Source organism: Acomys russatus, chromosome 11, assembly GCF_903995435.1.
Source record: "Acomys russatus chromosome 11, mAcoRus1.1, whole genome shotgun sequence".
Taxonomy (NCBI): domain Eukaryota; kingdom Metazoa; phylum Chordata; class Mammalia; order Rodentia; family Muridae; genus Acomys; species Acomys russatus.
Genome location: NC_067147.1, coordinates 57,609,224 through 57,679,135, shown reverse-complemented (window position 1 = coordinate 57,679,135; position 69,912 = coordinate 57,609,224). Strand labels below are relative to the sequence as shown.

The 69,912-nt window shown below is 49.4% G+C and overlaps 2 protein-coding genes across 3 annotated transcripts in view; both read left to right on the top strand.

The window, feature by feature from the left end:
- Tbc1d22b (TBC1 domain family member 22B) overlaps nt 1–26,344 on the top strand; it is a 56,389-nt gene extending 30,045 nt beyond the window's left edge. For both annotated transcript variants that reach the window (XM_051153400.1, XM_051153399.1), the window contains 6 exons: nt 3,832–3,946; nt 17,801–17,907; nt 18,748–18,823; nt 20,445–20,572; nt 21,199–21,294; nt 25,917–26,344. In XM_051153400.1, coding sequence (XP_051009357.1) covers nt 3,832–3,946; nt 17,801–17,907; nt 18,748–18,823; nt 20,445–20,572; nt 21,199–21,294; nt 25,917–26,045 — 651 coding nt within the window. In that variant the 3' untranslated portion in view covers nt 26,046–26,344. The remainder of the gene's footprint in view (nt 1–3,831; nt 3,947–17,800; nt 17,908–18,747; nt 18,824–20,444; nt 20,573–21,198; nt 21,295–25,916) is intronic.
- A 9,999-nt stretch (nt 26,345–36,343) lies between these two features.
- On the top strand, nt 36,344–65,946 carry Rnf8 (ring finger protein 8). The gene is made up of 8 exons (XM_051153398.1): nt 36,344–36,599; nt 42,295–42,423; nt 50,374–51,117; nt 53,101–53,163; nt 55,955–56,044; nt 58,817–58,924; nt 59,966–60,170; nt 65,684–65,946. Exons 1-8 carry the CDS (start codon nt 36,489–36,491, stop codon nt 65,698–65,700), a joined length of 1,467 nt encoding a protein of 488 aa, XP_051009355.1. The 5' UTR covers nt 36,344–36,488; the 3' UTR covers nt 65,701–65,946.
- The last annotated feature ends 3,966 nt before the right edge of the window (nt 65,947–69,912 follow it).

Sequence of the window (69,912 nt, the reverse complement as noted above, 5' to 3'; positions counted from 1 at the left end):
TTTTTGTTTTGGTTTTTCGAGACAGGGTTTTTCTATGTTATCTTAGCCATCCTGGACTCGCTTTGTAGACCAGGCTGGCCTCGAACTCACATCGATCCGCCTGCCTCTGCCTCCCGAGTGCTGGGATTAAAGGTGTGCGCCACCACGCCTGGCTGACTTTTTTTTCTAATTGTGATCAAATATATGTAGCATGAATTTGCCATATTCCGTTTTTTAACGAACAGAGTGGGTAATTAATAGTTTCTAGCTTGGGCTGGAGAGATGGCTCAGAGGTTAAGAGCACTGTCTGCTGTTCCAGAGGTCCTGAGTTCAATTCCCAGCAACCACGTGGTGGCTCACAACCATCTATAATGAGATCTGGTGCCCTCTTCTGGCATGCAGGTGTACATGCAGGCAGAATACTGTATTCATAATAAATAAATAAATAAATAAATAAATCTTTTTAAAAAACGTTTCTAGTTCAGTGGCATTACATGTGTTTGAGTGTCCTTTGAGCACCACCTTCCTCTGTCTCCAGGCATCCCCCACTTCCCACACTTAAGTTTAGTGTGCATTGAATAGCAGCCCCTTCTACCTGCCACTGTCCTTCTGCTTTTTGTCTATGGTTGGGACCACTCAAAATACCTCAGAGAAGCAGAATTATACAGTTTGTCATTTTGTGTTTGGCTTAATTCACAGTGTCAGAAAGTCCCTATATTAAAATGTTTTTATTACATTTATTTATTTATTCACTTATTTATGCTGTGGTAGGCACACAGTGGGTGTGTGCTTGTGTGTCAGAGGACCACTGATAGATTGGTTTTCTCCTTCTACTATGTGGGTCTTGATCCTTAGTTTTGTCAACAAATTCCTTTAACCAACAAGCCATCTCTCCTGTCTCCACCCCCTTTGTACAGAGACATTTTATTTATTTTTATTCTTTTATGTGCATTGGTGTTTTGCCTACATGTATGTCTGTGTGAAGATGTCAGATCTTGGAGATACAGACAGGTGAGAGTTGCTATGTGGGTGCTGGGAACTGAACCCACGTCCTCTGGAAGAGCAGTCAGTGCTCTTTAGTACTCTTAACTGTTGAGCCATCTCTCCAGCCCCCAGCTCCCTTTTTAATCTTCCATCATCATTACTAGTGTTCCACCACGTGAACGTAACACGCATATGGACACGTGGGTTGCTTATCCCTTCGGCTGTGGTGGCCAGTGCTGCAGTGAGCATGGATATGCAAATACGTTGTAGACCCTGTTTTAAGTTCTTTTGGAACTAAATCCAGAAGTGACATTGGTAGTGACATTTCAAGACCTTAAGCTAATGACGCACCCGGAAGGTTCCAGGAGTGGGAGTGCTCGCTCGTGAGGTCAGCAGCTTCCTTTGTAGTTCTGCTGTAGTCAGGACGTGGAGCATCAGCGCTGTTGATTCAGGCTTCTGGTTCTCTCGATAACAGAGAGGGACGGTGGGAAGAAAACCTTCTGAGGCTTTGGATAGTATTCACGGCCCCTTTATGTATAGCTGTCTCCTGAGATTTATCATAACTTTCAATGCCAAAGGGAAGATTGTGGGTGACGCCATTGTCTCGCCTATGAGACGCAGCACAGGAAAGCTGGAAATGCACGCCTTTCCCCCTCCCATTCTGGTCTGAAGCTCGACCCCGCTCTCTCCCCAGTCCGCCCTGTTCACGCCCTCGCCTTTCACTCCTGCATGCAGCTCTTATCTTAGGGCTGTGACCTGCAGCTTGACAGGTGTCTCCCACTAGTGGGACCGGAATACAAAGATGGAAACTCACACTTTATGTACAGCGCATTGTCTGTAGGGAGTCCGGCTTGCCCCACTCGTGGGAGAGTTAGGTGTTGGAGCCCTTCATGTCTGTCTCGTTATCCCCGTGGGGCAGCCATGGCAGACTTCTCCCTAGTGCAGAGCCCATGTTTATATGTGGCAGCCATGGCCGACTCCTCCCTCGTGCAGAGCCCGTGTTCTCCATGGTAGCCGGGCTTCTTGTCTTCATTTCACATCTGTCTGGCACCTCTCCTGCTTCCATGTAGTTGGCCACGTAAACGCCAGACACCAAGGCTGAGACTCTGGAGTAGCAGGTGCCCTTGTGAGTCCTCCCAAAAGACCAATCTGGAGACAACTGTGGGTTTTTTTGTTTTGTTTTGTTTTGTTTTTTGTGACACTGGAGATCAAATCCAGGACCGCTTACATGCCAGGCAAATGTTCTGCATGAGACAGATACAGGTAACAGAGATGCAGAGAAACAGTTGGCCTGGGAATTCTTGTGACTTTTTTTTTTCGAGAACACAGTGGGTCAGGCCTGGGATACATTTTGAGGAAGAAAGGGGTCATTTAGCCACAGAGGACAGAGTGCAAGAGGCCTCCCTATGAGAGTTTAATACAAGGATACCACACCTCCTTCAGTCACACAGGATGCGTGGGGAGCTCTGTTGAAAGCAGTGCAGCCAGCTCACCTCAGGGGTGCTTCCTAGCTCTGCCTGCCAGACTCTCCGAGGGGGGCTGGCAGCCCTCAGTGTGCCTCTAGCTTACTTATATTGTCCCTACCCTAGACGACCATCTCCAACAGCCGCCTGTCATATTCCGTCCTCTCCTCTTCAGGGCCACCTGACTCCTCAGCCCATCTGCCTGTTTTCACATCATCTCTGCTGTTCCTCCTGTGTGTGTCATAGAGACCCAGGGTAGCACAAAGCCATTCTCCAGAACTGCCAGGCCTGGGGGTCACGGCCATCAGCACAGAGCCATGAGCATGTGTTAGTTGAGAGAAGATGAAGGGAGAGCTCAGAAGGCCCAGTGACAGCAGAGGGGGCAACTGCTAAGTGGGAGGGGGCAGGACTCTGTTAAGGGATCATGGAGATCTCTTTGTCCCCAATGAGGCCTCTTATTTTAATTGATATATGTAACCCCCAAAGGCTCTCCTGTGGGGTCCCTGGCTGATGGATTTCTCTCTGAACTCCTGACTGGAGAAGGCTGTGGGACCTGTATCTTTTCACTTTTGTGTTATTGCATTTGTTTTGTGTGTGGGGGGGCGATGTGAGCATGCCACGGTATGTGTATGGAGATCCAAGAGACAGGTTGTCAGGACTTTCCTCCTGTGGGTGTTGGGGATCAAGCTCAGGTTGTCAGGCTTGGTGGTGACTGTCTTTAGCTGCTGATCCACTTCGCCAGACTTTCCTCAGCAGATATGTGGTGGCATCTTGATGCACAAAGGGGCGTCCTACAAGAGTAGATTGTCACCGGTCCTAGTCAGGCTGAACCAGAAAATCTTTAAAAAAATTTTTTTTTTTAATGTGTATGAGTGTTTGCCTGCATGCATTTATGTTCATCATGTGCCTGCAGTTCCCATGGAGGCCAGAAGAGGGCATCAGATCCCCTGGAGTTAATGATAGTTGTGGGCTACTAGGGTGCTAGGATCTTAGTACTGAGCCATCTCTCGAGTCCTGAGAACGGCATCTTGACCTCCCTCCTTCTCAGCGGGAGAGTAGTGCTTCCTCTCTGACCGCTGTGGTGACCAAGGAAGGTTTAGAAAAACACATCGAGACAGCCTGTGCGATACCTTGCTCCCAGACACGGAAGCGGCTGAGTTCACGGCCCCATCGCAGATGTGTCTATGTCATGGTCATCAGATACTGCAAGGACAGGGCGAGGAGCACAGAGCAGAGCAGCGCGTGTGTGCCAAGCTCTCCGTGCTCCTCCTCTTCTGTCCCTCGGCACTTAGATATGTCCCTAGAACTTTTCACTAATCCCAGATAAATGGTGAAGTGGGAAAGCGGAGAAAGAATTATATCCCAAGATTAACACTCACGTCCCCTTTCCTTTTCGTCTTCCTAGATCTTTGAAAGAATTCTCTTTATCTGGGCCATCCGACACCCCGCCAGTGGCTATGTCCAGGGAATTAATGACCTGGTCACTCCGTTCTTTGTCGTCTTCCTCTCGGAATATGTGGGTAAGAGGCACTGGTACCACGTCGAATGTGCTAATGTGTTGTTGCTTTCCTATCTGCCATCTGCTCTTGTGTTTTCCCAAGTGTGCACTGCTGCCAGTGTCTTGCTAGGAACGAGGCAGGTAGCCCTTTTGCTGTTCCCAGAGTGTCTGGGCAGCTGAAGCAGCCTGAAGTTTCTCTCTCTCTCCCTCTTTTTTTTTTTTTTTTCTTTTCTGGTTTTTCGAGACAGGGCTTTTCTGTGTAGCCCTGGCTGTCTTGGACTCACTTTGTAGACCAGGCTGGCCTGGCACTCACAGAGATCCACCTGCTCTGCCTCCTGAGTGCTGGGATTACAGGTGTGAACCACCATGCCTAGCTTACTGAAGTTTATCTTGTGAGATGATCATACACCTCACCTACAAAGGCCTGCTTCCTCACAGGAACGGTCACGGGGGCACACTCCTGTCTGCTGTGAGCACATAGCTTGATGGTTGGACTGGATTATTTTAGGATTCTCTAAACGTGTCTCCGATCCAGTACCCATGTGTGACGCTGGCATTTGAGGTTAAGTATGGCATCCTTGCTGGATCTCACGGTTAGGATGCTAGAAGACGGAGTGCACCCGGCCTCTTACCACTCTTCTGTCCTGACCCTGCTGGGCTCTTGTCACTAGGGAACTACTTCTGAGCGCTGGCTGAGGCTGGGCCACAGTTCAGCCTCTCCCTGCAGCCCAGCCAAGCACAATCTCAAAGGAGCCGAGGACTCTGTTTTCCCTCTTGGGTTTCCTCAGTTTCTGGGCTTAGAGGGTCACAGGAACCCTCCTGGTGGCCAGTACAGTTCCTTTGTCAAGTACACAGAAGCTTCTGTATGAATCCAGGTATGTGAAGGGGCCAGCTGCCAGGTGGCTCACACTTACCATCCCAGTGTGAGGCAGGAGGATTACAAGTTCTAGCCTGGACTGCATAATGAAACAGACAAACAACAAGCAGGAAAAACTCCTAAACCAGCAAAAAAGAACATTGGAAGGGTCCCCAGAAACCCACACACACCCCAATTCAAACCCCTTTCCATTTGCCAAGTGCTGTGACGTGCTGACCTCAGGGCCCCAGCAGCTCTGAAAGGAGGAGGTCTCAGCCCACTTTACAGGTGAAAAGTCCAAGGCTGAGTACCTTAGTGAGCTCGCTCGCCAAACTCAAAGGCAGAGCTGACCGTAGCTCTTCGTGTGACATGACCGTGGCTGAGCTGTTCTGTGGCTGCTAAGGTACTGCCTGCAGGGTCATAATGCCAGCACAGTCCTGTGGTCCTTAATTCCCTCCTTAAAATGTTGTAAAACTGACTATGTATATGCATGGGCCTACCTGTCTGTGTGTGTCCCCTATGAATACACATGCCCTCAGAGGCCAGAAGAGGGCAGCAGACCCCTTGGCACCGGAGTTAACGGTGCTCATCAGCTGCCCAGTGTGGGTGTTAACAGTCATACTATGGCCTTCTGCCAGAGCAGCCAATGCTCTTAAACACTGAGCCACCTCTCTACCCAACTGTTGTTTACCTTCTTTAAATATGTACCTCTCTTTCTAGAAAACTTTCTTTTATTACTTTATGTATATAAGGGCTGGAGAGATGGCTCAGAGGTTAAGCACACTGATTGCTCTTCCAAAGGTCCTGAGTTCAATTCCCAGCAACCACATGGTGGCTCACAACCACCTGTAGTGAGATCTGATGTCCTCTTCTGGTGTCCAGAAACACAAGCAGGCAGAACACTGTATACATAATAAAGAAATAAATTTTTAAAAAAACAACTCAGGAACTTTATGTATATAAGTCTTTGCCTTGCCTGAGTGTATATCAGTACATGTGCGGAGCCCAGAAGAGGGCGTTAGATCTCCTGGAACTGGAGTTATAGATGGTTGTGAGTCATAACGTGGGTACTCTCTCTCTCACACACACACACTTCATTTTCCTGTATGTCCAGTTAAATGGCAAATTGTCACAACAATATAAATGTAAACTGCACACCTGTTTAACTTTATCTTTCTCTACTACTTTTTTTGTTGGTTTTTTGAGAGAGGGTTTCTCTATGTGGCTGCCCTGGAACTCACTTTTTAGACCAGGCTTGCCTCAAACTCACAGAGATCTGCCTGCCTCTGCCTCCTGAGTGCTGGGATTACAGGTGTGCACCACCACTGCCTGGCTCTCTGCTGCTTTTATAAAAACACTGCACATACATGCATGTGGAGATCACAAGACACTAATGGGACTTGGTTTTCTCCTCCTGTGTGACTCAGGGCTTGAACTCAGGTTGTCAGGCAGTCACTTGGACTTACTGCGCCATCCTGCTGGCCCCCTCCAGCTTGTACATGTTAGCACCAGAACTGCTTTGTGCTCTGTCATATTCGTTGCACTAGAGTTGAAAACAGCAAACAGCGCTGGATCCATTTGGAGTTGGTAGAGAGATTGTCCACAGCCACGCCATTCTTCCATGCCAGCCACTCAGACGAGGTCTTGGCCATGTAGTTCCTGAGACCCTTTCAGTAGCATCTATCAGCAACTGTGTAAAATGCCCAGTTTCTGCAGCTTGATGGGCTAGGCTCTGTGAGTTCCACTCCTTGACTCACTCCCTCAGCTCAGCAGTTTTATTTTTTATTTATTTATTTATTTTTGTTTGTTTTTTCTAGACCAAAATTCTCTGTGTACCTTTGGCTGTCCTGGACTTGCTTTATAGACCAGGCTGGCTTTGAACTCACAGAGAGATCTGCCTGCATGTTTATTTGTGTGCAAGCATGCATGTGTGCGTTTGTTGGGGGTGTGGGGCAAAGGACAACTTTCAGGAGTCAGTTATCTCTTTGCACCATGTGGCCTCCAAGAGTCAAATTCAGATCTTCAGGCTTGGGGTGACAAGCACCCTTCCTGCTGAGCCATCTTTTGGGCTTCTAGAATGACGCTGTAAACCTGAAGCCGTATTGCACCCTGTCTCCTTACCTCTGAGTGAGTCCTTGTTGAGAATCCCTCCCGAAGCCGCCGGGCATCCCGCCCCATCATGCCCTCCTGTAGCTGAGTCACTTTCTCCAGCAACACCTCACATGCCACTAGTTACCTCTCTCCTCCCTCACCAGACTCTCAGGTATGGATGCCAGAGACTAACTGATTCTCCCCATCTCCCATTGCCTTCCTTGTGGCGTCCACACAGACAAAGAAGGATGATAGCTATAGCCCATGGTTTGGGCACAGAATCCTTGGAAGCTGGTGGAGCTGTGCCAGGTGTGGCCACTTGGGGGCAGTGCATCACATTTCTGATGCTGTGCCCAGTGTCAGGTTGACCTCTGAAGCTTAGGGACCAGGAGGGGACCTTGAACAAAGCAGCCAAAGCATTCTGCCTGCCATTCTTTTTTTTTTTTTTTTTTTTTTGAGACAGGGTTTCTCTGTGTAGCCTTGGCTGTCCTGGACTTGCTTTGTAGACCAGGCTGGCCTTGAACTCACAGTGATCCACCTGCCTCTGGGATTAAAGGCGTGCCTGCCTTCCACTCTTAGATATTTGTTCAAGTAGAATGAAAAGCTCTAACCCCAACAAGACAGAACAAGAATATTCACAGCAACTTATTCATAGACAAAAGCTGGACATAACTGCAGTAGCCACTTATAGCTGTTCATCCTGTGGGTAGGAATCAGCAGTAAAAGATACATGCTACTGATGTATGCATCCGCGTGCCAGCTATGCAGAAAAGCACGTGTTGTTTGATTATCTTCAAGCCCAAAGTGAGCAAAGCCAGTCTGCAGCACTGGAGGTCAGGACTCAGGGTGCTTTGACTAGTCCACCTGAGAGTGGGCAAGGAGGGGGCTCCCCTGTGTCATGAAGGCTATACTGTACTGCACTGCTGCAGTTTTACTGTTGCTAGCCAAGGGTATGGGGATGTGTCAGAACTGTGCGTGTCCATGCAGTTTGCTGTGTGGCCATACCTTCAGAAAAGCCCTGTCCGTGGCCTTTGCAAGCCTGGTGGGTGGGCTTGCTCGGCCACTCTCTGAAGGCCCCTCTCCTTTTGCCATGTGGCTGCTTGTGAGACCCCACAGCAAGCAGAATGTCTCCTCCTCCTCCTCTTCATCTCCTTTCTCCTGGAAGTCACTGGGATGTGCAGTGGGCCTCTCTTGTTTTTCTCTTAGATGCTAATAAAATTGTCCTAGAGTGAAAAAGCATATGTATTTATATATGTGGTTAGGAGAAACAGATGCTAAACTGAAAAAGGTCAAAAGCACTTATTAGATTTTGTGAAGTGTTGTTTTAGTCTGTTTTTCGTTGTAATGGCAAAATACCCAAGGCTGGGTACATTCAGAGGCCAGATGGCTGGGTACTTTGTAAGTAAAGTTATTTTATTTGTAATGGCTCCTGAGTCCAGACAGCATGACACCGTTGTCTCAGTGAAGGGCCCGCCTCGCCACAGCATTTTGTGGTGCTAAAGCAGAAAGGGGTGTGGTCTGCGGGGGGCAGCCAGCTAGGGTGGTCTTATTTCATAGTGGTATGCTCATTCTGTGGAGCGCATGCATTCACGCCCTTGAAAAGGCACTACCGCCAGGTGTGATAGTGCACGCCTTTAATCCCAGCAAAATCAAAAGAAAAAAAAAAAGGCACTGCCACCGCTGCCACTTCTGAATGGTGCTTCATGAATGGTGTCACCCTGGGCTCCAGCCTCCAGCCCAGGAGCTTTGCCTTCCAAAGCACAGCAAGTGCTGAGCTGACAATAAATCAGAAAGAGGCTGCCGAGGCCTGGGCTGTGCTGGCCATGGTGGAAACAAGAGGCAGGGTGTTCTGTTTTCTTTTCTTTTGTTTTTTCTCGAGACAGGGTTTCTCTGTGTAGTCTTGGCTATCCTGGACTCAATTTATAGACCAGGCTGGCCTTGAACTCACAGTGATACACCTGCCTCTGCTCCCGAGTGCTGGGATTAAAGGCGTGCGCCATTACGCCCAGCTACGGTGTTCTGTTTTTAACTGAGTTTTAAAGGAAACCAAAACTTCCACTGCAGTTGGTTGTCTCCTTCCGTATTCCAGGGATTGACCTCAGGTCATCGGGCTTGGCGTCAAGCACCTTTACCTGCGGAGCTATCTCATTGGCACAGAAGCCGGCTTTGTTGTTGTTGTTTGTTTTAAATCTGATTTGAAACAGGGTTGCACCACGTATCTTTGACTGTCCTGGAACTCACTCTGTAGACAAGGCTGGCCCAGAACTCAAAGGTCCACTTGCTTCTGCCTGCCAAATGCTTGGACTAAAGGTGCGCACCGCCAAGCCTGGTGAGAAGCAGGTTTTAAACAGAGCAGTGGGCAGGCAGTGGTGGCACACGCCTTTAATACCAGCACTCGGGAGGCAGAGGCAAAGGCAGGTGGATCACCGTGAGTTCGAGGCCAGCCTGGTCTACAAAGTTAGTCCAGGATAGCCAAGTCTACACAGAGAAACCCTGTCTTGAAGAAAAAAAAAAGAGCAGTGAGGAGATGCTGAGCAAAGTCCTGAAGAGGACTGCTATGCTGTCTCCACACCCTCAGGTGCCATGGGTGCTGCTCGCACCACCACCCCTCCCACCCTACCAGCGTGAGTGATACTGCCTCTCACGTGGTCAGTTCTGAGAGACCCTCACCTCCGTTTCCTCTCTAACTCTGCCTATGCTGTGAGACCACAGATGAAACTAGAGGAACAGCCACAGCAAAGATAGGCTTGTTCATTATGGCCTCAGAGGCCATCCCTTGGCTGTATCTTTTGTTTTGTTTCTCTGTGTAGCCTTAACTGTCCTGGACTCGCTTTGTAGACCAGCGAGCGACTGCCTCTGCCTCCCGAGTGCTGGGATTAAAGGCGTGCACCGCCACCACTACCCGGCCCTTGGATTTATCTTTTAAAGTCTTCTTTCATTTTATTTATTATAGTGTGCGTGTGTGTGTGTGTGTGTGTGTGTGTGTGTGTGAGAGAGAGAGAGAGAGAGAGAGAGAGAGAGAGAGAGAGAGAGAGAGAGAGATACATACATACATACATACGTATGTACACACCCAGGTCAAATAAAGTGGTTCTTTCCAACCCTTGACAAGGGTTCTGGGGAGCAAGCCTAGCTCCAGGCCTACACACACAGCAGATGCCTTTACAGCCGAGCCATCTCGCTGGCCCTTTGGTTTGCTTCCTGAAATGTGAACTTTGTGCTGAGCTCTCTTACAATGTGGACACATCCACCTGTCTCACATAAACCACAGCAGCACAGCAAGACTCAGAGCCTCTGCAACCCCCAGAACACTCCCTTCAAGTCCCCACTCCAACCCCTCTCCCTGCTCCACAGGGCGCTGGTGCTCACTGACTTCCTTTTGTTTGGTTGGTTTTTGCTGTTTTAAAAAGCTTTATTTTTACTTGGTCCAAGAGTTGGGAGCCTGGTGGCTTGCTAAGTTCAGGTGAAGGTCCAGATGCTGGCTGGTGCAGAGCAGAGGAGGGGGCTCCTCAGAAGGCTAGGAGACCTGCTAGCCGAGCTTGAGAGTCAGTAGCCAGAGGGGAACTCCCCCGGAGGTGCCTGGGGTACGCCAGTCTACATTTGCTGGCCGTGGCCTGGGCAGCCTGTGGAGGTTGGTCGTGTGGTCGCTCATCTTGATGAGCTTCCCCTCCTCATCCAGGAAGTGGTTTCCTAAGAAGAGATGAGGCTTTGTTTGGGCAGAACACCGTGAAGGAGGATCTGAGGGGGCCTGGCTCAGATCTTCACCAGTGTCAAGGCAGCGCCTGGGTTTTGCCGCACTCCTCTTGAGATGGCTTCTGCGCATCCTGGAAGAGCGCTGGGAGAAATGCTCAGCCCCCATGATGGCAGCGTGAGGTGCTTGGCCCCTCAGGCTTCTCCTCAGCCAGTATTTGAAAGAAATGTGGCCCACACCGTCCTGAGCCATATTGTCTTGGTAAACTAGCCCAGAGAGGTGTGCAGGAGAGCCGCAGTTGCAAAGCTGTTCACCGCAGCTTTGGCAGCTTCTACCTCAATAGAATAATTCTATCAAATCTGGGAAGCCATGGCTGACTGGCAAAGATACCAAAGAGACAGCGCTGGCTGGTTCTAGGAGCAGGTGGTCCTGGAGGCTGTGCCTGGAGGGACTGTAAGGAAGCTGAGAAAGGAGTCCCCAGGTCTGTTCCCTCCAAACACTGGAAGCAAGGCAGAGCTCCCAGAGCCTCAAGGTGCTGTTCCTCACTGCCTTCTAACACCCAGATCCATCTGCCCACTGCAAACTTTATCTCAGTTGAGTCACACAGTCTCAACTGTGTCAGTCTCTCTGTAGTCAGTGAAGGGAATATAGAGTGGGGCTGACAACGAGTCTTCTGAGAAGTGTCCCTCTTGGGGCCCCCAGAAGCAGTCTCAGGTGTGACAGTCAGAGTGTGAGGTTGTCCCATTGCCTGCTGTGTGGTAAGAAGGCTAAAGTGCTGAGCTGCAAGCTATTGTGTAGTGAGTGCTCCCTGGAGAGTCCTCTGCTGCGTTTCCTGTCACTAGGGCATGGGTGCTCCACTGGCAGCTGTGGCCTTCTCTCTAAGCAGTGATCGCCACCATCTCTGTGGTGAGTGACCTTTGGAAGGCCAGATAGTGATGGCGCATGCCTTTCACTGGAGAGGCAGAGGCAGCTGGAGCTTCAAGGCCAGCCTGGTCTACACAGCAAGTTCCAGGATAGCTAGGGCTACACAGAGAAACCTTGAAAACCCAAGCCAAGAAAGAAAGAAAGCCTTAGAAGATCGTGTTTGTGCTGGCTCTTTCTCTGCCCACTTACCTTGAATCCTGTGTTGTTTGGGTTCACATGACCAAGGGTCCTCCGTCCAGTGCCCAAGGCTGATCTAGTAGACCAAGGCTGGTCTTCGCCAAATAGTGGCAATAGAACCTCAGAATAGTAGAGAAACCTGGAGGGGTGTTGGCAATTTTGTTTAGGTTTACTACTACTACTACTAGTATTATTATTTGTGTGTGTGTGTGTGTGTGTGTGTGTGTGTGTGTGTGTGTGTGTGTGTGCGCGCGTGCGCACGCGCATGAATGCAGGTGCTTGTAGGTCCTAGAGGGCTCCATCCCCGACAGCTGGAGTTACAGGCAGTTGTGAGCTGGCAACCAAACTCATGTCCTCTGCAAGAACAGCATGCTTTGAGTCATCTGTCTAGTACACCAATATTGGTGTGTGCGCGTGTAGGTGCCCGCGCAGGCCAGAAAGTAGCATTTGATCTCATACAGCTGGAGCTGCAGGCAGTTGTAAGCCATCCCATGTGGGTGCTGGGAACCCAGCTCAGATTCTCAGCAAGAGCATTAAGTGCTCTCAACTGCTGAGCCATCTTTCTAACCCAAGCATTGTTTTGTTTTGCTTTGCTTTGTTTTAGGTTTTTCGAGACAGAGTTTCTCTGTGTAACGGTCCTTGGCTGTCCTGGACTCACTTTTGTAGACCAGGCTGGCCTCGAACTCACAGCAATCCGCGTCCCTCTGCCTCCCAAGTGCTGGGATTAAAGGAGTGCACCACCACACCTGGCACCAAGCATTGGTTTTTAAATTAATTGTAACCAAGATATTGTTATACCCGTCTGCCTAAGCTATCCCATACTGTGTAGCCAGACCTTATGTGTCATTCTGAGCCAAGAGTTAGCACCCCAGTTGACAGGCCCAGTGTGATGTGGCCTCTGTGGCCAGCAGCTTCTCTGCACATCCAAAATGACATTTTCTGTGACAAGCAGAACCGTGGGCCTTGTGAAACAGAGTCCTTCCCTGCGGGTCTCTTCTCCAGGATAGCCTGAGACTGGCTTTCCTCTCCTGCCTTTCACAGAGCCTGTCTCCCTGTTGGGCTCTGGCTTCCTGGCTTTAGCCATATGGTCCCTGCACCTTTTCTGTATATACTGAAGGTTTGCGTTCTCACGGTCCGGCCTGGCCACTGTTGAGGGGCTGCCTTTTATACGGCCGCTGGAGTCAAGCTCAGGCTCTCACACTTGCAGGCAGCTGCTTTCCCCTCTGCACGTGCCCGCGGCCCCAGTGTGCTTCTGTGATCAGAAAACGTATGCGAGGGATTCTCCTCCTCCTCCTCTTCTTTTGTTTAAGATAGCGTGTCACTATATAGCCCTGGCTGTTCTAGAACTTGAAGTGTGGACCAAGCTGGCCTTGAGCTCACAGAGATCCACCTTCCTTTGCCTCCTAAGTGCTGGGATTAAAGGCGTGCACCACCATGCTCAGTTTGTACAAGAGATTTTTAAAAAGATTTATTTGTTTATTATGTATACAGTGTTCTGCTTTGATGTACACCTGCTGCCAGAGAGGGCATTAGATTCCAGTACAGCTGGCTGTGAGCCACCATGTGGTTGCTGGGAATTGAACTCAGGACCTCTGGAAGAGCAGTCAGTGAGTACTCCTAACCGCTGAGCCATCTCTCCAGCCCCCTGCAGTTGATTCTTATGAGTCTAGTTTGAGGTTTGAGGGGTAGAAAATGACCAGGAGAGGCTCTGGGAATTATGTCTGACTAAATCATAGAAGCTGGGACCCTGGGACCCCACAGGGCTCCTGGGAAGTGCCTGGGGTAGTGAACAAAGCCAGCTCTGGTCTCCTCAGAGCTGCCACTGATTGCTCTGGGGCCTAGGACTCTTGAGTAAAACCAGCTGTTGACTGAGCCACTGCTCCAGAGCATTTTATCAGCTAATCAATGGCTGTGTTCTCGCCAAGCCCAGAGTGGGCAATTTTGTTTTCATAAAGAGCTTTTTGGTCTCTCCCTTTTGGATGCATTGCCTCTTAAAGTAGCCATAAACTCCTTAAACTCGCTCCCTGTGGTCAGTCCCAGCTGCCACACACTCGTCATGACAACCAAAGGCGAGGCCCTCACCTGGGACTGAGAGGCTGGCACTCTTTCATGTTGAGCTTCAATTACGTGTGGAGTTTCCTCAAGTGGACGGTTAATGATCCTTCTGAACAGATTGTTTATGCTGAATGCAGCCCTCCAGAGCTCTGTCCTCCCTCTCCCCTGCTTTTCTGCTTTTAGCTCAGTGGTTGAGTGTGTGGACTCTGTTTTCCCAGCAGGTAGAGAAGGAGCTATGCACCCTCCACCCCCAGGAAGCGCAGTTTGCTGTCCACCCTCAGTGACTGTCAAGGGAACATGGCTGACCACAGCCCCCTCAGTAGCGTTCACTTTATCTGTAGTCCCTTCGCTGCTTGTACAACTGAAGGTTTGGAGATGGTACAGTTACCCAGTGTAGCACATTGGCAACTCGAGACTCCTCATAGTTAAATGTGATTTTTCCGACTTTTTATAACCAAAAGATGGGGCCAGAAACCTGGAAATTAGGGCTGGTGACCTGGCTCCTTAGGTGAAGGAACTTGCCACCAAGCCTTACGACCTGAGTTCAATCCCCAGGATCCACATGGTAGAAGGAGTGAACCAGCTCTCACAAGTTGTCCTCTGACCTCCACATGAGCGCTCTCTCTCTCTCTCTCTCTCTCTCTCTCTCTCTCACACACACACACACACACACACACACAAACACACGCACACACTGTGGCACTGTAGGTTTACCCCCCAGATTCAAGGTGGCTTCAAATAGTAGAGAGCAAATGTCCTTGGCTTAAACTAGATAGGGGTGTATTTGCTCCTTACATAATGATGGTAATAAGAGTCCCAGCCCACGGTACATGGTGCGTGTTCTGCACCAGCACTGGTGCTAGCACTTGTCATATTTAGTCACCCGTCCAGTGTCCCTGACACTGTCCTGGTGGTTGTGCTTGTTGACAGATGAACTGAGGGGCAGAGGTGGTGGTGATGATTGAGAGACACAGCCAATGAGAGGTACAGCCAGGACTCGCGGCCTGGGGACAGCCAGTGGGCCCTTCACCAGTGTTGCTCTGTCCAGCCTTAAAAGCCTGAGCGCTGATGCCCAGAACCCACATGAAAGGCTGAGTGCTGCCCTGTGCACCTGTGGTCCCAGCAGGCCTTTGTGGGAGGGGAAGGCAGGAAGGAGAGAGCCCGCCTCAGCAGGGTGGAGGGGGAAACCGACTTCTGAAGGAAGTTCTCTGCCTGCCACATCCCCTAACATGCGCTCACCCAGATGAAGATAGAAGTGGCTCAGAGAAGCCGGGCGTGGTGGCACACACCTTTAATCCCAGCACTCAGTGAGGCAGAGGCAGGGGCATCACTGTGAGTTCGAGGCCAGCCATGTCTACAGAGCGAGTCCAGGACAGCCAAGAGTACACAGAGAAACCCTGTCTTAAAAAGAGGTGGGGAGGAGGGGTGGGCTCAGAGAAATAGCATGGCAGTTGCACACACTGGCTGCTTCACTCTGGGTCAATTCTCAGCCCCACATGGTGACTCACAACTGTGTATAGCCACAGTCCCAGGGAAGCTATGTGATGCACAGATACACATGAAGGCAAAATGCCCATAAAATAAAGGTAAATTAAGGCTAGAGAATGGCTCAGCCCTTTGGAGCAATTTTGCTTTGCATCGTTGGTCTTGCAGAGGACCCAGGTTTAATTCCCAACACCCACACGATGACTCACAGTCTTCCATAACTCCAGTTCTAAACGTTTCTGGACCCTGTTTTGGCCATGGTGGGCACCAGGCACGCACACGATGCACATATATGCATGTAGGCAAAACACTCACACATATAAAATAAGAAATTCTAAATAAAAATTTAAATAAGTAAAAGTTAACAAATCAAAAATAAATCTTGGAGCCTTGCGTTTTCCTTTGGGAACTGCATGCTGAGTCGGAGCTGTCTTGTCTGAGCCCGCTGTCTCACACGGGGCGGGGCAGGTTACCAGAGCCATGTGCCTACTGGTGAGGAAGGAGTCCTGCCACAGGCCCGGGCCCTGGTGCGACAGGACAATGTGAGCTTTGGAGGCAAGCTGGGTACACGCCCCAGGGGAGTCGAGAGTGGTGGAGGCTCCTGTGCAGAAACAAGCAGGAGGTCTGCAGAACGCCTGGGAAGAGCCAGGAAGTGTAACACAAAAAGAGAGCTCCGAGTGGAGTCTGAGGGCCCAACTTAGTCTAAATGACACACACGGCCACCCCAAAACCACCCCATAGGAATTCTTATGTTAGAGAAATGATAGTTCTTGGAAGGCTTTTTTTGTTGTTGTTGTTGTTGTTGTTATGTGATCTCCCGATTGGATTTTGTTGTTGTTGTTTGCTTTTCAAGACAGGGTTTCTCTGTGTAGCCTTGGCTGTCCTGGACTCACTCTGTAGACCAGGCTGGCCTCGAACTCACAGCAATCCACCTGCCTCTGCCTCCCAAGTGCTGGGATTAAAGGCATGCGCCACCACCGCTCGGCTCCCAATTGAATATTTATGTGTTATCTGAATTCTTTGTTTTTGCAAGGTTAGCATTGTTTTTACAAATTCTTTATTTATTTTTGGTGATAAAAGGCAACTGTAGTCAGTGTGGCTCTCCCTCAGAAACAATCCCGGCCTGCTATAAAAATCATGCTTATTGTGGCAGTCTTTAGAAATCCAGAAAAACTTAAAGGAAATCAGATCCTCTCTTCTCTATTAAAGGCACAGGAAGCCGTGGAGGTGCTTGTGTCAGCACACCCGAACACGGTGTGCGCAGCAGTTGAGAATCTGCTGTGAGCAGCGTCGCTTCCCATCCCTTGTTCGCTTCCCTTAAAGCTTTGTCATGCCTTCTGCATCACTATAACGTAGCTCACTACCCTGACAAGCGTCATCTGAAGTACTATGCGTGCCTCCTGTGTGCGAGGCATGACTTTATCACTTTACATGTTATTTACATGTTAGCTCTGACTGTCTATCCTAGCTTTCCTGACAAAATACCCCATTGTCTCCAACAGCTCCCCGACTCCACCCCTGTCTCCCTGACTCTGTCCATCTCTAAATAGCCCCTGATCTTCATAAAAGCTACAACAAAAGTGGTTGTTGGCCAGGTGAAATGGCTCAGTGGCTAAAGGTGCCTGATGCCAAGTCTGAGGGTCTGAGTTCAATCCCCTGGAGCTACATGTTAGGAGAGACCTGGCTTCTACAAGTTGTCCTCTGACCTCCACACACATGCTATGGCATTGTGCGCACGCGCACACACACACACACACACACACACACACACACGCACACACACACTAAAATATAACTTAAAAAATACCATTCTTTGAGCTGGAGAAATGGCTCAAAGGTTAAGAGCACTGTCTGCTCTTCCAAAGATCCTGAGTTCAATTCCCAGCAACCACATGGGGGCTCACAATCATATCTATTAATGTGATATGATGTCTTCTTCTGGCCTGAAGGTGTACATGTAAGCAGAGCACTGTATACATAATAAATAAATAAATAAATCTTTTTTAAAAATTAAAAAAAAAACAAAAACCGTTCTTCAAGAATGGGAATCCAGGAATCGTGCTGTGACGCCTGTGGGTAAAGGGTTCTGTAGTCATGCCCTTGAGTGCAAGGATAGGACTCTGAATGGGTTTTGTCAGCTGACTGTGTCCCCGGCACAAGGGGCTGCATGCACTGAACACATTTTGTTTTTTTTGTTTTTGTTTTTGTTTTGGGTTTTTGAGGCAGGATTTCTCTGTGTAGCACTGGCTGTCCTGGACTCACTTTGTAGTCCAGGCTGGCCTCAAACTCACAGCGATCCATCCGCCTGCCTCTGCCTCCCGAGTGCTGGGATTAAAGGCCTGGTTGAGCAGTCTTTTTTTTTCTTTTTTTTTTTTTAAGTCTAAATGATAAATGCCAAGGGAGAGCAAGGCTGGCACAGTGAGTGTGAGAAGCGGCACACTCAGTGTGAGAAGCGGCACACTCAGTGTGAGATACAGCGACATCCCTCCACGTCAAGTGGCCCGCTTCTCTCTGGCTCTCTCCATGGGGACTGTAGACTCTGTCTTTCTCCATTTTTAAACAAGGCCTCTGGACTTCCTTCACCCTTTGTTTTACAGAAGAGGACGTGGAGAACTTCGACGTGACCAACCTGTCTCAGGACATGCTGCGAAGCATCGAGGCCGACAGCTTCTGGTGCATGAGCAAGCTGCTGGATGGGATCCAGGTGAGCCGGGCGGGGCTCCCTCAGGCCTGCTCCTTCCCTATGCCCTTCTACGGCAGGCGGCACCCCACCCCTGTCTCAGCAACGCACACACGCACCCACCCCCATCCCGCCAGTGTTCCCTGCCTCTTTGTGAGTGTCACTAGTCACTGGTCTAGTGTCCCTCTGGGTCTGAGGCCACATGCAGCACTAGCTGCCATCAGAGCAGCCGCTCTCCACTGTGTGCCAGAGCAGAGCCTGTGGGCCAACCGCAGTGCAGGGCTCCCCCAGCCCGTCACCTCATGCTGCAGTTTAATGAATCCTTTTGTTTCCAGACGCTGTCACCAGCTGTTGGCATTGGTGAACTTTTAGAATATAAGTTTGTTTTACTTTTAATCCCTTGTGTGTGGGCGTGTGCACGTCAGGGCAGGTGTTTGTGGTAGGGTTAGATCCCTGTGATGTGGAGTCTCAGGTGGTTGTGAGCCACTGGATGTGGGTGCTGGGAACCGTGGTGGGTCCTCTGGAAGACAGATGCACTGTGGACTGCTGAGCCCTCTCTCCAGCCTCTGGTGTCCTTGAAAATGTGCTTCAGGGACTGGGAGATGGCTCAGTTAATGAAGCAAAACTGAATCTGATCCCTGGCACGGGGGAGGCCTCTAGCCTAATCTGTGCACTCCAGCCTCAGTGAGACCCTCTCTCAAAAACCAAGATGGCCCGTTTATGAGGAAGGATATCTGAGGTCTTCCTGACTGATGCAACACGCACACACACACACACACAATCAGCAATGACTCTCCATGAGTCCCAGGTGTGGCAGGCAGCTGGTTGGACGCTGCTCACCCCCAGGCTCTGTGTCCTTTGCAGGATAATTACACCTTTGCACAACCAGGGATCCAGAAGAAGGTCAAGGCCCTGGAAGAGCTTGTCAGCCGGATCGATGGTAGGTTGAGAGGACTAGCGGTAGCCCAGTGTGTCCCCATGACCCTGTGACCCTGTGACCCTTGGCCTCCCTGGCTGCCTTTCTAACCTGTCCTTACAGGGATCACTACCTTGGCAGCACTGTCTTCACTGCTCAGCAGGCAGGCTGTGAGCTCAAGGCCTTTCCACCTCATTCTGTCACTGAGTTCTTAGTTCCCGCACAGTGCTCCCTAGCCACTCCCGTCCCCTCCTGGGTCCACAGCCCTGGTCCAGCCATTTCCTTTCTCCACCCTCCTCCTAGAAGGACTTACATTCTCTCACTTGTTCCTCTTTCAAACTGTGGTCATGTGATGGATTCTCTAAGCTGTGCTGTGGCCATGCCCTCCTTCCAGAACCACCACTGGTTTCCCATTGCCTTTGGCATCCAGGTTGTGGGCCAACATAACAGGCGACCCAAGTCTGGCTGACACCCCAGTGGGACCTCCCACACCCTGCTGGGACTGGAACGCGCTGGAGAACCTCAGCACAACTCCCTGTGAGGCAGATAGCTGTGGGGCTTGCTGGCTCTGGCCAGGCAGGCACTGTAGGAAGCCCTGTGGCCAGAGACACCCACAGTGGGTGGGAGGTTGACCTTCGCTGCAGCATGGACCTACCTAGTGGGGTGCCCTATAACCTGAGGTCCTGTAGGCCTGTGAGCCTGCAGTGGCTTCTTAAAGACTGCCAGTGGCTGTACAAATGTCACTGCCACCTCTCTGCTGCCACACTTCCTGCTCCATCTCTCCTGTCACTGCACAGAGTGTCTTTCTCACTCATTTCCCGGGTTCTCTTGGCCATGGAAACATCCTAGGTTTGTCTTCTCCCTCCGCCTTCTCAGGACCTGGCATCTCAGGCTCACCTTTGTGTGCCACTCACAGTAGCATTCTGTGAGTGTTAATTGGAGTGCACAGTGGGTTTTTTAAAAAATGTGTACACTGGGCCAGGGACCTGGTTCACTGACAACTGGATCCTCATGGTAGAAAGAGAGAACAGACTACTGCAAGTTGTCCTCTGACCTCCATAAGATGGAGCGTGCAAACACACACACACACACACACACACACACACACACACACACACACACACACACACACACTATACACTGCATTCTTGTTTTTTACATATTTTCTCATTACAAAAACCTTAAACTGCAACAACAACCACCTCATGATCTGTTCACAAGTCCCCTCTGCCTTAAATTCTGTCCCCTGAATGACCGTTGTCATTAGTGTCTCTGAAGGTAAGTACTTAACCACCCGTCAGGCAGGCACTGTTTTACAGACTCTGCTCAGGCCTTCTCGTTCTTTCCTCCCCAAAGCCCTGAAATGTAAGCAGTTATCCTCACTAAAACTGGAGAAAAGCAAACGGACATGTCTTTGGGGAGGGGTTCACACACCACCACATGGAAGGGGGAGACAGAGGACAAGTGCCAGGAGCCTGTTACCTGTTTCCATCATGTGGCCTCCAGGGAGCAGGCCCTGCCCTGCGTAACAAGTGGCACTGAGATGGGTTGAAGGTCAGCCCACAGCGGGAGGGGCTGGTAAGAAACAGAGCCTGCTCCTGGCCCCGCAGCCTGCTGGTGTCTCCTGAACTTGTGTCCCTTTCAGAGCAGGTCCACAGTCACTTCAGGAGGTACGAGGTGGAGTACCTGCAGTTTGCCTTCCGGTGGATGAACAACCTGCTGATGCGGGAGCTCCCTCTACGCTGCACCATCCGCCTGTGGGACACCTACCAGGTGTGGAGGGGACCCTGTCCCTGGTGGGCCCAACTCCCTGCCACCTGTGGGACACCTGCCAGGTGTGGAGGGGACCCTGCTGCTCCCGCTGTCCCTAGTGGGCTCAACTCCCTGCCACCTGTGGGACACCTACCAGGTGTGGAGGGGACCCTGTTCCTGGTGGGCCCAACTCCCTGCCACCTGTGGGACACCTGCCAGGTGTGGAGGGGACCCTGCTGCTCCCGCTGTCCCTAGTGGGCTCAACTCCCTGCCACCTGTGGGACACCTACCAGGTGTGGAGGGGACCCTGTTCCTGGTGGGCCCAACTCCCTGCCACCTGTGGGACACCTGCTAGGTGTGGAGGGGACCCTGCTGCTCCTGCTGTCCCTAGTGGGCTCAACTCCCTGCCACCTGTGGGACACCTACCAGGTGTGGAGGGGACCCTGTTGCTCCCCCTGTCCCTGGTGGGCCCTACTCCTTGCCAAGTGTCACTGTGTCTGCTGTGGCCTTCAGCAATCTTTATAGCCTATTTGCTGCCGTGTCACATAACAGGTGCTGGCCTGGGTTTTCCACCTTGCAGGGGGCTTGGAAGTAAGAGGCCCGCAGCTAGGGCTCAGAGGCCTGCCTGACTCTTGTTTCCTCCTCAGTCTGAGCCTGAAGGGTTCTCGCACTTCCATCTCTATGTATGCGCAGCCTTCTTGATCAAGTGGAGGAAGGAGATTTTGGATGAGGAAGACTTTCAGGTGAGTGGCTAGAGGGAGCGAGCCCTTGGCCTGCTGAGTGGACAGAGGGTGCTGCCATGGAGGCTTGGCTGGGAGTGGAAGGGAGAAGGTTCTCAGGAGAGAATGCAAGATGTCACTGGGGCCCCATGGTCTTCCCAATGATCTCTGTGCCAAAAGGGCTGCAGTGTGGCTGCGCAGCTCCGAGAGATCCTCACTCATTCATTGACAGGTGTTGATTACAGGCATGCCCTGTGGGTCACCATGGAGGCACAGCAGCACATCTCAGGAAGTGGACCAGACAGGGCTGTTCTGGCAGCACACGTGCTGAGGGAAGGCAAACAGTAGACAAACGCGCAGGGAGCTTACAGTGCTGCTGGGGCATAAGTGCACATCACTGCAAGGCCCAGCAAGGTATGGCCCTCAGCAGGAAGGAGGCGAGCTGCAGTTCAGAGCAAGCAGTCAGGGTCAGCTCACCAAGAAGGCAGCATTTAAGCAAAGGCCAAAGGAGGGTAAGGGAGTGCATCATGTTGCCACTAGGGCTAGGAGGGGGCCGCCAGCGTAGAGGCTTTGAATCAGCCCCGTGCCTGGCTGTTTATGAGACATGAGGCCTCAAGCAAGATGGCCAATGGAAGAGCAGGACAAGTGAAGCAGGGATGTCAGGAAAGACTTGGCGTTGCTGTGAGCGCCTTGGCTGTCTTGGATTTGGGGGCATGGAGTGGGTATGGTCTTAACGGCTATGCTGGCTTCTGTGTAGCTTCTGCATATGGGGAGTGTGAACACAACAGCCACCCAGGACACTGCCGCAATTCTCCAAGGGACACATGGTCCTGGGTGACGATAGTGGAGGTGTGAGTCGCCGTGTTTGGGGTCTTTTGTAAGTAGCGCCTGGGGTTCTTTGATGGGCCGGGTGTAGACTGTGACAGAGAGGCTGTCTAGGATCACTCCTGCATGGAGGCTGCAGGGGCCATGTGCCTATGGCAATCAGTGCTTTGGTGTGGAGAATGTTGAATTTGAAATGTCAGGCCAGGTGTGATGGTTCACCCGGTAATCCCAGCACTCGGGGAGGCAGAGGCAGGTGGATCTCTTCAAGGCCAGCCTGTTCTACAAAGTCCAGATAGCCAAGGCCACACAGAGAAACCCTGTCTCGAGAAGCAAACAAAACAAAAAACAAACGAACAAACAACAAAAAACCAAATGGACATGACTAGGCAAATAAATGTACATTTGTTAGGGGCCTAGTTTCTAGCAGACAGCACGGACTAGACATCTGAATTTAGAAGCTGTTGGCTTGGGCTGGGCGGGGGAGGGGGTAGAGAGAGAGCTTAGTTAAGATGTCATAATTGGCACCTGCACTAGCAGGTGGGGCCTGGCTTACCAGGCCTGAGCCCTAGGAGTACACGTGTCTGGGTTGGCAGTCAGAGGCCCGGAAAGGCACCTGTGCCAGTGCAGGTTCTAGAAGAAACGTATAAGCAAAGGGAACTCTTAGAGGAGGGATTACTCTTGAGTCCCCAAGGGCTGAAACGTCCACTTCCCTATTGACACTAGGTCTCCTGACAGCGAGTCCTGCCCTGAACTCACCCCCACACTAAACCTGCCACATAGAGGAGCAGTCAGCACAGCCCCAGCCAGCCATGCAGACATCAGCAGGACACAGTGAGAGGCAAGGCACTGTGCTTACCTGATTAGGAGGGCGTGTGGCACAGCTGAGGCCACCTGACACCCACAGAGACCATGGGGAGATGGCAGTGAGTCAACACGCAATGTCTTATTGATTCAAATACAGTTTTGCCACCTTTTAAGTCCATTTGCCATTAATTCCTTTTTAAAAAGATGGTGATGATGATGATTTTTGGTTTTTCGAGACAGGGTTTCTCTGTGTAGCCCTGGCTGTCCTGGAATTCTCTTTGTAGACCAGGTTGGCCTCAAATTCAGAGATCCACCTGCCTCTGCTTCCGGAGTGCTGGAATTAGAGGTGTGCACCACCACGCCTGGCAACATGTATTATTTTTAAATTTTTTGTTTGGTTTCTTTATTTTATGTGTGTGTGTTGCTGGCACGTGTATATGTACATCATGTGTGTGCCTGGTGACTGTCATGTCCAGAAGGAGGGGATCAGGGCTCATGGGGATGGAATTGCAGATGGTGAGCCACCATGTGGGTTCTTGGAAACCAGACTAGGGTCCTCTTTTCTTTTTTTTTTTTTTTTTTTAGATTTTATTTATTATTATGTATACAGTGCTCTATCTGCATGAACATCTGCTGCCAGAAGAGGGCATCAGATCACATTACAAATGATTGTGAGCCACCATGTGGTTGCTAGGAATTGAACTCAAGACCTCTGGAAGAGCAGGTGGCACTCTTATCCACTGAGCCATCTCTCCAGCCCCTTTAAAAAAATTTTTTGAGACAGGGTTTCTCTGTGCAGCCTGTCCTGAAACTCACTCTGTAGACCAGGCTGGCCTGGAACTCACAGAGATCCGCCTGCATGCGCCACCAGGCCGGCCCTTAGTGCTCCCTTCCTTGGCCTTCTGTGTAGTTGTTTTCTTCCAGTGCTCATTTATGCTGACAGCTCCTTTTCTGGCCTGTTCTCTTTCCTTGAAGATGCTTGAGTGCCAGCAGGTGCCTGAGCCAGGCCCTGCTCTGCAGCCTTGGCCCTCTAGTTCTCTGAAAGGCAGCTGCCGGCTTCCTCTAGTGCTCGCCCACAGACCCGCTCACTCCTGTGCAATTTCACTTGACTAGCACCCTGCTTACTCCTGAGGAACTGTTTGGTAGAAATCTTCAGTCCCGCTCTGGCAGTGTCTCCTCTGTCACCCTGCTAAGCACACCTGACTTGTGACCAGCACCTCTGCCCCTTGGCTGTGGTTATTTGGTTTCTCCATCTTTATCTGAAGACTGGTCTATACTTTTTGCAGTGCTGTGCTAAGTGAGCTGAGGTGGGATGGGGAGCAGGGACGGGGAAGTTGCAGTTCCAGTCTCTGCCACCAGGTGGCGGAGCAGCTCCTTCCAGCTAATCCTCTTTCTGTGTGACAGGCAGTGGATGGGGGGCAGCCCTTGACCAGGGATAGAATTACTCAGAAAGCGTCTACTAAAGCTAGGGTTAGAAGTTAGAAGTGGCTCCTATCCCAGAAATGGTGCTGGGCCACTCGTTGTTGTTGTTGGTGGTGGTGGTTGTTGTTGGAGACAGGGTTTCTCTGTGTAGCCTTGGCTGTCCTGGACTCGCTTTGTAGACCAGGCTGGCCTTGAACTCACAAAGATCCTCCTGTCTCTGCCTCTCAAGTGCTAAGATTAAAGGCGTGCGCCACCACGCCCGGCTATAAAAAGAGAAAGTTTTTGAGACAGGATCTCTTTATGTAGCCTTACCTATTCTAAAACTCACTGTGGACCTCGCTGTGTAGACCAGGCTGGCCCGGAACTCACAGAGATCTGCAATGGGGTGGGGGCAAATTAAAGGCATATGCTACCGCGTTTGGCTTAACTTCTGATTTTTACATTTTATTATTTTATGTATATGAGTGTTTTTGCCTTCATGTTTGTTTGTGCACAATGTGTGTGCCTGACCCTGACCCTGACCCTGCCCCTACAGGTACCAGCTGGCTCTGCCCTGGGACCAGCTGGCCTAGACCTAGTAGAGGCCAGAAGAGGGCATTGGGTCCCCTGGACCTGGAGTTATATGGTTTTAACCCCCCAGGTGGGTCCTGGGAAACTAACCCAGAATAGCAAGCACCTCTAAGCGTCTCTCCAGCTCACCTTGTTTCTCGAGGCAGGCTCTTTCCCCTGAGAACCGGGGCTCATCACCTGGGCTAGGTAGGTTGACCTGCAAGCCCTAGGGGGTCATCCTGTGGCTTCCTCCTCAGTGCTGAGAGCAGAAGCACTGGCCACCAGGAGCAGCTTCCCCAGTGCTGGGACCGAACCCGGGGCTCCTGCTTCTGAGGGGAGCACCTCACCGGCTGACCTCTCCCCAGCCCAGGACTGTTCTTTCTATAATTAGAAAATTAAGAATGACTGTCCCAGTTCTGAACAAGATACATAGATAGATGATAGGGAGATAGGTAGATAGATAGATGATAGATAAATGATAGATAGATAGATAGATAGATAGATAGATAGATAGATAGAATCTGAAAAGACCAAACCAAAACAACAGAGTGCCCCTGAGAAACAGATACAGGGAAAAGGCTAAAAGAACACCGCAGGAGCAGTCCTGTGCACTTGGGAGCCAGTGACCATTTGCTCTCCGACTGGCTTTATTTTATTTTATTTTATTTTATTTTTTGGTTTTTCGAGACAGGGTTTCTCTGTGTAGCCTTGGCTATCCTGGACTCGCTTTGTAGACCAGGCTGGCCTCGAAGTCACAGTGATCCACCTGCCTCTGCCTCCCGAGTGCTGGGATTAAAGGCGTGCGCCACCACGCCCGGCTCCCGACTGGCTTTATTGTGGTCATTCTCCGCTCACAGGATTTTGAAACAGCAGGTGTTAATGTGTCAGAGAATCTGTGGAGTTTTCAGACTTCCTGGACTAAACAAGGGGCCAGGGACTGCATGGTGTTGAGGAGGCAGCCGCCTGGACCTGAGGGCTCCTGTGATGCAGGGGGAGGGAGTCCTCCTGCCACAGGTGCAGACGGGAAAGCCTTCCTTGCCTTGCAGGGCCTCCTCATGCTGCTGCAGAACCTGCCGACGATCCACTGGGGCAATGAGGAGATCGGGCTGCTGCTGGCCGAGGCCTACAGACTCAAGTACATGTTCGCAGATGCCCCCAACCACTACCGACGATAGGTGCTGTCTCCCTGGGGACCCAGACCCCCCCATCTCTGATGGCGATTTCATCACTGTGGCCACTGTGCAAGCCATGGGCCCCAGCCAGGAACCACTCCTGCTGTACAAAGCTCGCCTTCCACCACCGCTGCCACCACCGCCACCCAGGTCTTAACTTCACAGCATCCGCCACTTTGTGTCTCTGGATGTGTGTCTGGGACCACTGTCAGTATTCTGTGCCGTGTGTATGGACCGGGCTCTGGGAGGGGGCAGAGGAGGCAACCGTTGTTTTTCTCTCCGGAAGACACTGGACAAAAGAAGAACGGGGGCAGCCCCACATTGTCCCTACAGGTACCGGCTGCCTCTGCCCTGGGACCAGCTGGTATTGTTTTTCTTTTACTTTCCTTTTTTTAAACACAAAACCCACAAATATTCTAATATGCCCAAGGCATGGGGTATTAGGCTCTGATGCTGTTGGTTTTTGTCTCTCAGTTTGATCTAGTCACAGGCCAGAGATACTTTGTGTCCAGCAGACTCCTGCTCCGCCTTTCTTCCCCTCATTGTGGGTCCTCCTCCTGCCCCAGCTGAGCCAGTGACACAGTGAGTGAGGGAGCCCTTCCATCTCAGGTGGAGGAGACACTGCGTTCATAACCCTGAGGAGAGGCGTACACTCAAGGGCTAGGAAGTGCACTTTCCCTTTCCTTATCTACTATCTGTCCTCCTCTGGTGTGCGTGTGCGTGTGCGTGTATGTGTTCCACTGTGTGAGTGTGAGGGTGCATGCTCCACTGTGTGAGTGTGAGTGTGAGTGTGCGTGTGTGTGTGCCTGTGCGTGTGTGTGTGTGTGTGTGTGTGTGTGTGTAAGTCCAACAGCATTGTCAGATGTCTGAATTTGTGTCCAGACTAACCCATCAGAACCAGCTGGGAAGGACCCCAGGGACCAAGCATCAGATGGCCCCTTGAAAGGGACCAGGGCAAGGGAGAGAGAAAGAAGGTTTTGTTTTGTTTTGTTTTGTTTTGTTTTTTTAAAACCACCTCCTCGAACCCTTTCTCCAGGGTGAAGCACTCCAAGATATTATTATGTATAAACTGTGTTATTATGTATATGGGTAAAGGTGTACAAGTCGACGTCCTCTTTGTAGCAGATATGACTTTATATTTATAGTGTGCATTGACATGTGAAAGTAATCTAGGTCATTAGCACAAGGTGAAGTTGCTGGGTGGGGGGCTTAAGGGAAGGGGCTGGGAGTCATCTGGAGGGCGTGGCCAGCAGCCAGCTGTCTGTCAAGAGTAGCTCAGCCTTTCTTCCCACCCTCCCCGGGCCTCTGTGGAAAACCTGCCCTGTCCTTCCCTTTTCCCCTCTCCTCACCCCCAGCTGCTCCCCGGGAAGGACGGCAGGGGCAGAGGCCTCCCTCAGGGTTTGTGGCCCCAGCTTTTGTCTTCACTGGTTAAGTCAGCACTGTGGTCAGGACAGAGCTGGCTAACATGTCAGTGCCAAGAGAAGGGATCCATGGGTGTCCCCACGATTGGGGGCTCCTCCCAGAAAGCGGCACTAGAGGTCCCCCCTACTATCACCATCACACTCCCCACAGCTCACGGGGGCTTGGTAGTGGAGGAAGGGCGGGTGGAGGTGCAGCCACTGTCCTTCCTAAGCCAGACAGGGCTCACGTGCCTGTGTCGGCCCACCACAGGCCACACCCCTGTGAGTCAGGTCCCTCAGCCAAGCTGTTTCTCAGGCGTTCCCCATCCACCCCTCAGTGTGCCTCAGCAGTCTCCTTCACAGAGGACAGGACTCGTGACCCTCCCTCAGACAGATTGACTAAAGAGAGACACTGTGCTCCCAAGTGGTGGTTTTATTTTTTTAGTTTTATGTTTGTATGGGAAATTGTGGCTGAAGTGAATGGACTGTAAATAAACGGTGTCTCCTCCTCCATCCTGAGCTTTTGTCTCATGAGCTCACGTAACCGGAATGGTGTGTCTTTCTTTCCTGGGTGTTCCCTGCTGGTGCTTATCAGTATGGAGGGGGTCAGGAGCCAGACAAATGGCTCAATGGCTAAGAGTGCCTGCTGTAATCCCAGCCCTCGGGAGGCAGAGGCAGGCGGATCTCTGTGAGTTCGAGGCCAGCTTGGTCTACGAAGTGAGTCCAGGACAGCCAGGGCTACACAGAGAGACCCTGCCTCAGGAAAAAACAACAACGACAAAGAGTGCCCACTGTACTTCCCAGCACCCACTTCAGGTGATTCACAACTGTCTGCAGCTCCAGCACCAAGAAATCTGTCGCCCTCATCTGTCCTCTGCAAGCACTGTACTCTTGTGGCCTATAGTCATACAGATACACGACAGATAGACACACAGACACACACACACACACACACACACACATACACACACAGAAATCTTCAGAAAGAAATGGGGTCAAGCCTTGTATAGGACAAATAGCATTCCCAGATGACATCAGCATCTGGGCAAGAGACTGCAAAGTGAGTAACTAACCAGTTTCCTCAGCTGCTGTCTAGCAGAGCTCCTGATCTCACAGGTCCTGTGCCAGCACCGAGACAAAGCCTTTATGTGGATTATTTACCGTGTTCAAAGAAGGTAAGGATGACCCTGGACTTCCTGCTGAAGGAAAGGCCCAGGAGACCCGGGTGAGCCCATGGCCCTACCACCTGAACTCCCATGCCCTAATTGGTCTGACCAGGTTAGTACTTAAAGAGCTGGCTTAATAACTTCCTCCCACACCGGGCACTCGGAAGGCAGAGGCAGGTGGATCTCTCTGAGTTCAAGGCCAACCTGGTCTACAAAGCAAGTATAGGACAGCCAAGGCTAACACAGAGAGACCCTGTCTTGAAAAACCAAAAAAAAATTAAAAAAATAAAAAATAAAAACAACCAAAAAAACAAAAACAGAAAACTTCTTCCCTTGGTTTAGAGTGCCACAGGGTCTTTTGTAGCTCAGCCAGGCCTCATGCCCAGTAAGTAGCTGAGGGTGGCCTAGAACTTCTGACCCTGCTCTCTCAAGCCTCCCAAAGGCTGAGGCATGTGTCCATGCCCAGCTTCCACCATCCCGTGCATAGAGCAAACTCTAGCCCAGAGCCAAGGTCAGCAGCAGCAGGGGCGGGAAGCATACCTGCTCCCTCTGGTTCATGTCTCCACACCAAAGAGAGAAGGTATGTGTGGGACTGACACTGTCCCTCCTTGACTGCTAACAACCTGCCTTCATTAGGACTTTTTGGTAATTGGCCATTGCTTCACTCTTTACATTTTATTCATTTTTGTGTGTTCCCGTGTGTCTGCCACATGTGTAAGTGCTGGCTGAGGCCAAAAGAGGACATCAGATCCTGAAGCTGAGGTTACAGGCACTTGGGAGCTGTCCAGTGTGGCCCCGGGAGCAGTAAGCACTCTTACCCCCTGCCCCCACCCCCTCCACCCCCAAGACAAGGTTTCTCTGTGTAACAGAGCCCTGGCTGTCCTGGACTCTCTTTGTAGACCAGGATGGCCTCGAACTCACAGAGATCCGCCTGCCTCTGCCTCTGCCAACCGAGTGCTGGGATTAAAGGCGTGCACCACCACTGCCCGGCTGCAGTAAGCACTCTTGACCCAGGGCTGCATCACCTCTCAAGCTCTGTGCTGCTTTGTTCTTAAGAACTTTGCCGTGAACTATCTCAGGAGAGTTTATTGGCCTGTGTTTTCCTCTAAAAAGGATGGACTAGAATTATGTCTCTATTGCACAATTACTGCCTAGACTCCACTTAAGAGAGTTTCTTGAGGTGCTGGAGAGATGGCTCAGAGGTTAAGAGCGCTGGCTGTTCTTCCAAAGGTCCTGAGTTCAATTCCCAGCAACCACACGGTGGCTCACAACCATCTATAATGAGATCTGGTGCCCTCTTCTGGATATGCAGGCAGAATACTATATAAATAATAACATCTAAAGAAAAAAAAAAAAAGGAAGGGGGAAGGAAAGAAATCAAGAAAGAAAGAGGACTGCAGAGGTGGCTCAGAGATTAAGAGCACTGACTACTTTCGAGAGGTCCTGAGTTCAATTCCCAGCAGCCACCTGGTGGTTCACAACCATCTATAATGAGATCTGATATCTTCTGGCCTACAGGTGTACATGCAGGCACAACATAATAAATAAATCTTTTTTTTAAAAAGAAAGAAAAGGAAGAGCTGGGTGTGGTGGTGCACGCCTTTAATACTAGCACTCGGGAGGCAGAGGCAGGTGGATCGCTGTGAGTTGGGAGGCCAGCCTGGCCTACAAAGTGAGTCCAGAACAGCCAAGGCTACACAGAGAAACCTTGTCTTGAAAAACAAAAAGAAAAAGGACAGGATGGAGAAAAAAAAGAAAGAAAGAAAAGACAGGAGGCTGGAAAGTGGCCTGGCGACTTCTGCCCGAGGAGAGTGGAAGAAAGGGAAGAGGAGGAAAGGCAGAGGTCAGATACAAGTCTCAGAGCAGAGAACCTGCAGGCCTTGGCTACCAGAGAGCTCCAGAGCCTTCAAGGCCAAGGTCCCAGAGTCCAGGGCAAGAGTGTGACCCTAGCTGCTGCTACTCGAATAACTAGGCCTACAAGGGTGCTCACAGAGACCAAAGAAGGATGCCAAATCTCTGGAGCTACAATTGCAAGCAGTTGTGAGCCACCTGTGGGTGCTGGGAACTGAACCCAGGTCCTCTGCAAGAACAGTAAGTGCTCTTAACCACTGAGCCATCTCCCCAGGCCCTGCTTTCAACAATTTTCTAGTCAGAGTCCAAGATAGTCCAGAAAACATTCAATTCTCTCCATAAATGAAAACTAGAGGTTTTGGGTTTTTTTTTTTTTTTTATGTTTTTAATTTTGGTTTTTTGAGACAGGGGTTCTCTGTGTAGTCCTGGCTGTCCTGGACTTGCTTTGTAGACCAGGCTGGCCTTGAACTCACATAGATCTGCCTGCCTCTGCCTCCTGAGTGCTGGGATCATAGGTGTGTGCCACCATGTCCAGCTCAAGAAACACCTTTTAAAAAAAGATTTATTTGTCTATTATTATGTATACATTGCTCTGTCTGCATGTACACCTGTACACCAGAAGACCATACTATGGAGAGCCCCTCCTTCTCTTTCCTCTTAGCTGAGGAACCGGGAGAGTCAATCTCGTGTCACCTAGGTCACTCACATTTGTAATTGCAAGTGGCCTCACCTCCCCATTTCACCTGTTCATTTCCAAGCTTGTCGGGAACTTGACCTCATAGGTGAGCTTGGCTGTTAGTAATTTTGCATCTCACACTTCCAGTTTGGGTGGTATGGTGGGGTCTAGCTTAGCAGAGTTTGGGGAGAGGATCAGGTAGACTAGCAGGCATTAGCAGAGCTCTAGAGTTTTCTATTCAAGTGTAGCTGGCCCTAGGCTAGTGGGGGCACCTTTGAAAGCAACCATCAGATTGTATTTCTCACATTTCAGCTTGAATCTTCCCTACATTTGGGGGTGGGGTGCAGAGGAGTTAGATAAAAGTTAGGACCAACTAGCATGTAAGGCCTCAGGCCCGGCTCCCTGCTGCCACCAGACACATGGAGGGTGACCCATCGTGGGGGCAGGAGGAGGATGTCGCCCTGAAGTCACCCTCCAGTATTCACAAAGCTCAGGTGTCCAGCTGTGTCCTCCCTCACTCCAGCTATGGAACAGGTAAATGTGGGCTTACCTTGCAAAGCTGCCTTGTGAGTGCCGATGGGAGGAGGACAGGCAGAGCAAAGCTGCCTTGTGAGTGCAGATGGGAGGAGGACAGGCAGAGCAAAGCTGCCTTGTGAGTGCAGATGGGAGGACAGGCAGAGCAAAGCTGCTTTGTGAGTGCAGATGGGAGGACAGGCAGACGGCAGGACTTGGCTTGACATGCTACATCAAGACTCCTTTTTGCCCAGCTCAGTCGTTCAAGATGTAATGAAAGAGCTTCAGCGTCACCTCCCTGGCCCCATGCAGGGAGACCGCAGTCCACATCATTAGCCGAACTGCAGCCCAACATGGAGCCGCCCCTGCACACAAAGGGAACTGTTTGCTTTGGGTTTTTCAAAGACGCGTCTTGCTTGGATGTGGCTTATAGATAAAAAATCTAAAGCTGGCAGAATCTCTTTATAACTTTACCAACTTAAAGAGGGAAAACATCTTATTTTTATGTCTCTTGGATAACGGAGGGTAGAAATATTATAGGTGAGGGTTTGGCTAACCCTTGTCTAGAGTGCACAAAGACTCAGGGTTCGTCTTCAGCAGCACCACCAACAACAATATAGAATAAATAAAATAGAGGTGGATATGCAGCATAGGGGATCAGCGGTGGCTCCCACAGAAGCTGAGTCTCCAGTCTCCTGCACTGGTAGTCAGCCACGGTCGGGGGCATCTGACAAGAGTTTATCTTCCAAGCAGTTCCATAACTGTGTGCTGTCAATAGCACTGGTCTCATCTTCCAAGTGGGGAGGCTAAAGCTTATAGCGGCCAAACAGCATCCTCAGCTCCAATAGCAAATAGTAGGGTTAGGATTTGAACTCAGGCAGCCTGGTTCTGCAGCCCATGTACCTCACTATGCTGCAGTAGCCTCCAGTTTACTCTCGAGTCCAGAGAGTCAAGAGAGTCGGTCACACATCCACAGAGACTGAAAAGAAGAATAAACAAAACCCAGCCTCAGCAGGCTGGGGAAGTGGCACATGGATTAAGATGAGCTGTTCCTCCAGGGGACATGAGTTTGGTTCCTAGCACTCGCATGGTGGCTCGCAACCCTGGAACTCTAGTTCGAGGGGATCCAGTGACATCTTCTGGCTTCTGCAGGCATCAGTTGTACACTTGGAGCACAGACATCCATGCAGGCAAGACACCCATGCACATAAACAACCAACCAAACAACCTCAGGCAAGCCCAACCTGATCCCTAGAATCTACATGGTGGAAGGAGAGAACCTACTCCTTTGACTTCCGCATGCACCCTGCAGCACACACACAAGAAATAAGCATGAAAAACTTATTTTCACAAAACGTTGTCAAAATCGGCCTCAGTTCATTGACTTAGGTTCTGGAGTCTGGCCATGTGGGCGTGGCCATTAGCCAGCAATAGCAATTCTCAACCTCCCTAGATAGGGGTCATGGCCAGTTCTTCTCAATAACATATCATTAGCAGGGGCTGGAGAGACAGCTTGATGGTTAAGGGCACACACTGCTCTGGAAGAGGACCCAACTTCCTTTCTTAGCATCCATGTTGGTGTGACTCACAACCAATTACAACTCCAGCGCCAGGGGATCTGGCACCTCCTCATAGCCTCGGTAGGTACCTACACACACATGCACACACGTAATTAAAATATAAAATAAATCTTTTTTTTTTTAAAGCTGGGTGTGATCGTGTACACCTTTAATCCCAGCACTCCGGAGGCAGAGGCAGACAGATTGCTGTGAGTTCGAGGCCAGCCTGGTCTACAAAGAGAGTTCCAGGACAGCCAAGGCTACACAGAAGAGACCCTGTCTCCATCTCCAAAAAACAAAAACAAAATATTCTGAGCAGCAGGAATGTATGTCACTTGGGGGGAGGGGCCCACAGTCAAGCAGGTGTGTCTTCTTCCACCTCTCTTCCAGGGTTACATTCTGCATGCAGAGGATTGACTCCGCCAAGCTCTGAGGAGCACAAGCAGGAAGCTGTTGGGGTTCAGGGGGCAGCCTAACAGAAGGTTGTCCACCTACCAGGAATCCTGCCACAACCAAATGTAGTCCTCCTTCCCAGGGGTGTGCTCTGTACCAGTGGGTCTAGGCAACTACTGACTGGAAATCTGTGCTTATTTTGAACGTGTCAGACATTTTCCCCTAGTCATTCTCTCACCTATGTAGCTGAAACAACTACTTACACAGCATATATGTCATATTAGCTATAGTAATAGATGGTTTAGAGCAGGGGTTCTCAACCCTTTCCACAGAGGTTGCCCAAAACCATTAGCAAATGTAGATATTTATATTATGGTTCATAATAGTAGCGAAATGGCAACTAAAATAATTTTATGTTGTGTCTTGGGGGGCGGGGGTGATCACCACAACATGAGGAACTGTATTTAAGGGTCACAAGCTTTAGGAAGGTTCCGAACCACTGGTTTAGAGTATATGAGAGGGTGGACAGGGTGGCTCGGCGGGTAAAGGTGCTTCCTGCCAAAGTTGGCAGCTTGAGTTCAGTCCCAGGAATACACATGCCGAACAGAGGGAGCCGCCTCCCGCAAGTTGTCCTCCACATCATTTGTGTATCCTACACACAGATAGTAAGTACACGGAATTAGAGTGTAGGAGCACGTGTACATGGGGAGCATATGTGTGACAGGCAGAAGACCATTTGCAGGAGTTCTTGATTATGTTGGTCCTGGGGATCTAACCCAGGTCATCAGTCCGGGGGCAAACACCTTCACCTGCAGAGCCACCTGGCAGGCCCTATCTTATTGTTTTGTTGTGGTTGGTGTTTTGTCTTGGTGTTTTTGTTTTGTTTTGGTTTGGTTTGGTTTTTCGAGACAAGGTTTCTCTGTGTAGTCTTGGCTGTCCTGGACTCAAACTCACAGTAGATCCGCCTGCCTCTGCCTCCCAAGTGCTGGGATTAAAGGCGTGCGCCGCCACGCCCAGCCCATCTTGTTTCTTTATGCGGGGATTATAGCCACCACTCCTGGATCTGCTGCTAAATTAATGTGTGTGGTGTGTGTACATGTGCCACTGTGTGTGGAGATCAGAGGACAACCTCAGGTTTCACTCCCTACCTTTCCACCTTGAAACCTTTTGTTGTTGTCGTCCTTTTCAAGCTTCCAGGGGTACTCCTGTCTCCACCATAGGAACGTAACTAAAGCTATAGACGCGCGCTCCATAGGAACGTAGCTGAAGCTATCGATGCGCGCTCCATAGGAACGTAGCTGAAGCTATCGATGCGCGCTCCATAGGAACGTAGCTGAAGCTATCGATGCGCGCTCCATAGGAACGTAGCTGAAGCTATAGATGCGCGCTCCATAGGAACGTAGCTGAAGCTATAGATGCGCGCTCCATAGGAACGTAGCTGAAGCTATCGATGCGCGCTCCATAGGAACGTAGCTGAAGCTATCGATGCGCGCTCCATAGGAACGTAGCTGAAGCTATAGATGCGCGCTCCATAGGAACGTAGCTGAAGCTATAGATGCGCGCTCCATAGGAACGTAACTAAAGCTATAGATGCGCGCTCCATAGGAACGTAGCTGAAGCTATAGATGCGCGCTCCATAGGAACGTAACTAAAACCAAAAATGCACACTCCATAGGAACATAACTAAAGCTATAGATGCACACTCCCACTGCTGGCTTTTATGTGGGCTCGAAAGATTTAACTTAGGTCCTCATGCCTTTGTGGCACACAGTTTACCCACTGAGCTGTTTCTGAAGCACCAGTTCTGCCCTTTTAAATAAGAACCTTTGGGGCTGGAGAGATGGCTCAATGGTTAAGAGCACTGGCTGCTGTACCAGCTGAGCTGGGTTCAATTCCAAGCACCTATATGGCGCCTGACACTAACTGTCTGTAACTCCAGTTCCAGAGGATCTGAGATATATGCAGGCAAAACACCAATGCACATTTTTAAAAATAATTTTAAGTCTTGAGCATGTGTGGAGCTTTGTACCTATCTGAGGGGTGTCCTGAACAAGCTTTCACAGACACCAAGATCACAAATGGCTGTGATCCACAGTCCCTGCTCCCCATGACCACATGTCCCTGAAGTTATTGTCATTAATAGCTTCAATTTAGTATTCCAGCATCCCAGCAAGGGACCAGGGAATGTAGTTGGAAAAAGTCAGAAGAACGAATGAGATTTTAAAGGTTTTTTTTTTTTTTTTTTTTTTTTTTTTTGAGACAGGGTTTCTCTGTGTAGCTTTGGCTGTCCTGGACTCACTTTGTAGATCAAGCTGGCCTCCCCACCTACCTCTGCCTCCCTGAGTGCTGGGATTAAAGGCGTGCACCATCACTCCTGGCCATTGTAATTTTTAATTTAAGTATTCGTGTGTACACACAAACCCGCCATGGGGGCGCATGTGCAGGTCGGAGGCCAATTCGAGAGGGTCCGTTTTCTCCAGCTACCATGTAGGTAAAGGCTGAGGATCAAACTCCTGTCGCCAGACTTGGCAGCAGGCGACTGTACTCGCTGAGCCATCCTCCAAGCCGTATAGTTTATTTTTAAAGATTTTGGATTTGGGAGACAAAACCTCGCTCGGTGATCCATCCAGTCCGCAGCAAGCGTTAGGCTCATCCTTCTGGGCTACACCTGCCCCCTTCCGGCCTGCGGGCGCGGCCTTCCCGTTGCGCACGCGCACCGCCGTCCCTCCCGGCTCAGGGGCGGGCCGGCGTTCGCTGCGTCGGCGATCCCCGGGCGATTGCTTCTGTCTGTTGTGTAGTTATGGTGCGGGAGAGGCGCCCGGCAGACGGCTGGAACCCAGGCTGGAGTTTCGGTGGTTGCTGAGCGCTGCCCCGGTGCCGAGCGGGCTATGGGCGAGCCCGACCCTTTGGTCTCGGGGCAGCTCGCGGCCGGCCGGACCTGGTGCTTGCGGCGGCTGGGGATGGACGGCGAGTGGCTGCGGCTGGAGGCTGGGAGTGAGGTGAGGGCGAGCGGCTTGGCGGGCTGCGGGAGCCGGGAGGCTGAGGAGCGGCGCCATGCCGGCCCGGCCTGCCTGCGCGGAGGCGCCGGGGCGGCCCCGGGGCCTGGCCGTCTCAGCGCCTGGCGGGACCAGGCCGCGAGGCCGCGGCTTGAGGCCCGGGCTGGAGGGCGGCTGCGCGGGAGCGAGGCCCGAGCCAAGCCGCCGTAACGGACACCGGTCTCCAGGCGAGGAGAACGATGGCGCGGTCCCCGTTGGGTCTCCCAGAGCCTTACGGTGACCCGGCTCAGTAGGGAAACTGAGGCAGAGGCGTTTCTTACTGCCCCCCCCCCCCAAGAATGACAAACCCGTCCAGGGAGTCTGAAGCTGGACGCCCGGATGGCTGCGGAGGGCTTGGACTCTCTGGAGTAGATTTCGAGTGTGATTGCGAGTTTCAGGGTAGTTTGTCTGAAATCCTTCAACTTGAGTGTAAACAATAAAGTCTTTCATCCCCGAGGAGAATTGGCGCGTTGGGGTGGGCCATGGTTGTTGCACCCCAGAAGTGGGTCAGAGACACAGCATTCTCTCCAGAAACTGCTCAGTGTTTGCTAAGTGCAGGCTTAACGGGCTGGTGCTGGGGATCGAACCCAGGGCCTTGGATTTGGAAGGCAAGCACTCTGCTGAATGAGCAAAGTAAGAGGAAACGGGAGGCCCAGTTATAAGTCGGAGGGCGGTGCAGGGATAGGCTGCATCCTTGGAGTCTGCTCTGGAAAGAGAACTGGGTTGGGCATGAGCTTGCATTGCAGAGCCCTGAATGTTGGCATGTGTCGTGTGTGGTGGTCTTAGGTCAGTTTGGCACGCAAACTGGAGTTAGCTGAAAGGTGGGAATCTAAATTGAGAACACGCCTCTATAAGATCCGCCTGTAAGGCATTTTCTTAATTAGTGATTGATGGGGGAGGGTCTGGACCATTGTGGGTGGTGCCATCCCTGGGCTGAGCAAGCCCCCCCCCCCCCCCCCCCCCCCGTGAGTAGCCTGCTTCCAGGTTCCTGTCTGTCTGAGTTCCTGTCCTGACTTCTTTGATGATGCACTGAGATATGGAAGTGTAAGTTGGATAAACCCTTTCTTCCCCAACTTGCTTTTTAGTCATGGTGTTTCATTGCAACAATCGTAATCCTAGCAAAGACATCATGTAAGTTAAATTAATTGAATTGGTAAGGTTCAGGGAGGGAGCCCGAGAACATCGTGAGTGTGCCAAGGTGTGGCTTATTTAGCAGTATTCTGGAGCAGGTCTGGCTTTAAATTGGCAGGCTAAGAGGGCTGCTTATTTTTACATACAAGGGCATGCCCCCCCTCCCCCATTCACTAGTCTCTCACAGCCCTTTAAGGGAACCTAATCAAGTGTTGCCTTATTCAGTTCTGTGACTTCTGACTATCTTGGCAGTGCCCGAGTAGCAGGGGCAGGAGGACTGAAGAGATCTCCTCCTGTTCCACCGTGATTTGTGTGGAATCACACCTATGTGGGGAGAGACCCATAGAAGCCAAGAGAATGTTGAAGACAGCGTGAGGATTGACCTGCCTTGGGGCAGCCTATGTGTGAGAGAAGTGGGCCTGGTGATGCGCAAAGTCAGCTTGTTGGCAGTGTTTGGAGCATGGCCTCAGGGTTTGGGGGCTCTGCTGGTGTCCTCTAATAACAGCTCAGGCAGGCCAGTTCCCCTCAAAGCTCCAGCTTTGCTTGCTTGTTTTCTTGTTTTTGGTTTTCGTGAGTCTGCCCTAAGTGGGCTAGACAGGGGAAGGAATGGCTCTAGCGTATTTATTTACTGGTTATTCAGAAACGGAGCGGGGGTGGGGTGGGGGGGGGGGTGGGAGGAAGGCAGAGCTGGTGAAGATGGGCTAGAACAAGCGGGTCTTCTGGATGGATGTCAGCGCGCTTGCTGAGGGGCTGTAAGTGGAGCAGCTCCCATGGGCGGTCTCTGGGTGGCACTGAAATAGAACCAGCGTCAATTCTAGGACTGGCCAGTGAGGGGAGGATGACAAAGGATGCTTTCTTTCTCTGGATTCTAAGTTAGGGACAGTTTTGTTTTGTGACTTATTTTTATTTCATGTGCATTGGTGTTTTGTCGGCATGTTTTTCTGAGAGAGGGTCTTGGCTCCCTTTGAACTTGATTTATGGTTGTGAGCGGCCATGTGGGTGCTGGGAATTGAACCCCGGTCCACTGGAAGAACAGCCAGTGTTCATAACTGCTGAGCCATCTCCCTAGCCCAACAGGGACATCACATAGAATATGGAGTACTTCTGTAAAACATCGACTGAAGATGGAAATTGTTAGTGATTATGGACAGTAGATGATTCCTAAATACCCCAGCGCCACGCTAGTTCTCACACATGGCCAGTCTCCATTGAAAAAGTCGTGTATGTATGTGTGAGTGTGGCTGTCTGTCTGCATGCTGTGGTATATCCGCAGAGGTAAGGGACAACTTCAGGGAGTCTGTGCTCTCTATGAAAGCCAAGACGTGGAGCTCAGGCTGTCAGGCTTGGTAGCAAGAGACTTTCCCCACTGAGATATCTCGGTGGCTGGCCCCCAGTTTCCAACTTCTGATATAAAGCAGGACTCAAAATAGCACCATTCTAGAACCTGGGCCTATCCTCTAGGCAGGCAGGCTTTCCTCTCCCCTGTCTACACCTCCCAAATGCTAGGGTCATAGCTGTCGCTCTACCACATGTGGTTTGGGTAAGACCACAGTGTTCCCAAGTATCTGCTGTTTCAGAAGTGCTGTGGGGCTGGGCTCAGTGGCACACTGAGCCTGTAATCCTAGCACTCAGAGAGGCAGAGGCAGGCGGATCCATGTGAGTTTGAGGTCAGCTTGTTCTACAAAGTGAGCCCAGGACAGCCAAGGCTACACAGAGAAACCCTGTCTTGAAAAACAAAGTAAAAGAAAAGAAAGAAAGATGCAGTGGCAAATGAAACTCATGCTGTGGTGCTATGGCTGTGGTAAGTGTATGCTAAAAACATGAAGAATGCAGTTACCACTTCAGCAAGTTTAATTAGTGTAGGCACCTGAGGTGGTGAGACTAGAAAGCTCGGTTTACCACACAGAAGTCTGAAGAAAGAATGTTTTAAAGCAGAGTGTACATAGGAGAAGGCCCTCGGGTAGGCTAGAGCGTGGATAGTTTTAGGTTATGATGAATCTTCAAGAGAGATGATCTGATTTAACGTTTTTTGTACTATCCCTTCAGCTGCTATAGGAGGAGTGAGACTGAGAGAGCTGAAAGCACGGGGCTAGGAAGTTTGGCCTGTGAGATGAGAGTGAAGAGACCTAGGGCAGGACTAGGAATACTGCAGCTAATAGAGTTATTTACAGTGTCAGTGTGAGAGTGAAAGGCACACACGTGTTCTAGGCTGAGTGGGCATCTAAAGCCGTGCCCACTACTATGAGCCTAGAACAACACGGTATTCTTGAATGATCTTGAAGATGTGGTTCTGAAGGGTTCTCAAAAGGAGGAAAGAAAGAAGGCAGGTTTTAGAAAACCACAGACCTCACGCCTTTAAATCCTAGCACTTGGGAAGCAGAGGCAGGAGAATCTCTGAGTTCCAGGCTAACTTGATCTACATAATGAGCTCAGGCCAGCAAAGGCCTCTTAGTGAGACCCTGCCTCCAACAAACGGAAAAAAGAAAACCGTATAGATCAGTTAGGCGATCACTTATGCACGGAAAGTAATAAAGACACTAAGACCTGGGTTTCAGAAGAACTGCGTGTCAACACACACACACACACACACACACACACACACACACACACCCGTGGCTATGCTTAGATGGGTCTACCAGGAAGTGATAGGTGGGAATCTGGGCTTCCTTTCTATCTTCTAAAGAAATTCGGGCTTTTCTTGTGGGTAAGCGAGGACCTAGGATGTAGGGAATTTAGTTGGTGGTTAGTTAGTCTACTTACTAGACTTTCTGGAGTATGTCTCCCACGTGTGCCCGCAGGGGCCGGGTGAATCTGGACTTGGAGTTATGAGCTCTTAACCATTGAACATCTTTCCAGCCCCCGTTTTATTTTATTTTTTTACATGTCTTGACTGAAGGTACATCATCAGCTGCCATGTCAGTTTTTTTTTTTTTTTTTTTTTTTGGTTTTTTGAGACAGGGTTTCTCTGTGTAGTCTTGGCTGTCCTGGACTCGCTTTGTAGACCAGGCTGGCCTCGAACTCACAGCGATCCGCCTGCCTCTGCCTCCCGAGTGCTGGGATTAAAGGCGTGCGCCACCACGCCCGGCTCGCCATGTCAGTTTTATGGGAGACTAAAGCTAGAAGGAGCATTATGTAATAGTCTCTCTGATGGCAGATGAAAAAGTTTTTTTGTTTTTTTTGTTTTTTTTTTTTAATCTTAAGGTAGAGTGATAGGCTGAACTGACAAGATGGGACTCAACAGAAATCAGTGTCAGCTCCTGCATTTGAAGCAACATTTTGCCGACTAGTCAACTGTAGAAAAAGACACAGTATGGTCATCTTGGGGGACGGGAGGGTCAGGAATGTGGTTATCTCCCAGCCCGAGGATGCCTTGCAGTACTCTGTGTCAGCTGGTGCTGCACATATCCCAGTAGCCATGCCCAGGATGGGGAAGGTAACGTATGACTTGACTTTGTAGAATAATTTAAATTTGTTTTTCTTATTATGACAACTATAACAATAAACCAGGAGTCTACTCAGACTTGCTGAGATGGCAAACTTAACCCTAGGGTTAAGTAAAGTGCCTGGGATCCAGGGCAGGAATGGTGGTGACTCGAGAGATACTTCACAACTGTGTGTAGAGGTTGATTGGAGGTTTCCTGACGTGCCTAGAACATAACCAGGGCCAACTGGAGGGAGTCACAGAGAGAGAGAGATGCTGAGTTTTGAAACTCCAAGGCCTAGCCGGGCATGGTGGCACACACCTTTAATCTCAGCGCTCGGGAGGCAGAGGCAGAGATGATAATATACCAGAAGAGGGCGTCAGGGCCCCTGCAACTGGAATTATGGATGGTTATGAGCCGCCATGTAGGGGTTGGGAAAACAAATCTGGTCTTCTGGAAGAACAGTCAGTGCTTTTAACTCTGAGCTGTCTCTCTAGCCTTCCTTGGTTAACTCTTTTGTTGTTGTTTTGTTTTGTTTCTGAGACAGGATTTCTCTGTGTAACCTTGGGTGTCTTGGAACTTGCTGGTCTTGAACTCACAGAGGTCTGCTGCCTCTGCCTCCCCAGTATTGGGACTAAAGGTGTACAGTACCACTGCCTGGCTTTTCTCCCTCACCCCACCCCGCACTTTGATTATAGGTAGTTTTGTTTGTTTGTTTGTTTTTGTTTGTAATGTGGGAGTACTCTGTCTGTATGTACATTTGCAGGCCAGAAGAGGGAGGGCATCAGATCCCTTTACAGATGGTTGTGAGTCACCACATCGTTGCTGGGAATTGAACTCAGGACCTCTGGAAGAGCAGCCAGTGTTCTTAACCTCTAAGCCATCTTGACAGCCCCTATAGTTAACTCTTAAGTGTTCTCTTGTTGCCTTTTTCTTGTGCTTTTTCCATGTGTCCACTGAGGAGCAGAAAGACAGCTGATGAACAGTTTAGGTTCCACAGCTGTCTGGTTTCTTAAGTCAGGACCTGTGTATGCTGCTGGTTGGCACGAATCTCCCTTTTTAGCATAGTGACTGACTGTGTCTATTCCATGGCCTCTGTCTTTCAGGTGACTATAGGGCGAGGATTTGGTGTCACGTACCAACTGATATCAAAGGTATGCCCTCTGATGATTTCACGAAACCACTGTGTTTTGAAGCAGAATCCTGAGGGACAGTGGACAATTATGGACAACAAGGTACAAGAGCTCAAATAAGCTTAATGACTCCTTTGGGTTTTATGTATTTTTAAAAATTGTATTATTATTTTAATTTATGTGTGCTTTGGGAGGGGGTTATGATAATGTGAGTGAAGGTGCCAGCAGAGGCTAGTGTTGCCAGATTAGGCATAATGTTATTGTGTAATTCAAATGTTGATTTCTGTACACACACACACACACACACACACACACTATGTGGTTGCACTCCTTGTTCTGAGAATCTCTTGTCTCAATGTTGTGTAAACACTCATCCCCAATTGTGCCCTGATATGCCAATAAAGCAGTTTGTGGCCAGTTGCTGAGCAGGGGAGAGAATAGGGCTGGGCGCCCTTCCAGCCAGAGGAGGAGTTTACAGGAAGAAGTAGGGGGTTTCAGCCAGAGGAGAGACCAGGAGTGAGAACGAAGTAAGAAAGCTACAAAGTGTAAGTATCTCTGCAGTGCTCGCTGGAAGGGAGCCAAAATAGCTTAGAAGGAAAAGGATAGAGTCACAACTGCTCAGTTCTTGTGCTGTGGAGCTTGTTAAAGTAATATAATAGAGTCTCAATTATCTGTGAATGGCTGGGTTAAGAGAAAAACTGAAAAGCAAACTGTTTTGTAAAAGCAGCATTAACATTTTGGCGAACCAAGTTGGGGTAGAAGTTGCACAAATCTGGCCAGAACTTAAGTAGAATCTAAACTTAAACAGGAAGCCGTTTCTTAGTTCTGTTTCTTAAGAGAGCCATTCCAGTCTCTAAGGCAGGAGTTCACAGCCTCCTGATTAGACCTTTGAAGAGGCTGGCTGCAGAATGCTACAAACCCCAGAGAGGCAGTTCTTTTAGGAAGCCCTTGCGGAGGGGGGCGGGGGCTCTTTTATTTACATGAGCTTCTCAAGTCAGACCTGCCAGCCAAGGAAGGGAGCTAAAGCCCTTTGAGAAGGCCCTGTTGCCAGGTGGAACATGCTTCAGGGCAGAGGCAGAGGCAGGAACTCTGTGAATTCGAAAGTCCTGGACAGCCAGGGCTCTATGTAACAAAGAAACCCCATTTGGGGGTGGGGGAGAGAGAGAGAGAGAGAAGGGGCTCTTGCTGGCCTGACTTGTAAAGCAAGGAGCAAGCACCTGTGGACCAGGTAATCTTCCCCCAGCTTCTCTTCTAGACCAGTTCCGATGCTTGAGCTTCTCAGGCGTCTTTGGCTCCTGCTTCCAGGGAGAGAGGCTTTTTGCCTCCCTCACTGGGTACTGACCCCTCTCCCTCTCTGGGAAGTTACTTGGTTCACAAATGTTTGCTCCTCTGAAAGTAAAGTCGGGCTGGAGAGATGGCTGAGAGGTTAAAAGCATTGGCTGCTCTTCCAAAGGTCCTGAGTTCAATTCCCAGCAACCACATGGTGGCTCACAACCATCTACAATGAGATTTGATACTCTCTTCTGGTGTACATGCAGGCAAAACACTGTGTATATATGATAAATAAACAAATCTTTTTAAAAAAAATGACACCAAGCCTTTACACACCACCCCGTCCCCAAGACAGGGTTTCTCTGTCTTATCTTGGCTGTCCTGGGATTCAAGTGATCCACCTGCCTCTGCCTCCCGAGTGTTGGGATTACAGGTCTGCACCACCACACCTGACATGCCTTTGGACTTTTATAATGCCGTTTTAAATGGCTTAAGGAAAAAGATTACAAATACTGCCATGTTGATAACCATTATATTGGTATTAATGATGACTTTTTGTTTCTTTTTAAAACAGGGCCTTAAAAGATTTAGGAAATTTAGAAAATTTCTTGTTCGCAGAATTTTAGGGAATAATTTGATTTTTCACAGCCACAGCAAGGGTCTTTTGTGTTTTGATGTCTCCTGTAGCTGTTTGTCCAACTGTAACTGAATCATGAGCATTTGTTTCTATGTCTGCAGTAGTTTTGGTACATTCATGAGGTGCAGATCTTGCCCTCAGGGGTCTAACAGCCCTTTCAAATTCAACATTAGCATTCTGAAAATTAGAGACCGAAATAGATTTTCTCTACCATTTGGATCTGATACTGTTCTACTCAGAGGTCTAGTTAATAATCTGTAAAAAGTCAGTGAAAGATTCATTTCAACCTTGGGTTGTCTTCATAAATGATTTAGTTTGTCCCTGTTATTCAACCCTGTCCCAAGCACTTAAGGCTACTGTATAGCATTGTTGTAGGACAGTATCAAAGGGTAATCTGTATTCTTAATTCAGAATACGGACCTTCACCTAGTAACTGATCTTTAACAATATCAGTGCCTGGGGGGCTGGGGAGGTGGCTCAGAGGTTAAGAACAATGGCTGCTCTTCCAGAGGTCCTGAGTTCAATTCCCAGCAAAGATGGTGGCTCACAGCCATCTATAAGTGATCTGATGCCCTCTTCGGGCATACAGGTGTACATGCAGGCAGAACACTGTATACATAATAAATAAAAATCTCAAAAAAGATTCTTTAAAAAAAAAATTTTTTTAAATGATCCCAGCACTCAGGAGGCAAAGGTAGGTGGATCTCTTTGAGTTCAAGGCCAGCCTGGTCTACAAAGAGAGTTCAGAACAACCAAGGCTCTGAGAAGTACCTGAACTCAACTGGTACCCTGTCTCGAGCCTCCACCCCCAAAATGATAAAAGGCCAAACTTAAAATTACAGTTAGATGGTGTTGAGATTGAGGGGTCATTAGATACTGAGACAGATGTCCCAAAATTCCTGACATCCAGCCTGGCCACTTCAAAAGGTATCTACACAGCTCCTAGGGATTGAGTCATTGCTGCAAGTAAAACAAAATCTAAAATGGCTTAAATGTGTAAGACCGGAAGGACAAATATGATAATTAAGGCCATCCGTGGCTAATGTGGCTGTGACTTTATGGTGGAGAGATCTGTTGTTTCAGTGGGAGGCACAGATCACCATTCCTCCAATTTCAGGGACAAGCCATAAAGCCGGGGACATTCCTGACTTTATGGTCAAACGACTGTCCAAGTTGTTCATAAAGAGCACAAGAAAAGCTGGTCCTCCAATTCTCTATGGGGAGGACACTGCTGACAATACCAATGGCCTTTCCACCAAGGTGGTTGACTGACCAACCTATTTGCATAGAACAATGGCCCATAACAAAAGAAAAATTACAAGCACTAGGACAGCTGATCCAAGAGCAGTTGGAGGCTCTACATTTAGAAATGTCCACCAGTCCTTGGAATTCTCCTGTATTTGTCAACTAAAAAGAAAGCTGGCAAATAGAGGCTGTTGACAGATCTCAGTGATCAACACAGCCATTTAGCCTGTGGCCTCTTCACAGCCTGGAACCCTTGCCTTGCTCTACCTAAGGAATCGTCTACTATAGTAACTGATTTGAAAGATTGCTTCTTCCCCATTCCTTTATGAGACAAGATAGAAAAAGATTTGCTTCCACAGTGCTCACATTTTATCTTTCTGTGTCAACCAAAAAGGACCAGTGGAGGGTCTTGCCACAAGGAGTGTTAAGCAGTTCTACTTTTTATGCCAAAGTTTTGTGCAATAGCCATTAGGAGTAATTTGTACTTAATTTCCTCAATCCATAATTTACCGTTACATGGGTCATATCTTACTGCCTGATTCAGACACAAGTGCCTTAGAAAAATGTTTGATTAAGTACAGAGAAGTTTACCTTGCTGGGGCTCCCTCTGCGAGTGGAGTTCAGGTACTTGTGAGGCGCTCTGTGTGTGCTGGAAACTGAGCAGTGTGCGTGTGGTGCTTTAACTCATGAGCCATCTCTCCAGCCCTATTTTCCTTCCATTTTTCATTTATTTATTTACTTATTTAATTTTTTGAGACACGGTTCCTTTGTGTAGCCTTACCTGTCCTAGAATTAGCTCTGTAGATCAAGCTGGCCTTGATCTGCCTGCCTCTGCCTCCTGAGTGCACCATCACTACCCAGCTAAAATTTCCTTTCCTCCACCCCCCCCCCCGACATGGTATAAGATTTATTGTAGAAGCAGGGGAGAGAAGGAAAGTGGGGGGCCCAGGGGGGCAGAGAGCAGAGAGACAGAAAGAGCACGCTTCCTTTTCTTAACACCTAATGGTTGTTCAGGTGTAATATGCAGAAGTACAGCCACAGCCACCTGTTCTCTTTCCAGAGTGTAGCAGTTCTGTGTGCTGCAGGCAGTTAGGTTGTTAACAGCCTCGAGTGACTGGTACCACAAAGGGAATGTCTGAAATAGAGCTTTGGCTCCTTTTCCAGGAACTAGACCACATTTGTGGGGAAGCTGGCCCCTTTGAAAGGTGGCTGTGTGAGATCCTGGGACTCCACTGTAGCTTCTGGAGGACAGCTGTGACTGGGGGTGGAGGGGGGTGTTCAGAGAGAGAGCTTCCTGCACTGAACTGCTTCCCTTCCCTCACCTTCCTTTCAGAACACCCCCTACACACATGTGCACCCCCACTTTTAAAATCAACCTGTTTAACCGTTGTGTTCTCAAAAACATTTTACTTTGAATAAAGGGTTTTCTGCTTTAATTTTTCTTTTTTTAGATTTCTTTATTACTGTATTATTTACATGTGTGTGTTGTATGCACATTTGTGTGCAGGTGCTTGAGGCTAGAAGAGAGATTTGGATTCTTCAGAGCTGGAGTTACAGGCAGCTGTGAGATGCCCCATGTGGCTGTTGGGAGTTGGGCTAGGGTTCTCTGGAAAAGGAGCAAGCCCTTTGAATTGCTGAGCCATCTCTTCAGTCTCCTTTAAGTAAAATGTAAAGTCATTGGTCTAGTGGGAAATTTACAAAGCCCAGGAACTAGGGAGCACCTAGAGTGCAAATATACAAGCACCCGGCGTATAATGGAAGCTGTCTATGGAAAAGGGGACTTTTTGTCTTGTTTTCGAGACATGGCTGGCCTCAAACTCACGGAGATCCACCTGCCTCTGCCTCCCTAGTGTTGGGATTAAAGGTGTGCTGAAGACTTAAAAAAAAAAAAACAAAACAAAAAACCCGGAGTCTTGTTGTGTAGACCAGGCTAGCCTTAAATTCATCTGCTGCTTGGTGACTTCTGCCTTTGCTATAGCACCTGCCACCCCAAATCTGTGAGTGCATTTTGTGTGGCTGAGTCTCGCTGCCTGGGTGATCCGTCTTCAGGTGTGCAACAACCAGTGACACTGACTTCTGTTCCCTAGTTCAGCTTTTATGTGGCATACTTTATTTTTTGTCTTGTTTTATGTGTATGCGTGCTCTGTCTGCATGTATGTCTGTACACTACATGCATGCAGTGCCTGTGGAAGCCAGAAGAGGGAAACAAATTCCCTGAAACTGCAATTACAGATGGTTGTAAGCCACCGTGTGTGTGTGTGTGTGTGTGTGTGTGTGTGTGTGTGTGTGTGTGTTCGTGCCTACACACATATATGTATTTACATATGTGTGTATATATGTGTAACGCATGTGGTCTTAGTCTCCCTGATCCGTGAGTTCACACTCAGCCTGTCCTCAAAGTCAAGCTAAAAGCCCTGCCAGTATCTTGATAGCTAGCTCTAAAGCCTATTGTAGGGCTTGTCATCTCCATTTAGCTAACCCACATCCACATGGTTCTCTTTACTATGCCGTAGGATTCTAAACTTGTGTCCTTATGTTGTTTTTTTCTCCTGCAGATAGTTGCTACAAGCTATTCTCATAAAAATCTTGGGTGTCTTTACCTGGTATGTCAGCTATGGTTTTATTGCTGTGGAGAGACACCATGACAATGGCAACTCTTTTTTTTTTTTTTTTTTCAAATTTAATTAATTTACTCAGATTACATCTCAGTTGTTGTCCCATCCCTTGTATCCACCCATTCCTCCCTCCCTCCCGCTTTCACCCTATTTCCCCCCCCCATGTCTGTGACCAAGTGGGACCTCCTCCCCCACTATATGGTCATAGGCTATCAAATCTCTGAGTGCCACCACGGGGAAGTGTTCAAATATGGGGCACCAGAGTTTACGTCCAAGTCAGTCCCCCCTCTCCACTCAACTATGGAGAATGTCTTGTCCGTTGACTAGATCTGAGAAGGGGTTCGATGTTCACTGCAAGTATTGTCCTAGCTTGGTGCAGTCGTTTGAGCAGAGCCCCTGGGCCCAGATCCGCCTGTCATGATGTTCTTCTTGTAGGTTTCTAGGACCCTCTGGATCCTTTTATTTCCCCATTCTCCCGTACTTCTCTCACATAGAGCCCCAATAGGATGTCTATACAACTATCCCAATGTCCTGGTAAGTGAAGAGTTTCATGTGATGTGCCCCTTGGGCTAGTGTCCAATTATAGATGAGTATATACCATGTAAGTCTTTCTGCTTCTGGGTTAACTCACTCAGTATGATCACTTCTAGTTCCATCCATTTGTCCACAAATTTCAGGATTTCCTTGTTTTTTATACCTGAGTAGTATTCCATAGTGTAAATGTACCACAGTTTCTTTATCTATTCTTCGACTGAGGGACATTTAGGTTGTTTCCAGGTTCTGGCTATTATGAATAAGGCTGCTATGAACATGGTTGGGCATATGTCCTTGTTGTGTGGTGGAGCATCTTCTGGGTATATTCCAAGGAGCGGAATAGGACTGTGGCAACTCTTATAAAGGAAAACATTTAACTGAGGCTGGCTCACAGTTTCCAAGGTTTAGTCCATTATCATCACGGCAGGAAGCATGGCAGCGTGCAGGCAGACATGGTGCCGGAGGAGCCAAGAGTTCCACATCTTGATCTGCAGACAGCAGAAGGAGACTGTGTCACACTGGGTGTGCCTTGAGCATAGGAGACTTCAAAGTCCACCCCCACAGTGACACACTTCCTCCAACGAGGCCACACCTAATAGTGCTGCTCCCTATGGGCCAAGCATTGGAACATGTGAGTCTGGGGGCATTCCTACTCAGCCCACCACACCTGATAAGATGTTAGACACAGAAAGGAAGTGGCCTGTCAGTTGTGCTATGGTCTAAGTACCTCACACATGTTGCATTCTCACAGGGATCACCAGAAAGATTATCATCTATATAGACGCAGGACCCAACCCAAAAAGCAAACAGGAAGCCAGCCCAGTGCCACTGAACTGCTGGATGGTAGACACATTGCAGACCTGGCAGTCTGATCCAAGACTTGTGTTCTTTTTCATCTCCGGTGTTGAGGATTGAACCAGCTCTTCGTGTGCTTTTTCTTCAGAGCTCAGCCCTCTCCCACCTATGCTCTTAACAATGTAATTTCATTAAAGCAAGACGAGAGCAAAGATTCGTGACACTTGAGTGCTGTGTAATGCATTTTACAGTGTGAGATAGATACCAGACTTCATCATCGTATAGACAAAGCTGGGACACAGCGAAGCAAAGCTGCTAAAGCCTTGCAATTAATATGCCCAAGGTGTTGAATTTGCTCTGTGAGCTCAAGACCAGAGCTCAACTCTATTCGCTGCACTCTGATAGTGTACATGGCTGGCTGCTGGTGTCACTTGGGTAAGGTTCCACCTGCACTTTGATTCCCCCAGTACAAAATATTGGTGTTGTACTTTAGTTTTTGTACGCTGGAGGGGGCTTTGTTTGTTCAGTGTTGAGGGCCCACGTGCAGAGCATGGGTGACTCCTGGCTGGCCTACCTTGTGGTTCACTGTAAGGTAACGCTTCCTTCCCTAGGAGCTTTGTCTCCGCTCTTGAACCATTGCCTGGCGTGTAGGTCAATAGGAGTGATTGAGTTTCGGTGCTGTTTAGTGCGTTCCCTGTGTTTTGAGCAAGGTGATTCTTGCCTGTTACGTAGACGGTTCTCTGTGGAGGTATGAATGTGAAATATAGGTAGGAAGCCAAAGCGCTGTGTGCACAGTGCGCTTTCTAGAGATGGTGGTTTATGAACCTTTCACTTCTGTTTGGTCTCAAGGGTTTTCCTTTTGAAAAAGCAGAAGGTTTTGCAGCAGCAAGAGAGAAATTCCATTAAGAGGAGGAAAATCATGAGCTTATTTTGTTTTTCTTTCTTTTTCCCCAGAGTCTGAATGGTGTTTGGCTGAACAGAGAGCGCCTGGCACCATTACAGGCTTACTGCCTCCGTAAGGGAGACCATGTCCAGCTTGGAGTGCCGCTGGGCGGCCGGGAGAACGCGGAGTACCAGTACGAAGCTGTTGAGGAGGACTGCGGGGGTGGGGCTCCCTGCCTTGCCCCCGAGAATGACCAGACAGGGGAAAAGAGCAAAGGGTTGAGAACGAAAAGGAAATTGAGTTTGGACGGACTGGAGAGTCGTACAGCCGAAGGCCCCTCAGACCTCAGATGCAAAGTAGTGACTGAAGGCTCCTGTAAACCCAGTGAGCCAGCCACGTCACACGAGAAAGGTGAAGCAGCGAGTCAGCCCTTGGGATATCTGTGTCCTAAGGTGACTTCTCTTGAGGCAAGTGAGAAGACCACCGGGACTCACACTTCCTCTGCTCCTCCGAAGGTCATTGAGGTCTATCCTAAGAGGCAGAAGGCCTCCCGCCCGTCAGCATCCCAGAGCAGCTTGGAGTTGTTTAAGGTGACTATGTCCAGGATTCTGAAGCTGAAAACGCAGATGCACGAAAAGCAGGTAGCCGTTCTGAATGTGAAGAGGCAGACCCGGAAGGGGCGCTCCAAGAGAGTCGCGAGGATGGAGAAGGAGCTGCAAGACTTACAGTCTCAGCTGTATGCCGAGCAGGCTCAGCAGCAAGCAAGAGTGGAGCAGCTGGAGAAGACTTTCCAGGAAGAGGAACATCACCTCCAGGTAGCACAGGGGTTGTAAGCAAGGGTGCCCGCAGGTGGGCAGGCGCCTGTGAGCTTCTGGCTAGAGTCGTCTCTGAAGCAGGCACTGAGTGCTAAGCGTGGGAGACACAGCGGGGGCAGAAAGTCTGGTGGAGTTTGGGAAGGATTACGATCAGGAGCCAGGAAGGATGCCAGGAAACCATAGTGTCCTCAGGACTTCTGTGCTCTTTGTAGTCAAAACCAGGTCACGGCCCAGAGCAGGTGCAGCAGCTAGTTGCTCTGTCCTTGTACACGACAGCTGCTTGATTAACTCTAGCTGACTTGCAGTGGGCATGGGTGGTGCAGACAGTGGTTTTGTTCCTGTCTTAGTCAGCCAGAATGCCATGGGGAGGCACACAATGGGCTGAATGATAAGGCACCATCATTTTCCTAGAAGCTAAAAGAAACATCTGGGGCCTGGAGAGATGGCTCAGTGGTTAAGGGCACTGACGGCTCTTCCAGAGGTCCTGAGTTCAGTTCCCAGCAATCACATGGTGGCTCACAACCATCTATTCTGGGATCTGATGCCCTCTTCTGGCCTGCAGGTGTACTTGTAGACAGAGCACTCATACATAAAATAAGTCCTTAAAAAGAAAGGAAGGAGGGAAGATCTAAGAGGTATGGAGTTTAGACCAAATGTGTTCTCATCTTCAAATCATTTGCTTAGATGACAAGCTCTTACGTTAAGTGCCAGACTGGAGCTGATCATGGGCCTGCTTAAATGTCAGTTCCCACGTGGTAGGAACCACACAGTTCCCGCACCAGGTGTTCAGATAATGGCGAATGTCAGCAATTCCCTTTTGTTGACTTAAAACCAAAAAGGACCAGTCACAGCTAAAGTGCAAAGGTGGTTTTATCTTCCTTGGATCCCTCTGGGCAAGGCACAGCCTGTAGTGGCATTGGCTTATTTCTGAAGAGTTTTTACTTTTCATTCTTGTCTCTGCTGTCTCCTTAGCTGGTAGGATTAGTGAAAGCCATGGATTACACGGGTGTCTTGGGGCATGAGGGGTGGTGTGCAGAGCTTCTGCTTCCTTTGCCCAGCCCAGACTGCTGTGAATGACAGAGCAGGGATCTGCTATTTACTGTGTCTCACCTTCACCGAGCACCTTCTCTTTAAAGGATAGTGTGTCAGGCGGGATGGTGCCTGAGCTTAACAGTCACGACTGTTCTGTTAGGGCAGACACAGTGTTTACACGTGTCTTGAGGTCACACACACATGGCTTTGACAAGCACATCGTACTTTGTGCTAGCTGCCCGCGGCCCTCAGTGTAGCCTGGCCTGCTCCAGAAGCCATCCAGCCCCAGCTCCGTGCTTTATGTTTGGAGTACCCAAATTGCCTGACATGTTTTTGGAATTCTGCATGGTATAAAATGCTTAATGTTCTTTTAATGGCTAAGTAATTTATCTTGTTGAGGCAAGATATGCTCTTCATTAGCACGTTGGAAAAATGATTTTCAGGGTGGTGCACTAAATTATGAATGAGTTGAACCCCCCCCCCAACAGGTATTAAGGCAGCAAGAACACAGGCTGTGTGGCCTTAGATAGTGCCGGCTGGAATGCAGAGGGAAGCCAGGGAGGCTCAGGCAAGGGCAGAGAATGGCTTGCAGAGGGACGGAACTTGGAAGTGTTGTGGGGGCCAGTCTGTGGGTTGTGTTTGGGTTTAGATGTTTGTTGGCTCTGTTTTCAGATTTCATCCATTTGAGTATCATGACATTGGTAATAAAAGAAGCTTAGACTGTCACCCTGTTGTTTTCAGAGCCATTCAGCTGGTGCCTTTACACTGACAGTCCTGAGGTTTGCAGTAGTTGAGCAAATAGCACTGCTCAGTCCTTTGCTGACACCAGTTTGAAGTACAGTGAGGGGTTTTGCCCCTGCCTGTGTTGTTCCTGTCATAACTGCTTGTTGCAGGATTGTCTTCTCTTCCCCTTGGCAGCAGGGAGACCTCCATTTTGTTTTGGCTTTTCAGGGTTTGGAGAAAGAGCAAGGAGAAGAGGACCTGAAGCAGCAGCTGGTCCAGGCTCTGCAGGAGGTAACCCAATCTCCTACCCCAGAGGCCGTGGCAGCTGGGGGCGGGAACAGGCAGGCATCACTGGCCACTAGCCACCTCTGCTCCGTGTTGTCTCCATTCTGCAGACAGAACAGGTGCCAGGTGCTCACACCATCGGGCAGGAGACTCGGAGCCTCCCAGATGCACACCAGATGTCAGCAGGAGACATCTGTCTTCAAGCAGCAGCTGTCTGGTGATGACAGAACAGCCTGAGAAATTCAGAGCTCTCTGGAATAGGGGCTCTACTTCCAGAGTAGTAACGGCAGGGGAGGGGAGATGTTAGCGCTGCCTCCGGCCTTGGGGCCTGGAAGGGCCTTTGTACCTCACGATCCCTGCACTGTGGCATCCAGAAACCACTCCAGAATGTTCCAATCAAGCAGTTTAAGTCAGCTTGAGAATGAACAGTCTAAAGCAAAACCATCCACTTAACAGTGGTGCCACTTACAGCCTCAGGTCACCTAAAAGACCGTTTGTGATTTATGTCATTGAGCTTAGCACTGCTTTTGCTTGGCCACCTATTATGTGCTCTTTTTATATTTGGATTTTATTTTCTGAGCTTATCTACTCTATAGGGTAAAAGGGTAGGCATTGTTCCCATTTGAGTATTTAAATACATTTTTATTTAGTGTGTGTGTGTGTGTGTGTGTGTGTGTGTATGTGTATGTACACACAAGCGTTGGCCAAGTTTGGTTGCCAGCACTCTTTAGATACCTCACAGATCCTGTACTCCAGCTGCAGAAATCTGGATGCCCTCTTCAGGCTTCCCAGGGCACTTGTACACGTGTGGCTTATACAAACACTAAATAAAAATAAAAACCTCTTTTAAAATAAACAAACACAGGGCTGGGAAGATGGCTCAGTGGTTTAGACCACTGGCTGCTCTTCCAGAGGTCCTGAATTCAATTCTCAGCAACCACATGGTGGCTCACAACCATCTATAATGAGATCTAATGCCCTCTTCTGGTCTGCAGGTGTACATGCAGGCAGAGCACTGTATACATAATAAATAAATCTTTAAAGTAAATAAATAAATAAACAAATACATTTAAAAATAATTGTGTTTACTGGAGTGGATGCTCATGTGTGAGTGTTGTGAAGGACAGCTTCCAGGAGTTGTTCCCTCCTCCATATGGGTCCAGGAATCAAACTCGGGTTGCCAGGCTTGCACACAGTGCCTTTACCCCAGTCCACCTCGCTGACCTCCTTCTGAGTGCTTTCAAACTAATACTTGGATGTTTTGAAACTGGTCAGAGAAGAGTCAGGCTGCCGTGCAGAAGGCCTGGGATTCACTGTGGTCCCTTGTAGCTCCACTACCTCACCTGCTCTAACACATGTGTATGAGGCCCTGCAGTCATCAATCTGGTGTGTGATGTCATACTTCGTTGCTCTCATGCTTGACAGACATGCCACTCTGTGCTGATGTGCCTGATCCCCCTGACGAACTTCTCCCTCCAGACTGATAGAACTTATACATACACAAGGATTTAGCGTCCTTTTTTTGTTTTGTTTTGTTTTGTTTTTTTTCAAGACAGGGCTTCTCTTGTAGCCCTGGCTATCCTGGATTTTGTAGACCAGGCTGGCCTTGAACTCACAGAGATCAGCCTGTCTCTGCCTCCCAAGTGCTGGGATTAAAGGCGTGCACCACCACGCCTGGCTGATTTAGCACTCTTTTCTGACTGCTTTTCATGCTTGTTGCTCTCTTAACAACACTGGTAGGAGGAGGCTCATGTGTTTCTTTTTGTAGAAGAAATGGTTAGCTGGATGGTGGTGGTGCACAACTTTAGGCCCAGCACTTGGCAGGCAAGGGCTGGTGCATCTCTGGGTTTGAGGCCAGCCTGTTTGGCAGAGAAGGTTCCAGGACAGCCAGGGCTGCACAGAGAAGCTCCGTTTTGGGGGAAAAAGGCAGACCCAGGCTTCTGATGTTACTCTGTCAGGTGACCACACATCCCCTAAAGTGAGAGTTTAGGAGATTGTGAGCTACCTGCCGTGGGTGCTGGGAACCAGACTTGGGTCCACTGGCAGAACAGCATGCTGCTTTTAAGATTTATTTATTATATATACATTGTTTCATCTGCATGTACACCTGCTCGCCAGAAGAGGGCACCAGATCCCAGTATAGATGGTTGTGAGCCACCATGTGGTTGCTGGGAATTGAACTCAGGACCTCAGGAAGAGCAGTCAGTAATCTTAACCTCTGAGCCATCTCTCCAGTGCCACAGCATGCTGCTCTTAAATGCTGAGCCGTCTCTTTGGTCCCTAGATTTGTTTCTTAAATATTTACAGAGAAAAACCTTACTCTACCCTTTAAAAAGGACTCAGGGTGAGATTCTTCAGAATACCCTCGTTGCATGGGAGGACTCAGAATTTGCTTGCTCTCTCCCTTTTTTTCTTTCCTCTCTTTCCTTCCTTATATCCTCTGTGTTGTTAGGTCTTCATGCACACTAAGCATGTGGCCTGTAACTGAGTCATATCTCAACCCACAGATTGTTTCATAGATGTAGAACCTGTTGACATTTGGGTGTGAGGAGCTAGTCAAAGTGAAACAGCTGCTGGCACTTGAGCAGCTTGTTAGAAGGCTCCAAAGGACTAACCGATTTTGGCCTCTCTCCCCTATCCTGATCCATCCATCCTGAATGAGAGAAGGGCTGTTTTTGAAATTGTCATCACTGGTCCCTAAACTAAAGTCACTGACCAGAGGGAGGAAGCAAAGAGGTGTGGCTACCAAGAGGGTTGTTGTGCATTCATCCTCATGGCTCTCCTGCTGTTTCTGCAGCACCGGGCTCTAATGGAAGAACTAAATCGAAGCAAGAAGGACTTTGAGAAAATTATTCAAGCCAAGAACAAAGAATTGGAGCAGACCAAGGTACTGGATAGAAGGTGGAGGCTTAGTAGTTCAGCATGCGCAAGGGTGCATGGTTGCTATGTTTAATAAAGATGGCTCCTCCAGCTGGGTGTGATGACACACGCCTTTAATCCCAGCACTTGGGAGGCAGAGGCAGGTGGATTGCTTGAGTTCGAGGGCAGCCTGGTCTACAAAGTGAGTCCAGGACAGCCAAGGCTACACAGAGAAACCCTGTCTTTAAAAAAATAAAAATAAATAAATAAATAAATAAAATAAAAAAAATTAAAAAAGATGGCTCCTCCTTACCTCAGGGAGATGATCTATCCAGTCTTTGACCCTATAGACACTCACTGTCAGACAGCACCTATTTATTCCCTTCCTTGTTCAGAAGCTAACCACTGGGAAGGAGGCGTGCACCCTGCATTCTAGCCTTTGTCTGTGGGGATTCCCTTTTGGGATCTGTCTCCCCATCAGATTGGTAGAATTCTTAAATTATAAGCAATGAACCCAAATGCCTCCCAAGGCCAGAGTAGTACTAAAAGCGAGAGAAGAGGAGCCCTGGAGGGCTGTGAGGGCCGTGCTGCTTCCCAGCTCCTTTCCCAGAAGGCAGCTCTTCTCTCTGCAGTCAGTAGCCACCCAGAAATGGCAGTCCAGTCTTGTCAGATCCAATTTTTTTTCACAATAGGCAAAAACCCAGATGTTAAATGAAATGCCCCAAATTTAAAATATTGTCAACAAGTTTTTCTTAAGCGTGTATGATCATTTACGAGGAGTCCTGATGTTTTAGTGTATGTACAAGTTCAGGTCCATAGGTTCCAGCTTGTAACCTGAAATGAGTGTCGAGTCAGGCTGCATCACCCTGCTCCAGGTTCAGAAGTGGAGCTGAGTACAGAAAGGAAGAGGCGTTCTCCTCAGAGATTTGATGTCCCTGGCCATGGTTTAAATCAGTACCTTTTGGGGCGGGGAATGGTGCTAGGGCTGGACCAGGCCCCTAGGCATCCTGGGCAAGCTCTCTGCCACTGAGCTACAACCTTTAAGTACATTGTGTTTGTTTTCTGAGACAGCATTTTACTATATAGCCCTGGGGGCCAGTCATCTACTTAGCAAATGCTAGGATTGCTGTCATATACCCACCTGACTCCAACAATTTTTTTCTTTCTTTCTTTTCTTCTTTTCCTTTCCTTTCCTTTTTTTAATTTTTTTTTTTTATTTTTTTAAGGCGTGATCTCATAGTCCAGGCTGGCCCCAAACTTACTATGTAGCCAAAAATGACCTTGAATCATTTTCTTTCAAAATAATTTATTATTATTTATACGAGTATTTACTTTGCACATGTACACATGTGTGTATAGTACCTGAAGAGGCCAGAAGATGATGTTGGGTCCCGTGGAAGTGGCGTTATAGGCAGTTGTAAGCTTCCATGTGGGTATTAAAAATTGAAGTTGGAGCCAGGCGTGGTGGCGCACGCTTTTAATCCCAGCACTAGGGAGGCAGAGGCAGGTGGATCGCTGTGAGTTCAAGGCCAGCCTGGTCTACAAAGCGAGTCCAGGACAGCCAAGGCTACACAGAGAAACTGTCTCGGGGAAAAAAAAAACCCCAACAACAACAAGAATTGAACTTGGATCCTTTGGAAGAGCAGCCAGTGCTGTTAGCCACTGAGCCACTCTCCAGCCCATCCCCACCTCTATTTTGAACTCCTGGTTTTCGACACAGGGCTTCCCTGTTTGTAGCCCTGGCTCTCCTTTATTTTAAACTCTCAATCCTCCTGTTTTCAACTCCAAGTTGCTGTCACTTTGCTTTACCATAGATTTTGAAACCCAGGAACTTAAATATTTTTCTCAGTAGGATGGAGAGATGGCTCAGTGGTTAAGAACACTTATTGCTTTTCCAGAGGACTCAGGTTCAAGTGTCGGCACCCCATATGGTAGCTCACAACCATCTGTAACTCCAGTTTCAGGCACCTGGGGATGTATCCCTCCACCAGTGTGTGTACGTGGTGCACAGTCATGTGTGCAGACAAAACACCCATATACATAAAACAAAAATAAGTCTAAGAAGAAAAGACAAAATGAACCCGACTGCTTAGATGTATTTTGAGTGTGTTTTCCTCCCTGTCTTGGGCTCCTGTTGCTTCCTTTTTGGGGGATGATGACATAACTAACCTACAGCTTGACTGTGGGGAAAGCAGGGGGACAGACGGGAATACTTCTCTCTAGCCATGTCTCAGAGGAATCTAGGTGTCCTCCTTCTGTCAAGAGACAGCTGCTGACAATGCTAGGAACTGCGCCCTCAGCCACGCCCCTGCCCTGTGTGCTCTTACCCTGTCCTAGGAAGTTTCTATTACTCTGGTTGCAACTTGCTGGTGTGCCCCACCCTCCGCCCTGGTTTTAGTTCATCCAGTTGGCTGCAGTTGCAACACTCTTAGCTGGTAAACAATGTTAACTGCTCGCTGATAAACAGTGTTAATTCGTTTTTCAAAGTTTTGCAGGCTAGGAGGTCCTGGAGGGTCCTGGCAGTGGTGGGTGTGGTCTGGCGAGTCAGGGTTTTGTCTCACAGATGATGTGAGAAGAGCAGCCTTCATCCTAGGCCACCTCAGGGCTTCACCCTTCATGTGCTACACTGCAGCTTAGCTTGAGCTAGCGCTCTGTGTTAGGGGCCGCTCCTAGGGAAGGGTGGCCTGCAGGGAGAGCCGCGGGCAGCTGTGCTGGATGCTGCCCTGTGCAGCTAAGCTTGCTGTCATCCTGTCATTCTGGTGGGTTTCCCCAGGTGACAGGTGGGGTTGTGTCTTTGCAGGAGGAGAAGGACAAGGTCCAGGCACAGAAGGAGGAAGTTCTCAGCCACATGAAGGACGTGCTGGAGAATGAGCTCCAGTGTATTATCTGCTCGGAGTACTTCATCGAGTTAAGTATGAGCAGGGCTCGCCCCGCCCCTCGTGCCGCGACAGGGAACCATTCTGAAGAAAGTTTTGTTCAGAAACTAGAGCTGTTTGCTTTCAAGGTGATGTCTGAAGACAGCCACTTCTCATTACGACATGCAGTCCTCACTGCATTTTCCTTCTTACATATGTACGTAGCACACTCGCCATTTCAGCTGCAATGAAAGCCACACAGCATTGGGATTTTGACGTACTGGACTAAAGCCGCCCACTAGTGCTGTCCTTTCTTTGCTGCAGATGGGCACGTGCTCAGAGTGGGCTTGTGTGGCCTTTGAAGCAGGTAGTGGATGCCATTGACTGTGTGGTCACTGTAGGTATTCAGGGCCAGAGTGAATGTATTTCAGGCCTTGGAGGGTCCTTTTGAAAATGAAATACTGCAGCAGGGCAGTGGTGGCGCACGCCTTTAGTCCCAGCAGATACGGGTGGATGGCTCTGAGTTCGAGGCCAGCCTGGTCTACATGTGTAGACCTACACAGAGAAACCCTGTCTCAAAAAACCAAAACAGAAAGAAAATGAAGCACCTGCCTCCTAGTACTGTCTGTTACTTTGCCGTAGTATGGCACCAGCTCTCTGCGTTTTCAGTAATTCCTACCACTTGTAGCCAGTTCATTTCATGCTAAGTGTTAAGCTCATGAGTCAAATGGCAGGCTTTTAGATGCCTTTGGAAAGGAAAATGCATGTACATAGGGTTCCTGTTTTGAGGCCCTCCCTAGGGAGGTGGCTGTGTCTGCCTTCTGCGGAATCTTGGGAAGGCCAATGTCTGCCTGAGCACTGGACTCTGGCTGCAGGTTGTTGTTTTCGACCTAGTTTTGTCTGGAGATTTTGTGCTGTGGAGAAACAGCGTTGCTTAGGACTGTGGGAGCCGGTAGAGGAAGGTGAGGCGGGAACGGCTAGTGGGGGAGTCAACCCAGAGCGGCTTTGTGAGGTGGAACCTTGGAGATTTGCTCCTGTTGTGCCTTGAGAAAGTAGGAGTAGCAAGTCATTGTTGTGTTCCCTTCCCGTTGCAGGCTGTCACCCTGAACTGTGCCCACAGTTTCTGCTCCTTCTGTATCAAGGAGTGGATGAAACGGAAGGTAGAGTGTCCCATCTGTCGGAAGGATATTGAGTCCACAACCCACTCCCTGGTTCTGGACAACTGCATTAACAAGATGGTGGACAGTCTCAGCTCAGAAATGAGAGAACGAAGATGTGTCCTTATTAGGGAACGAAAAGGTGAGTGGGTTTGAGAACTCAACTCCTCAACAAAGGACTTCGTTATTTCTGAACCGCGTCAGGTGTTTTTAGGGGGGAAAGGGGGGGAAAGAGTTTAGTAAATGATTTTTGAATTAAGGACAGGCGGGCAGAAGACGTGGGAGTGTAAAGGGAGTTCAGATAACCGCATAGGGAAGGGACTGAGTGAGAGCAGCCTCCGCTGTGTGAGCACCCAAGAGGACTGAGTGAGAGCAGCCTCCGCTGTGTGAGCACCCAAGAGGACTGAGTGAGAGCAGCCTCCGCTGTGTGAGCACCCAAGAGGTAGGAAGCTTAAATGTGTATGCCCTGCTCCTGGATGGCACTAAACAGGGAGGCAGAGGCAGGCAGATCTCTGTGAGTTCGAGGGCAGCCATGGCTACACAGAGAAGGAAAGAAAAAAAAGGCCGTGACTAGAAAACAGACAGCAGATGGTTTGTCATATGGACCACCAGGTGGTGCTGTTGCTGAAGGTAGCTTGGTTCTGCCACTTGAGTTGATCAGATATAGATAGGATGCCTGCAAGCGAGATTCAGGACTCGGAGAATATCTGTGGAAACAAATGTACAAGCTCTGTAAGAGCCATGCTTAGGCCTCAGGTGTAGCTCAGCATAGTATGCATAAGGCCCTGGGTTCGGTCTCCAGTGCTGTCCCGCCCCGTCGTTTCACCCCCTTACACGTATACACAGTTATGTCTGACGAACTGTAAGTGTATTCCTGCTCTTCTGTCCTTGGGTCCCGGTGGGTTTAATAACACATCCTCCAGGCAGGGGGCTTTAGATGAAAACATTGGGGTAGGGATGGCAGTGTCCCTGCCAGGTTGCTCCTTTGTAGTAAAAGTCCAGTCATTTATGTCAGTGGTTCTCAGCCTTCCTAATGCTGCACCCTTTAAAACAGGCTCCTCCTGTTGTGGTGAGCCACACCCATCAAATTATTTTGTTACTACTGCATAATGAATTTTGCTACTATCGGAAACATAATGCAAATATCTGTTTGCTGCTGGTCTTTGGGGGGTTGTGGCCCACAGGTTGAGCACCACTGATGTAAGGGACCATGCCATGCTTAGGGCTGCAGAGAGCCACTCCTCTTGATGCTGTTGCAGTAGAAGACTCAGCGTAAAACAAGGAAGCTGCTGCTCTTGAGTAGGAAGCATTGCTCACCCACAGAGACCCATTGTGCAAAAGACAGTGGGTGGCTGTCATGTTCCGTCTCCGTCACTACCTTCTGGGGATTGGAAATTAACGAGGAGCTGCCGTCTGTAGTGGTGTCCCCTGACTACAGTATGTGAGGCTTGGTTATATCCCTAAGGTCAGAGATGCTGGGCAGCCTAAGAGACCAAGTGCATTAACAGGGGTCTGGGGCTCTCTTCATTGCTGTCTTCTCTCCTAGCCCTTCTACAGCTGTCAGCTGGCTCAAGCAGGGATGGGAGTCTGCTGCTGGCTCAGACCCCGCCATGGTGGGAACCGGGCAGGCAGCAGGCTCATCACAGAACTGGGTGGTGCAGATGCTGAGCAGGAAGTGTGCCTTAGCCAGTCACTGTCCAGGAATACCTCCTAAACCTGGGACGGAAGTGTCTTGTTTGTTGCTTTCCTGATACTTGCCGAGTTTAGAGCCTCCACAAATTTTACCTCTGCCCTTGGTTCCAGCCCCCAGTGCCCTCCAGTTCCACCTTGTCATTCCACAGGAACACCACACCAGCCCTGGGTGGAGAGAGACATCTTGCGGTGCTCTCACACTCACTGTCTGCTGGAGTTCCACAGCAGGGTGCTGGACAGCTTCTGTGGAAGGACCACCCAGGCTAGTCTGGGCAGGCAGATGGGAGAGGATACTGTAGCGAAGTGATATTTGGGCCAAGCCTTTTGCCTTCCTGGATACTTGTTTTCCAAGGCACATGAGTTTCAGAAAAGCCAAGACTGGGAGAGGTCTCCTGGTGGAAGAGAAGCCCTGCTTTTGTCAGCCTGGGAACCAGATGGCTCAGGATCAGGTTCTGACCTTTGACCTGCAATATGTTGTCTTCTCATCAGTCCACTCACAGCTGAAGACTGTAGAAGAGCCATGCCCCAAGTTCACCTCCATCTCCTCTTAGAGTCACTTATATAGATTGCATACCCCTGTCCTGCTCCCCTTCTCTGCAGAGGCTAAATGGGCCACCCCTGGACAGCAGCTCCCTGGGCCTCTCTGGACAGCAGCTCCCTGTTGCATCACAGCTCCCACTACTTCCAGCAGTTACCACAGCAAATGCTGCTCGGAGACTTTCTCTAGACAAGGCAGAGCTCTGAGACTTGACTTAGGCAAAGGTGTGCCAGAGCCACCAGCATCTCTGTTGGGCTGCAGTTTGGGGCTAAGAGAAAATTCTAGATGAAATGCCAGCTCTCTTGGAGTGCTCGGCTGCCATTTGAGAGCTGGCTTATTCTTTAGTGCATGGGAATTTTTAAAAAGAACTTAGGATCTGGGGTTGAAGAGATGGCTCAGTGGTCAAGAGCACTTTCTGCTCTTCTAGAGGACCTGTGTTCAGTTCCCAGCACCCACTGGTGGCTCACAGCTGTCTGTAACCCCAGTCCAAAGGGATCTGGCTCCTCCTTTTGGTTGCCTCAGGGACCAGGCTTGCACATGGTGTGCATACATATATGTAGGCAAAACACCCATACACAGAAGAAAACAGCAAACCGAATTTTAAAAGGACATAGGCTCTGGAAACTAGCAAGCATTTGGTTGCTTCTCATACGGGTGCCCTGTGCTCTCCAAGAGCAGGGTCTTCCTCAGCCTCCCTGACTGGTGGGTGTCTTCAAGGTCTAGGCCCCAGTGGGAGTAAGCACCTCCTGACTGATTGGCTATTGAGTTCTTATAGACTCTGAAGCCTGGGATGGGTGGGTTAAGGAAGCGAGCCTTGCAGCTGGGGCAGTGGGGAGGGTTAAGGAAGCGAGCCTTGCAGCTGGGGCAGTGTGGGGGGGGTTAAGGAAGCGTGCCTTGCAGCTGGGGCAGTGGGGGGGGGGGTTAAGGAAGCGAGCCTTGCAGCTGGGGCAGTGGGGAGGGGGGGTTAAGGAAGCGAGCCTTGCAACTGGGGCAGGTAACAAACATTCAAGCCAGGCATTGGCTCAGGGCTTACTGTGGCAGAGTAACAGCTACATAGGCACCTTCTGAAGGAAAAAATTTGAAATTCCTGTAGGGAGCTGGGAAGGGGAGGAATTCTGTCAGATACACCCACCCCTCCTTATTTCTTCTGTTCTCATTAAATTACAAATTAACAAGTATGTTTACACTTTGATTTCCCCAGCAATTCCTCCTCCTCCTTTTTTTCTCCTGTTTTTATGGTGGTTGTGGTTGTAGGGTGGATGTGAGAGTCTTACCCTGTAGGCCAGCCTGGAACTCACAGCTGTCCTTCCCTTGAGCCTCCCAGGTGTTGGGATCTGAGGCTTGAGCCCCTGAGCACAGCGTGTCTGAAATGAAAGAAGCAGGGCTGGAGACATGCACAGGAAGTGGGCAGTGTGCGTGTGTGCGTTTGTGTGTGTGTGTGTTCTCAACTCTGGCTTCTTCAGATTGCATTCCCCCATTCCCTTGCTATTGTAAAACTAGAGTGAAGCTCCTAAGAGGGAAGGCATTGTGAATCTGTGAACAGTGCTGTTCTGGAGTTGGTGGTCTCTAGGAACATCCACCTGGCCTGTGACTGATGTATTTAGCTGAGAGGAAGGTGGTCCAGAGCAACTGAAAGGGCCCTGGACACTGAAGATGCCTCTCTGCTCCCCTGGAATTCTCTCTGATGTTGCCCATCTCCTTTCTTGGAAGATAGCCCTGAAAGGACTTGCTTGGCGCAGGTGGCAGTCAGGTGGATCTAGTAAATAACACACCCAGAGAAAACTGTAGTTGGCAGCCACTTCCTGGACGCACTCAGCCTGACCTCAGAGACTGTTGTTTACACTAAGGCCGCTGTAGTGTTTGTCTGTAGGGCTCTGTTTGCCTAAGGGAAAATGGCTCAGCAAGGTTGCACTCCTTGAATGTGTAGCACCACAGTCAAATGATTTGTTTGTTTGTTTACTTATTGAGACAGGGCCTGCTCCTTATACCAAGCTAACCTCAAACTCAGAGTTCCTTCTGCCTCCGCCTCCTGAGTGCCACCAAGCCCAGCCGTAAGGTTCTGATTTTTAAAGATTTATCTTTTGCAGAATCATTACAGGATAAGAATGAACAGTTTCTTCATTACTGCTCCCCTTTTTTCCTTTTCTTTGACTTTAAGATTTATTTATTTATTTACTTATTTATTTATTGTGTATACAGTGCTCTGCCTGCATGTACATCTGCAGGTCAGAAGAGGGCAACAGATCACATTATAGATGGTTGTGAGCCACCATGTGGTTGCTGGGAATTGAACTCAGGACCTTTGGAAGAGCAGGCAGTGCTCTTAACCTCTAAACAATTGTGCTGGTCCTCTCCCCCCCTCCTTTTTTTTTTTAGATCTTGTTTTTTATTTTTCTTTTCCTCATTAAAATAAGAGATTTCCTCTGTTTAATGTGTTTCCCTTTTCATCTTTAACCAACAACTCAGGATACAGTTTGAATGACAGCAAGGGTGGGGGATGGGGAAGTGCATAGAAGCACGAGGGCTCACTTAAAAGCTGGGCCTGGCCAGGTGTGGTGGGGAGGCAGAGGCAGGTGAATCTCTGTGAGTTCAAGGCTAGCCTGGTCTACGGAGCAAGTCCAAGGACAGCCAAGGCTACATAGAGAGACCCTGTCTCAAAAAAAACAAATCAAAACAGCTTTGGGGTAGTGGAAACAGGCATGTCCTTGAGACTTGCTGGGAACTTCCTCAGTGAGCCTCAGGTCACAGTGAACTGTCTCAAAGACAGCTGAGGAAGGACACCCACAGTTGACTGGTCTCCACACTCACTCTCACGGACATATGTGCTCACCTGCATGCTACACACCCATGGGAGTGCGTTCACAGGGAAGTGACAGGCATCACAGGAACTGTTGAAGACAGGCCTGTCCTTTTGGTGGTGTCAGTCTGGGACTGATTGGACTGCATGAACTAGTGACCCAGGAACCTCAGACTTCTTACTAGTCTGTAGTCCTTGTGAGAGAGGCTGCCTTCAGCCTGGAGGGACAAAAGCTGTTCTCTGACTTAGTGATCTGTAGAGAAATGTCTGTGCCATGTCCACCCAAGAAAATGTCCCCCAGGTGAGAAGAGTGGCCTTTCCCAGTACTGTCAGTACTCGTCACCTCACATTTAAATATACGCTGTGCACGGTGCAGTGCTGCAGAGTCAGGGACTCCTGAGCCTGTCGTGTCGTGAAGGTGAAGACTTGCTGCTGGAGCTTGCTTGGGCAGCGCCATCAGCCCACAGCCCAGCTTCCACGAGGACCAAGCTTCAGCAGTGACATGAGCTGGCTTATGTTCTCCCTCTCCTCTGGTTGTGGAGAACCGGCGAAGGTGGCTAAGATGGAGGGAGGTGTAAGGGGACGAGACACGGGCTCCTCCCTCACACAGCTGTCTTTCTCTCCAAAGCAAAGAGAGTGTCATGAAGGTCATGCTCCAAGGACATGTGAGAGACTCTAGGGGCATGGCCACTCGGAGTGGACTAGAGGGCTTCCTGGACATCATCTGGGAAGCCATGTGCTGCAGAGACTGCCGGGAAAACCTGCGTCGCTGGCCTTGCTGACACTATCGTCCAAAGCACCATTGGACTCCCGCCCTGACTGCTTCATTACAAGCTAAATGACTTGAGTTCTGTTGTTCCTTAATCTGTTGATTGGTTTTGATACCTCATACACCCTGTTGACATTGTCTTGGACAGTGGGGTGTACCCCATGGCTGCCTTGAAGGTAGCCTGCATTTTGAGAGTCTGATTTATCTTTTTATGAAAATAAGATGTCATTTCTTGGAAATAAAATGTAAAACCTGCCATTTGCTCATCTGGGCTTCAGTGTGTTTACCTGCCTTTGCTTCCCGCTACCAGACAGTCTCCCGGGTAAACACTGACAGCTCATAGCCTGTGGCTGGGAGGGAGACAGTCCATGGTAGACTGCCAGCAGGCGTCAGCCCAGGAGCTCAGCTCACGGTCACACCAGCTTTTGGTATTCTATTTTCATTCTGTGGCGGGGTCAGGTCACAGCTCTCCTTGTTTGGGGAGTTCCTTCATCTGCCATTCAGAGGATGTTTCCAGCTGTCTTTTCCTCAGTTTCATGGGTAAGCAATGATTTAATGAGAACTTGACGCACCTATCCTCTTTATTTAAAAGCTGTCTCTTAGTTTATCCCAACACTTGGGAGGCAGAGGCAGATGGAGCTGAGTTCAAAGCCAGCCTGGTCTACAAAGCAAGTCCAAGACAGCCAAGGCACAGAGAAACCCTGTCTCAAAAAACAACAACAACAAACAAACAAAACAAAACAAAACAAACCTGTCTCTTTTTTTGCCCTGCCGTTTTTCTCCATACATCTTTCTTTAAAACCCGTTTGAGCTGGGGCGTGGTGGTGCACGCCTTTAATCCCAGCACTCAGGAGGTAGAGGCAGGTGGATCTCTGTGAGTTTGAGGCCAGCCTGGTCTACAAAGTGGGTCCAGGACAGCCAGGGCTGTACAGAGAAACCCTGTCTCGGAAAAAGAAAAGGAAAAAAAAAAAAAGAGAGAGAGAGAGAGAAAAGAAAAAGAATAAACATGTGGGATTATTCATGTAAAGGACCCACACACACCCCAGCAATCCCTCTGAAGTGTTCGGCCAGTGAGAGCTCCAACTCTAAGGCCTAGCCAGGTGTGAGGTGCCAGCTGTGGCTATGGGGTGGGTGCGGTGTGGTGTCATGTGTCTGAATTCTAAGAAATGTAAAGAAACATTCTTGGGCTGGAGAGATGGCTCAGAGGTTAAGACCACTGGTTGCTCTTCCAGAAGTCCTGAGTTCAATTCCCAGCAACCACATGGTGGCCCACAACCATCTATGGTGAGATCTGGTACTCTCTTCTGACACACAGGCATACATACGTACAGGCAGAACAGTGTATACATAATAAATAGATCTTTAAAAAAAAAAAAAAAAGAAGAAAGGGGCTGGAGAGATGGCTCAGCGGATAAGTAGATATTTAAAAAAGAAAAAGAAAAACATTCTGGCTTTAGGCTCCTGCAAGTGGGAGGGGGGAGGGCGTTTACATAAATTTACAAAGTTTATGTATCTGAGATAAGACCAGAGTCTGACTGAGCAATAGCAAGCAGGAAATAATTTGTGGAGACTACCTGAGCTCTGGTAACCTATCATGGGCGAGGAGTGGGGCATGGGGCGGGGAATGGCCTGTGGGTGCTGTCAACGGTGAAACTACATGGGCATCGCTCAGAGGCCCAACCTGTCGCTGTGATGGACAGGCTTTCCTGACTACAGAGCTGGCTGAGCAAGACAGCTCATTATTTGTCAACCACAAGGCCATATCTTCTTCAGAGAAAACACCCACTCCTACTGCAGCTCCCATTTGCAAAATAAATACAAAGAAATTTCAGCAAAATAAGTTTTTTTTTCTCTCTCTCTCTCTCTGAATGGAGCTTAACAGTGTTCAGAACAAGGCTCTGGCCTGCTGCTGTCAGTGGCAGCATCCCACTCAGGTGAGGTCCCGCATCTCTAACAAGGCTACAACTGTTGCTCGTCTTCTTAGGTTCTTCTTATACGAAGACCACAATGGAAGGTAGAGGTCCTCTTAATTTCTGTACCAAATGCTAATCCTGGCATTTATCAGAGGCCTGCCAGATAAACATCTCAGCATCCCTGGGGCCAACCCCATGCTTCTGGCTTATCCTCAAGTGAGGAGTGGACAGTCTGCTTACAGAGTGAGCCTGTGAAAAGCCAATGAGCAGCTGGAGAGAGCTGAGCTGCAGTTATGGTGACCCATGGACCTATGTGCCATGGTGACTGTAGCTATGGGATAGCCGGGCACTCCCCAGAGGAGAAAAAAGTAGTGAAGAGAGAAGCTGCAACCAGTGAGGGGATTCGAGGGCTCTTTTTCTTTACTTCCAATCAGAAAAACAATAAGCACCCAGGCGGTCTGTTCGCTGAGATGAGGGGAGGGCAGGGTGATCTAAGGCCTCTCACTCAATGCAGAGCGCCTCCGGTAGCAAAGCTGGCTGCACGGCTGCTTAGGATTCTAAACAATCCCTCTTCACCCAGCTTCTCGGCCTGGAAGGGCCACACCGCTGACTCCACTGAGACACTTCACCTGAGGGCTAACATGTCCGTTTATTTGTTTGTTTGTTTGTTTACTTGGCTTTTCCAGACAGGGTTTCTCTGTGTAGCCTTGACTCTCCTGACTCACTCTGTAGACCAGGCTGGCCTTGAACTCACAGCAATCCGCCTGTCTCTGCCTCCCGAGTGCTAGGATTAAAAGCGTGCACCACCCGCCCAGCTAACATGTCCTTTTCTAGGTAAGCAAGATACAGACGATGTTTAGTATCAGCCATCTCTCTGGGCAAAAACCACTCTGAGGGGAAAATGGACATTTGGGTTAGTTTTTGTGTTTTCTGAAGCTAGAACATTTTGCTTGGCATAATGGCACACGCCTTTAATCCCAGCACTCCAGAGGCAGAGGCAGGCGGATCTGAGTTCAAGGCCAGCTTGGTCTACATAGTTCCAGGCCATTTAGAGCTACAAAGTGAGACCCTATTTAAAAACAAAACAAACACCCCCCACAAACAAACAAACAAACAAACAAACAAACCAAAACAACGTTCTGGCTTCTGAGTAGTGCAACAATAGTTATTATAATAATAATTCAGGCCTCATGTTGTAGTAATTTAGAGATGGGGACCCACTTGGAGCTGGGGTAGCCAAGGCTCACAGAGGTTGGAATGACACGACCAAGGACACACAGTTATAATCAGTAGGACTGGGATCCAAACGCAGCACTCTAGCCTGAAGTTTGCTTTCATTCATTCTTTGTCTGCTGCATGCTGCATGGCTTGCTCCTGGAAACCTGACAGGGGAAGGGGTGGCGTGGAAATGAAATACGCGCACACGCACACACGCATGCACACACAAAGGCTGGGGTCAGGTGGGCTGTGCTCTGCGGATAGAGGCTTTACCTACTATGAAACCAGAAACTTGACAGCGTATTACACACAGCACAAGGAAGAGAGGCTAGTTGGTAAAAGGCTTCCTCTGGAGGGAGGGAGGGAGCCGCCATTCCAGAGCTCACTAGGGGAAGGTGTTGCGGTTTCCATGGCACTGAGGCTTTGTGGTCCCTGACATGGCTGTGCTCATGTCGACAGCACATATTCGCTCAGGCCTTCCTCCGCACACAACTGTAGCATGCTCGAGGGATGTAGTGTTTAGAAAGGAAAAAGAGTAAAGTCGTGAATGGTCAGTCCACATGACTGGCCTCTGTAGATGGAATTCCAGCTCGAGCCAAGGTATTCAAGTGTCTTTTGTCTGATGACACAGGCACAAAACAAAGGTGTTGACCTGTTTAAGAGTAAAAAGGTTTGGGGCTGGAGAGATGGCTCAGTGGTTAAGAGCACTCTAAACTCCGTGGTTTCATAAGTCCACGCAGATATGGGCACATGCACCTACCATAAGATACTTTAAAAAAAAGGCGGGGGGATTATGAGATTTGAGGCAACCAGGATTTCTGTCAGAAGCAGACAGAAGCTTGAGCTGCTGGTGCACCCCATCAAATGTGTATCTGTAATCTTCAAAGAGAATTGCCATGTGTGGACTTTAAAAATACAGACTCTGCAGGGGCTAGAGAGATGGCTTCACAGTTGGCT

What these genes read in the sequence shown, in the direction of transcription:
- Rnf8 (XM_051153398.1), top strand. Translation starts at nt 36,489, where the DNA reads ATGGGCGAGCCCGACCCTTTGGTCTCGGGGCAGCTCGCGGCCGGCCGG. An exon ending in GGCTGGAGGCTGGGAGTGAG is followed by an intron (nt 36,600 to 42,294) that starts GTGAGGGCGAGC and finishes TCTGTCTTTCAG; the next exon opens with GTGACTATAGGGCGAGGATT. An exon ending in GGACAATTATGGACAACAAG is followed by an intron (nt 42,424 to 50,373) that starts GTACAAGAGCTC and finishes CTTTTTCCCCAG; the next exon opens with AGTCTGAATGGTGTTTGGCT.